Source organism: Choloepus didactylus, chromosome 2, assembly GCF_015220235.1.
Source record: "Choloepus didactylus isolate mChoDid1 chromosome 2, mChoDid1.pri, whole genome shotgun sequence".
NCBI lineage: Eukaryota > Metazoa > Chordata > Mammalia > Pilosa > Megalonychidae > Choloepus > Choloepus didactylus.
In genome coordinates this window covers 73,842,138-73,914,226 of record NC_051308.1, presented here as the reverse complement: position 1 = coordinate 73,914,226, position 72,089 = coordinate 73,842,138, and the positions used below count along the sequence as shown (strand labels likewise).

Below are 72,089 nucleotides of genomic sequence, written 5' to 3'. Positions count from 1 at the left end.
AGTTGAGGTGTCCTTTTGTTCCTTTTGCTGGGTCATTTCTTTGTGCTTCCTGGTGAAGCCATGATTTTTTGCTGTTGTCTATGTACCTGATTTTCTTGCTTAGTTTATTCTGGAAGTTGTTTTCTCTCTTTTGCCTAGGGTTTTCTTGTTGGTTGGCTTTGTTCTCTATCTGTTCATCTCTCTTACCAGCCAGCTGTCAGATTGGCTTGTTCCCCCAGTTACCCCCAAAATTCAAGAACCCACTGTGGCCGGCCTCAGGGAGGAGGGGTAGGCACCAGGGTAAAAAGGTCTGCTGGCTTCCTGTGGTGCTCTGTTTTTTTTCTGGTCAGCAAGATCTGGGTTCATTTTAGTATACTGCTTTAACAGTTATGTCACCTGCATTTCTCAGCCCAAACAAGGACATGTTCCCATGCAGGGGGTCTGACCAGCTCCAGTTGGCCTGAAAGAGTGTCTGGATCCAGAGTCTAAAGAGTCTTTCAATTCCCTTGCACTTTCTGGTCCACCCAGATGGTGCTGTTCAGTAACTTAATCATGTTCAGAATTGATTTACCTTGGAATCCAGGCTGCCCCAGATTGGATGGGGCTGAAACTGCAGGGTTCCTATGCCCTCACTTTGCTGGCCAAAATCTGTCTCAATGTGGGCTGTATCCCCCACTTTAATTTTGGTAGAGACCTCCACCAGCTCTCTCAGTTTTCAGTTGTCCCCTGGGCAAAGATCAGGCCATACACTGCAGTTTCCCTTAGGGGTGGGGAAGGGCTTTTGGACCCAGGACTGGAAACACAGTCTCTGTCCATTTTTTCTCAGACTCCTTGTCACTCTCCTGTCCCTTGGGTCTCCAAATGGTGGAGGTCTGTCTCAATGCTATGAGAGAATTTATATTTTGTGTCCCCAGTAGGAGGAATCCCAGCTGCTGTCTCTGTGCCCTTCCTGAGCTGTGTGTGATTGAATGAGGGGGAGGGGAGAGGACCAGCTGGTATGGGATGGAAGTTTCTTAACTGATATTTATTTCTTCTTTCAATTCAGCATTTTCAGGATCCTTCTCCATTCTATATCTTCCTCCAGAATTCTGAACAATTTGGATTTGTCATTTTTCTTTCACTGACTCTCTGGGGAGAGATTTTTACTAGCTATTTATGTTGCCATGTTGATGACATCTTGTAAGAGTACCTTGAATTCAATATGTCTCTGCCTGAGTACCTTATATGTTTATAATAGACTCATTTACCATAATATTAATTCAGTTAAAAATAAGTTATTTGATGTTTCTTTTTCCATCTATTTATAAACAGATCCAGAAATCAGAGTGATTTTGTAGTTATTGCAATTTCAATTTTTCCTTTAAAGTTTGGTGTTTCTTCTAATGAAACCATAGACACTGGTTTGGCTCCTCAACAGCCATGCATTGCAAATTTTCACTTGGCTCTTCTAGATTAGGATTAGAAAAGCAGAAATACCACATTTGCAGGCAAGGTTATACCTTTTCCAGATTTCCCAGAAACACATTATTTCTGTGTTTGGAATTCTCCATTTTTCCAATAACACCAGGGATATATGATATCCACACAAGATAATATTGAGATATTGATTTAGTGATTGTTGCAAAAATCTACAGAAATTAGCTTATCTTATTGCCCCCTGCCATATACTCAAATTGTCATAACCTAAGTTGTGAAGACAGTGCTTGCATATTTGAAAAATTCCCTTTGGCTATCTCTTACTCAGGGATAATAATTCTCTAATCCCATTCCTTTGGGTATCAGAAAGCCTAATTGATTTCTCTAACTGCCTTAGTGTTAGATCTGTCTATCTTGGTTCACACATGACCATTTTTTAAAACTTTGAGTCTTTTAAATAGCATTTTTTCCCCTCTTGAAAAAATAGCATTTTTAGCCTTACATACAGATCTTTTATTATATTGCTTTAGAAATCATTTTCTTCATTTTTTACTAACCACTGCACAATTTACTCAGTGTTCTCATTAAGTTGGGGACTCACTCTATGCTTACTGTACTCCTTACCTGTCCCTTTATTTCTGTTCTCTGATTTTTGCAACATAATAGAGATAATGTAATCCTTGATGAGATTGTTAGATATTGTCCCACCCAGCCCCAACTCCCAAATGACATAATATATAGCTTAACGTAAAGTCTTCCAAGAAAGCTATTTTGAAAAGAATTCAAGTTAGGAATTTTTCGTCATGATCACTCCCATTAAGGGAGACATTTTGCATTAACTACGCCTTTAAATCCTCACAAATTATAATATGCACTGCATTGGAAGTCATTGAAATATTAGGAAAAATAACATTAAAAACATTTCAATCCTCGAGTCATGTTATGATATTGGATATGGCCATTAATTAAAAATTTTGATGTTTAAAAAAATTATGTTACCATGAAGGTTAGCAGTAATTTTCAGCTCCAATGGAATAAAACAGTAAATGGAAACCAGATTTAAAAACAAAACAAAACACAACCTTTTATTTCTTAAAAAAAAAAAGTTTATTGTTTTATTAGTTTTTTAAAAGAACAAATGCAAAGATGGCAATTTATATCTTAATGTAGATAAAGTTGCAAAACAGCGGTGAAATAGATTAGTTTTTCTTCTATGGATGGATTTTACCTATGTGATACCAGTGTGAAAATTTTGGAATGAAGTGTATATGTATATATACATTTGCTTTTTTCCTAGCAGACCAAAGATTCATTGCTGCCTGCAGAATTAAGCCACATAGTTTCTAAAGTGTAATAATTAACATTCACTAACAGAAATGTTACACATCATAATTTTCATTTTTGAAAAGACAATAGATTTGAGGTTGATGAAATTTTTTCATGTTGCTTGAGCTCTATAAATGAGCATTACAAATGCCAGATACTGCCCTCTGAAACATTGTAAGATAAAAATTAATAAGAAATAAGATATAGCAGGAAAACAAAAAAGGAAAGAAGCAACGTTGACCTGAGAATTAGGAGATGTGAGCCCTGATCTCAATTGTGTCTCTAACCAGATTGTGTGCTCAATAATTAGATAGTTTAATTAATATGTGCCTTTAAATTCTTGCTTCCAAGATAGCACAAAAGCTGCTCTTTTTTTGGTCCCAGAGTTGTATATATAGGGAAGGCTCTGTCTTCTTTTTTTATGTCCTCTTTCACTCCTTCACACATTGATGCATGGAGTGCACTTTTACTAAAGGTTCCAGACTAACAGTGAGGAATCAGTATATACAGCTGCTCTGTAAAACATTTAACTTAAGACTAAATATGAAACTTCCCTTGTTGTAAAAATTGACTCCTATTGTTTCCTTACCTCTGGTTGCAGCCTCTTCCCAACTTGTTTCACCCCTTTTCTTTCCTATTTCTTCTCCCCCTATCCACTCTTAAAATCAAGAAAGAAAACAGCTATATTGTCATCAACAATAACAATGCTTGTCCCATAGCAGTTGAAATCTCTTGTTCCAAAAAGCAGATCACTATCTCTCTTTCTATATTCAAATGTCCATAATTATGTTCTACCTAATAATGAGGCAAATTTTTCCTGATCCTATTTTAATACTTTCCTCTCACAGATTACTGTAAGAAAAAGACAGAAGTGCAGGTATTTTTTCTATAGATATATGAATTATGTCTCATCCCTCAGAAAGTTGAAGAGATTACAGTAGCCATTTTTCTTTAAGAAGTAACAAAATTAGAGAAGAAATAGAAAACAAAGCAGCCTCCTAAACCCACTATCAAGTGTATTTTTAACTACCATTTTGCTCAAAAGTCTGCTTTATGATGCATATTTATAAAACTGTATTGCAAATAAATCATAATATAAATAATGTATAAATGTATATGCAGAGTCTAAAGCTGTGTTGTCCAATCCAGTGTTCACTAGATAAATGTGGCTATTTTAATTTAATTAATTATAAACAAATGCAATTAAAATTTCAGTTCTGAGTTGTTAGTAGCTTGTAGCTAATGGTTACCATATAGGAAACTCAGAATATGAACATTACTGCAGTAAGATCCAATGGTAAATGCAATCTTAATTTTAGTTTGATATTTTTCTCTAACCCAAATATTTTGATACTAGTATATTAATGAAATAATAATTAATATTTGAATGTTTACATGTGGCAGACACTTATTTTTTCAGACACCGTTGTGAGAACTTTATGTAACAGTTATGAAAATATAAGAACAATGAAGTGGCTATCAATATATAGAAAATGAATACATTTATAATCACCTAATTACTTATGAAGAAAATAATGCAAAGGAAAAGTGCATTAATTTCCTAAATAACACAGGTTTCAAAGCTCAAATTTGAACCCAGAATATCTTGATTTTAAGCCTTTTCATTTAAGGTTTGTGTAATATTGCCTCTTTATCTTGAACTATTAAATTATATTTTCAGAGTAGAGAGAAGAGCACAGATCTTTTGTATTTCTCAGCAGTAGGAATTTAAAGGGACCATGAGTTTTTAAACCATCTGATTCAGATAATCTTTGGGAAGGATTTTGGATACAGCACTACAGTTGGCAACAAGGTTGCATTTATTTATGTGACCTATTTCCAAAAGAGATTTAAGAGGATGTAAAAACAATGTTTTCAAGACCAAAAGTTATTAAAGAGATAGGGAAAAGGGAAGCTTGTCAAAAATAGTGAAAGATCTGAGATTTTAACTTACTTGCAAGCCAACAAAATAGCCTGCCACAGTTTCAAAGATGCTCTTAGAGTACAGAAGACCCCTGAGTCAGTGACGAAAGATATGTTACAGCCAACACAAGAATTTCATGCTCACATGGTTCCCCTGTCCTCAAAGTCATATGGGGATAAGGAGGAGTGGTCCAAGAGGATCCTGTCCAAATACGGGGTGTGTCACAATTGAGGAATTCTGAGTTTAGGATACCTACAATCTTATAAAGAGGCTGGAAATCCTGCTCAACCTTTCTCCTGCAGGGAAATATCTTTATTAACCTGGCCTGAAAAAAATTTTGCCCTCTGCCCCAGAGGGAAACCATTTCTATCTCCCAAGGTTGTTTTCTCCACAGTCACCCTTGAAAAGATAGGCCAAGAAAACAGTTGTCAGGAAATGACACATGGAGATTTGTCTCTCAAACAAGTCAATATAATGGAGTACAGAACTATACTCTAAACTTTCATATATTCACAAATCAAGACCTCACCTAGTTCTCCATATCAAATGAAGGGAAACCCAGCTATTCAACAAAAGAAACCTTTTCCTACCTTGACCTATGAAATTATTTTGTTATGAATATTGCATGATGGAGAATTAAGCAAAATATCTAATTAAGTATTTAATGTATATTAACAAAATGAAATGATATACCACATATAGGCGTTTTCCACATTTTTCCTCAATAAATCCAAAGGTATCCTATTGAGTTGGTTCCATAAAACCAGTCCTTGGTGGGTAAAAAGCAGATGAGAGATTTTTGGTTGATAAGTGATTTGACAGAGCCTCAAGCCTTTTCAAATCATAAAAGAATGTATTCCTCCTTAGTTTAGTATATTTGAAGCAGTACATTTACACAGTTGATAACATTCTTCCAAAGTAATTAAAGTAATGATTCCTTGATGTTATGCTTTAATTTTTTTTTTTAGAATCCTGCTTTATAACCTTTAGTTGTCTTGTTAAAAATGGTTTGATGTAGAAATACTCTGAATTACTCTAGATTTTAAATCATAAACTTCATGTTTTAGATTGCACCCAAATCTTGTTTATTATGGGAGAAAATCTTTATTGTTCATGATTTTCATAGGGTTTATAAGGGAAAAAAAAACAATTTTAGAAGAAAAAAAAGAATGTCAAAAGGATAAAAAGCAAATTAAAATATCAGGAAAATTTCACTAAGAAATTTTGTTATGTAAATTGTACAGAACACTGCTTCAATTCTTGCTTCATGATATATAAATTATTCAGGTATGATAACTAATAAAATGTCTTGGCAAATACAGAAACTTCTATCCCCAAAGCATACAAGATTTGAAACTCTCTATGTAATACTTAGAAAGCCTGAAGTTAGAAGACAAATTTCTAACTTCTGAGATGTTATGATTTCCTATTTTCTTTTTCTATATGCACACCTTCTCCACATGATAAGATTTGGGATGGATCCAACTGAGTAAAGAAGGAAATTCCTATTTAAGAGCCATTGCAGTTATCATTTATCATTGTCTTATATCACATTTAACATGATTTTCTTTCTCCCATTTAATTAACAATATTTACAGTTACAACAACATTTTAACTATCCAGGCAATATCTGGTATATGAACTACAGTCAAGATACAGGAGTACAGGAAAAATTAATTGTGATACCTAAATAGATGTATGAAATTTTCCACTCTAAAATTCATTCACTTGACAGAGGAAATACTCCATTGTCTCAGAGCCTGATCTAGCAGGGCTCACAGTTCATTTGCAATCCAACAGCTAGTAGGGGGATTGTGGCAATAGAAAGGCATATTAATTACTGGCAGAAGTCTTAATTCAGCAGCCTGGTACAGAGGTGAAATAATTTTTGTACATATTTCATTGAAAAATATACAGGAAAGTATACAAACCATAAGCAAATAGCTCTAAAATGTTTTTTTTTTTTTTTAAATCATCATTTTATTGAGATATATTCATATACCACGCAGTCATACAAAACAAATTGTACTTTCGATTGTTTACAGTACCATTACATAGTTGTACATTCATCACCTAAATCAATCCCTGACACCTTCATTAGCACACACACAAAAATAACAAGAATAATAATTAGAGTGAAAAAGAGCAATTGAAGTAAAAAAGAACACTAGGTACCTTTGTCTGTTTGTTTCCTTCCCCTACTTTTCTACACATCCATCCACAAACTAGACAAAGTGGAGTTTGGTCCTTATGGCATTCCCAATCCCATTGTCACCCCCCACAAGCTACTTTTTTATACAACTGTCTTCGAGATTCATGGGTTCTGGGTTGTAGTTTAATAGTTTCAGGTATCCACCACCAGCTACCCCAATTCTTTAGAACCTAAAAAAGGTTGTCTAAAGTGTGCGTAACAGTGCCCACCAGAGTGATCTCTCGGCTCGTTTTGGAATCTCTCTGCCACTGAAGCTTATTTCATTTCCTTTCACATCCCCCTTTTGGTCAAGCAGATGTTATCCATCCCACGATGCCGGGTCTACATTCCTCTCCGGGAGTCATATTCCACGTTGCCAGGGAGATTCACTCCCCTGGGTGTCTGGTCCCACGTAGGGGGGAGGGCAGTGATTTCACCTTTCAAGTTGGCTTAGCCAGAGAGAGAGGGCCACATCTGAGCAACAAAGAGGCATTCAGGAGGAGACTCTTAGGAACAAATATAGGGAGGCCTAGCCTCTCCTTTGCAGCAACCGTCTTCCCAAGGGTAAAACTTATGGTAGAGGGCTCAACCCATCAAACCACCAGTCCCCTATGTCTGTGGTCATGTTAGCAACCATGGAGGTGGGGTAGGCGAATACCCCTGCATTCTCCACAGGCTCCTCAAGGGGGCACTACATCTTTTTTTTTTTTTTCTTTGTTTGTCTTTTTTCTTTTTTTTTTTTTTTTAACTTTCCCTTCTTTTTTAAATCAACTGTATGAAAAAAAAAGTTAAAAAGAAAACTAACATACAATAAAAGAACATTTCAAAGAGACCATAACAAGGGAGTAAGAAAAAGACAACTAACCTAAGATAACTGCTTAACTTCCAACATGTTCCTACTTTACCCCAAGAAAGTTACATAATATAGCAACTTTTCAGTGAACTTGTTCCTACTACATCCATCAGAAATTAACAGACCATAGTCATTTCTGGGCATCCCCAGAACGTTAAATAGCTTATCTGTTCTTCTTGGATTATTGTTCCCCCTTCCTTAATTGCTCTCTACTGCTAGTTCCCCTACATTCTACATTATAAACCATTAGTTTTACATTTTTCAAAGTTCACATTAGTGGTAGCATATAATATTTCTCTTTTTGTGCCTGGCTTATTTCGCTCAGCATTATGTCTTCAAGGTTCATCCATGTTGTCATATGTTTCACCAGATCATTCCTTCTTACTGCCGCGTAGTATTCCATCGTGTGTATATACCACATTTTATTTATCCACTCATCTGTTGAAGGACATTTGGGTTGTTTCCATCTCTTGGCAATTGTGAATAATGCTGCTATGAACATTGGCGTGCAGATATCTGTTCGTGTCACTGCTTTCCGATCTTCCGGGTATATACCGAGAAGTGCAATCGCTGGATCGAATGGTAGCTCTATATCTAGTTTTCTAAGGAACTGCCAGACTGACTTCCAGAGTGGCTGAACCATTATACAGTCCCACCAACAATGAATAAGAGTTCCAATTTCTCCACATCCCCTCCAGGATTTGTAGTTTCCTGTTTGTTTAATGGCAGCCATTCTAACCGGTGTTAGATGGTATCTCATTGTGGTCTTAATTTGCATCTCTCTAATAGCTAGTGAAGCGGAACATTTTTTCATGTGTTTCTTGGCCATTTGTATTTCCTCTTCAGAGAACTGTCTTTTCATATCTTTTGCCCATTTTATAATTGGGCTGTCTGTACTATTGTCATTGAGTTGTAGGATTTCTTTGTATATGCAAGATATCAGTCTTTTGTCAGATACATGGTTTCCAAAAATTTTTTCCCATTGAGTTGGCTGCCTCTTTACCTTTTTGAGAAATTCCTTTGAGGTGCAGAAACTTCTAAGCTTGAGGAGTTCCCATTTATCTATTTTCTCTTTTGTTGCTTGTGCTTTGGGTGTAAAGTCTAGGAAGTGGCCTCCTAATACAAGGTCTTGAAGATGTTTTCCTACATTATCTTCTAGGAGTTTTATGGTACTTTCTTTTATATTGAGATCTTTGGTCCATTTTGAGTTAATTTTTGTGTAGGGGGTGAGGTAGGGGTCCTGTTTCATTCTTTTGGATATGGATATTCAACTCTCCCAGCCCCATTTGTTGAAAAGACCATTATGGCTCAGTTCGGTGACTTTGGGGGCCTTATCAAAGATCAGTCGGCCATAGATCTGAGGGTCTATCTCTGAATTCTCAATTCGATTCCATTGATCTATATGTCTATCTTTGTGCCAGTACCATGCTGTTTTGGCAACTGTGGCTTTATAATAAGCTTCAAAGTCAGGGAGTGTAAGTCCTCCCACTTCGTTTTTCTTTTTTAGAGTGTCTTTAGCAATTCGAGGCATCTTCCCTTTCCAAATAAATTTGATAACTAGCTTTTCCAAGTCTGCAAAGTAGGTTGTTGGAATTTTGATTGGGATTGCATTGAATCTGTAGATGAGTTTGGGTAGAATTGACATCTTAATGACATTTAGCCTTCCTATCCATGAACATGGAATATTTTTCCATCTTTTAAGGTCCCCTTCTATTTCTTTTAGTAGAGTTATGTAGTTTTCTTTGTATAGGTCTTTTACATCTTTGGTTAAGTTTATTCCTAGGTACTTGATTTTCTTAGTTGCTATTGAAAATGGTATCTTTTTCTTGAGTGTCACTTCAGTTTGTTCATTTCTAGCATATAGAAACATTACTGACTTATGTGCATTAATCTTGTATCCCGCTACTTTGCTAAATTTGTTTATTAGCTCTAGTAGGTGTATCGTCGATTTCTCAGGGTTTTCTAGATATAAGATCATATCATCTGCAAACAATGACAGTTTTACTTCTTCTTTTCCAATTTGGATGCCTTTTATTTCTTTGTCTTGCCGGATTGCCCTGGCTAGCACTTCCAGCACAATGTTGAATAACAGTGGTGACAGCGGGCATCCTTGTCTTGTTAATGATCTTAGAGGGAAGGCTTTCAGTCTCTCACCATTGACTACTATGCTGGCTGTGGGTTTTTCATATATGCTCTTTATCATGTTGAGGAAGTTTCCTTCAATTCCTACCTTTTGAAGTGTTTTTATCAAAAAGGGATGTTGGATTTTGTCAAATGCTTTTTCAGCATCTATTGAGATGATCAATTGATTTTTCCCTTTCGAGTATTTAATGTGTTGTAATACATTGATTGTTTTTCTTATGTTGAACCATCCTTGCATGCCTGGAATGAACCCCACTTGGTCATGATGTATGATTTTTTAATGTGTCTTTGGATTCGATTTGCAAGTATTTTGTTGACGATTTTTGCATCTATATTCATTAGGGAGATTGGCCGGTAGTTTTCCTTTTTTGTAGCATCTTTGCCTGGTTTTGGTATTAGATTGATGTTAGCTTCATAGAATGAGTTAGGTAGTGTTCCATTTTTTTCAATGTTTTGAAAGATTTTGAGTAAGATTGGTGTCAGTTCTTTCTGGAAAGTTTGGTAGAATTCCCCTGTGAAGCCATCTGGCCCTGGGCATTTATTTGTGGGAAGATTTTTGATGACTGATTGGATCTCTTTGCTTGTGATGGGTTGGTTGAGGTCTTCTATTTCTTCTCTGGTCAGTCTCAGTTGTTCATATGTTTCCAGGAAATTGTCCATTTCTTCTACATTATCCAGTTTGTTGCCATACAGTTGTTCATAATATCCTCTTATAATTCTTTAATTTCTTCAGGATCTGCGGTTATGTCACCTTTTTCATTCATTATTTTGTTTATATGGGTCTTCTCTCTTTTTGATTTTGTCAGTCTAGCTAGGGGCTTGTCAATCTTGTTGATCTTCTCAAAGAACCAACTTTTGATGATATTTATCCTCTCTATTGTTTTTTTGTTCTCTATGTCATTTATTTCTGCTTTAATCCTTGTTATTTCTTTTCTTCTACTTGGTTTAGGATTGGTTTGCTGTTCATTTTCTAGCTTCTTCAGTTGATCCATTAGTTCTTTGATTTTGGCTCTTTCTTCCTTTTTAATATATGCGTTTAGTGTTATAAATTTCCCCCTTAGCACTGCTTTTGCTGCATCCCATAGGTTTTGGTATGTTGTGTTCTCATTTTCATTCGTCTCTATATATTTAGCAATTTCTCTTGCTATTTCTTCTTTAACCCACTGATTGTTTAGGAGTGTGTAGTTTAACCTCCAGGTATTTGTGAATTTTCTAAGTCTCTGATGGTTATTGACTTCTAATTATATTCCATTGTGGTCAGAGAATGTGCTTTGAATAATTTCAAACTTTTTAAATTTATTGAGGCTTGTTTTATGTCCCAGCATATGATCTATTCTGGAGAAAGTTCCGTGAGCACTAGAAAAGTATGTGTATCCTGGTGATTTGGGATGTAATGTCCTGTAGATGTCTGTTAAATCTAATTCATTTATCAGATTGTTTAGGTTTTCAATTTCCTTATTGGTCTTCTGTCTGGTTGATCTATCTATAGGAGAGAGTGATGTGTTGAAGTCTCCCACAATTATTGTGGAAACATCAATTGCTTCCTTTAGTTTTGCCAATGTTTCTCTCATGTATTTTGTGGCACCTTGATTGGGTGCATAGACATTTACGATTGTTATTTCTTCTTGCTGAATTGCCCCTTTTATTAGTATGTAGTGGCCTTCTTTGTCTCTCAAAACATCCCTGCATTTGAAGTCTATTTTATCTGAGATTAATATTGCTACACCTGCTTTCTTTTGGCTGTAGCTTGCATGAAATATTTTTTTCCATCCTTTCACTTTCAGTTTCTTTGTGTCCCTGTGTCTAAGATGAGTCTCTTGTATGCAACATATTGATGGTTCATTTTTTTTGATCCATTCTGCGAATCTATATCTTTTAATTGGGGAGTTTAATCCATTTACATTCAACGTTAAAACCGTGAAGGCATTTCTTGAATCGGCCATCTTATCCTTTGGTTTATGTTTGCCATATTTTTCCCTCTCTCTATTAATATCCTTTATTGTACCCATACCGAATCTCTTTAGTACTGAACCTTTCTCCAAGTCTCTCTGTCCTGTCTTTGTTTCTCTGTCTGTAGGGCTCCCTTTAGTATCTCCAGTAGGGCAGGTCTCTTGTTAGCAAATTCTCTCAGCATTTCTTTGTCTGTGAAAAATTTAAGCTCTCCCTCAAATTTGAAGGAGAGCTTTGCTGGATAAAGTATTCTTGGCTGGAAATTCCTCTCACTCAGAATTTTAAATATATCGTGCCACTGCCTTCTCGCCTCCATGGTGGCTGCTGAGTAGTCACTACTTAGTCTTATGCTGTTTCCTTTGTATGTGGTGAATTGCTTTTCTCTTGCTGCTTTCAGAACTTGCTCCTTCTCTTCTATGTTTGACAGTGTGATCAGTATATGTCTCGGAGTGGGTTTTTTTGGATTTATTCTATTTGGAGTTCGCTGAGCATTTATGATTTGTGTATTTATGTTGTTTAGAAGATTTGGGAAGTTTTCCCCAACAATTTCTTTGAATACTCTTCCTAGACCTTTACCCTTTTCTTCCCCTTCTGGGACACCAATGAGTCTTATATTCGGACGTTTCATATTATCTATCATATCCCTGAGGTCCATTTCGATTTTTTCAATTTTTTTCCCCATTCTTTCTTTTATGCTTTCATTTTCCATTCTGTCATCTTCCAGGTCACTGATTCGTTGTTCAACTTCCTCTAGTCTTGTACTATGAGTGTCTAGAATCTTTTTAATTTGGTCAACAGTTTCTTTAATTTCCATAAGATCATCCATTTTTTTATTTAGTCTTGCAATGTCTTCTTTATGCTCTTCTAGGGTCTTCTTGATTTCCTTCATATCCCATACTATGGTCTCATTGTTCATCTTTAGTTCTTTGAGTAGCTGCTCTAGGTGCTGTGTCTCTTCCGGTCTTTTGACTTGGGTGCTTGGGCTTGGGTTATCCATATCGTCTGGTTTTTTCATATGCTTTATAATTTTCTGTTGTTTTTGGCCTCGTGGCATTTGCTGAACTTGATAGGGTTCTTTTAGGGTTTGTAGACCTATTGAAGTCCTTATCTCTAATTTATCAGATCTACAGCTTCGTGGAGTACACTTTCTCTAACTAACCAGCAGGTGGTGTCCACGAGCCACCTGTTCTCCACAAGCCAGTTCTCCCCTGCTTAGCCTTTTTGGTGAGTGGGGGAGTGAGTCTTGTGGGGCCCAATTGGTGTACCAAGCTTGCGTGTGTAGTTGGTGTTGCCTGCCCTGTATGTGGGGCGTGTTTCTGGGCAGTCGGGGACGGGGGGGTGGCCCTAACAATCAAATCTCCCTGATGATCCTAGAGTTTTAAAGCTGCTGCAATAGTCTAATCCTTCAGTTCAGTCCTGCCACAGTTTGTCTCTGCCACTGACCCACAAGTCTTTGGTATTGGCGTATGGCTCCTGAGACTTGCAAGTGGGCCCCTCTTCCAGGCCGTGCACCCCGGGTCCTCTGTTGAGGGATGACTGTGCTATGTCACAGGTGAGTGCCGTCCCCCCAGGGCAGTTCTGGGCTGCTGGGCTGTGTAGGGAGGCTCCCAGTCTGCTCAAATGATGGCTGAATGGGGCTTTGTTAATTCACACTGCTCCACCTTCCCAGCTCTGGGACATTCAGCTGAGGTTGCAGGGAAGGCTAATGTCCACGCCCAGTTTTGTGGTGTGTGCCTGTTATTTGAAGCACTTCCGTCACACTGGGTTGTCTGGGGCAGCTCTGGGCTATGGGGCTGGCGATGGGCAGGAGTGTTTCCTGTCCACCAGGATGGTGGCTGTGAGCGGACACCCCCCTTTTCTTGGGAAGTTGTGTTGTTTAGTGAATTTTCCCAGCCACTGGATTATTGCCTTTTGTCTCAGAGCTCTCTTAGTTCTGCTCTTGACTTGACGTGCCCAAATTGAAAGTCTTTGAAGCTTTCTGTATTGGGCTTCTTAGAGTAATTGTTTTAGAAAAAGAAAAAAGGATTTAAAAAAAAAAAAAAAAAAACGGCCCTCCTCAGAGATCTAATGGGTTATTGAAATGCTAATAGACAAAGCAACCAGGGCCATTAAGGAAAGGTCCACAGGGCAGAGAGATCAGCTTTTCTTTGGGATTTGCATATGCGCCTCAAGGCCTGAGCTCCGCCCTTCCCCTTTCTGTGTTCACCAGAACTCCAAAAATCCTCTGCTTTTATTTTGGAGTTTTTCGTGTTGTTTTTTCTCTATGCCTGTCTCCTCTCTGCTGGGCTGGCTGCTCTCAGAGTCTCTGGTGTCTGGTCTCAGTCTATCTATGGTTGGAGTTTGAATCAGTAGAATGAGTTTCCGATAAGAGCAGCCACTGCAGTTCTCCCTTCTCCTTCCCGGAGCTGACAGCCCCTCCTCCCCCGGGACTGAGCCTGGCAGGGAGGGGCGCGGGTCCCCTGGCCGCAAAAACTTACAGATTTCGCTGATCTCAGCAGTTCCACGTTTTCATGAGTGTTGTATGAAGTATGCCCAAAGACAGATTGCTCTGTGGTGTCCAGTCCACGCAGTTCCTGGCTTTTTACCTACTTTCCTGGAGGAGTAACTAAAACTTACAGCTCACCAGTCTGCCATCTTCTCACCAGTCTGCCATCTTCTAAAATGTTTTTAATATACAAGGAGACAAATGTTGGACTAGAGAAATCCAAACCCATGGACCATCTATTCCAAGGGCAACCAGACACAGATAGTTCTTTAGATTGTGACAGTTAAATTATTACAGTAATCTTCCGGGAACCAAGTTTAAAATGATGCTCCTGAATTCTTGACATTAAAGGAAGAAGGGTAAGCAAATAAAGATGAACTTTAGAGCAAATTACATGTGGTAGGTGCTTTATCAATATCACCACACATAATCCTCACAATCACCAAACATCAAGTACAGATTATGTTTTCTATATTTTATTTTGAGGAACAAATGGAGACACCATAGGAAGTGATTTCAGGTATGGGTATTCATGCTAGATTACCTGGTTCAAACCCTGCCTTCATCAGGTATTAATCGTCACAATTTCGTCAGGGTAGATTCTGTTTTTGCATCTGTAATTGCGGATGATGATATAAACAAACAAATGGGATTTCCTGGAAGGATTTAAAACTTAAAAAATAAAAAAAACATGTATGATGTTTAACAGATTACCCTATATGTAGAAATGCTCAGTAATTATATGATTTTTTCATTATACTACTGTTATTATTGATGTCATCATTGTGTTTTTCTTATTATCATTGTTACTCTGTGACAAATTAAGCAAATTTACCAAGAGAATGCATCTACTAATTTGCAGACAAGATATAAAATATCATTTATGTTTCAAAACTTGGGGTCATTTGAAAAAGTTTTGATATTCACAACACCCCTCCTAAGATACCAGGAAATTATTTAATATATTTTTTTAAAATTCCACCAAGAATGATTAAAAATATGTGGTTTGGTCAATTGTTTTGGTCAAATAAAAATGAATTCCTTCCTGATTTTCTTCCACAACTTTATTTTCTTTCCTTTTATTCTAGTTTTTTTTTTTTTATTTATTTTTTTATTGGGAATGTTCACAAACCATACAATTATCCAGAGATCTAAAGTGTACAATCAATTCTCCATACAGCTGTGCATCCATCAACACAATTATTTTTTTCAATTTTTTGAACATTTTCATTACTCCAGAAAAGAAATAAAGACAAATAAAAGGAAACTCAAATCCTCCCATACCCCTAACCAACCCCCCTCCATTACTGATTCATAGTATTGGTATAGTACATTTGCTACTGCTGATGAAAGAAGATTAAAATACTACTAACTGTAGTATATAGTTTGCAATAAGTGTGTATTGTTTTTCCTATATGCTCCTCTGTTAACTTCTAGTTATAGTGTCATACATTTGTTCTAGTTCATGAAAGAGATTTCTAATATTTGTCTAGTTAATCATGGACATTGTCCACCACATGATTCACTGTTTTGTACATTCCCATCTTTTAACCTTCAACTTGCCTTCTGGTGACAAATGTGACTCTGAGCTTACCCTTTCCACCACATTCACACACCATTCAGCACTGTTAGTTGTTCTCACAATGTGCTGCCATCACCTCTGTCCATTTCCAAACATTTAAGTTCACCCTAGTTGAAAATTCTGCTCATAATAAGCAACCGCTCCCCATTCTTTAGCCTTGTTCCATACCCTGGTAATTTATATTTCATGTCTATGAGTTTACATACTATAATTAGTTCATATCAGTGAGACCCTGCAATATTTGTCCTTATGTGTCTGTCTTATTTCACTCAACATAGTGCCCTCAAGGTTTCTTCATCAACCCATTTTTTTAAGATGGTTTTGTTCACACACCATACATTCCATCCTAAGTAAACTCGTTGGTTCCCTGGATAGTCATATATTTATGTATTCAGAACCATCACCACTAACTATATAAGGGCATTTCCATTTCTTTCCCAAAGAAGGAGGAAGAGTCAAAGAAGGTAGAGGCACAAAAGAAAAAGAAAAAGGAAAGAAAGAAAAAGAATTAAAAAATGACTGCTAGAAAGCAACAAAAGGAAAGATAACATTAAAATAAAGTAGAATAAAGAGTCAGACAACATCACCAACGTCAGGAGTCCCATACTCTTCCCCTCTGTACTCCCCCATATGCATTTAGCTTTGGTATATTGTCTTAGTTATAGTAAAGGAGGCATAATACAATGTTTCTCTTAATTATAGTCTCTAGTTTGCATTGATTGTATTTTCCCTCCAATCCGAACCTATTTTTAAACCTTTGAAACATTGACATTCATTTGTCCTACCTCATGTAAAAACATATTTGTACCTTTTATCCCAAACATTGAGCACCTAGGTTTCACTGAGTTATACAGTCCCAGTCTTTATTGTTCCTCTTTTGTTCTGGTGTGCCAAATGCTCCAAACCTTCCTCTTTCAACCATGCTCACAGTCATCTTGTTCAGTGTACTTACATTGCTGTGCTACTATCTCCCAAAATTGTTTTCCAGACCTCTCACTCCTGTCTTTTCCTTTCTGTCTGCAGTGCTTCCTTTAGTGTTTCCTGTAGAGCAGGTATCTTGTTCACAAACTCTCTCATTGTCTGTTTGTCAGAGAATATTTTAAGCTCTCCCTCATATTTGAAGGACAGCTTTGCTGTATATAGGATTCTTGGTTGGTGGTTTTTCTCTTTCAGTATCTTAAATATATCACCCCACTTCCTTCCTGTCTTCATGGGTTCTATTTAGAAATCTGCACATAGTCTTATCAAGTTTCCTTTGTATGTGATGGATTGCTTTTCTCTTGCTGCTTTCAGGATTCTCTCTTTATCTTGGGCATTTGATAATCTGATTATTAAGTGTCTTGGTGCAGGCCTATTCAGATCTATTGTGTTTGGGGTACACTGCACTTCTTGGATCTGTAATTTTAGTCTTTCATAAGAGATGGGAAATTTTCATTGATTATTTCCTCTATTATGGCTTCTGCCCCTTTTCCTTTCTCTTCTCCTTTGGGGACGCCAATGACACATACATTCCTGAATTTCATTTTGTCCTTAAGTTCCCAGAGACATTGCTCATGTTTTCCCATACTTTTCTCTATCTGTTCTTTTGTGTGTAGGCTTTTTAGGTGCCTTGTTCTCCAGTTCCTGAGTGTTTCTTTCTGCCTCTTTAGATCTGCTGTTGTATGTATTTCATTGTGGCTTTCATCTCTTGTGTTGTGCCTCTCATTTCCATAGATGCTTCAAGTTGTTTTTTTGAACTTTTTTATTTCTACCTCATGCACACCCAGTGTTTTCATTATACACTTCATCTCTTTTGCCATATCTTCCCTAAACTTTTTGAACTGGTTTAGTATTAGTTGTTTAAATTCCTGTATCTCAGTTGAAGTATAAGTTTGTTCCTTTGACTGTACCATAACTTTTTTTTTTTAGTGTAGTTTGCAGTTTATAGTTGCCTAGGTGTCTGGTTTCCTTGGTTACCTGAATCAGGTTTTCCCAGACCAGAATGGGCTCAGGTCTTAGAAGAAGGCAATAGTATCATGACTCCCTGAGGGTGTGTCTTAGAAGATTGTTGCAACCTGTGAGGCCTCAAGTCACTGTGCTTTTCTGCCTAGCTGGTGGTGCCTGTCAGCTTGTAGCTCCAGACTTGTGTAAGGAGGTTTGGCCTGTGGATGTTTACCCCCAGGCTCTGGGGTCCATTTCTGGATGGAGGGTGGGTAATAGAGCTGGGCCCCACCTCTTTCCTCTTAGGACAGATATCCCCCCAAGGGAGAGGTCATTATCATTTGAATAGACTCTCTGCCTGTGCTGTCTCCACCCTTGTCTGGGTCAGAGCATTGGGAATTGAAAATGGCTGAGGCTTTCGCCACTGAGCCAAAAGAAGGAAAGCCCCCATCAGGGCCAGTCTCTGTCCACCCTCTGGCTCTCCAAGGTTAGTCATTACTAAAAGTCTCTGTTTGCTTGTCAGGGATTTGTATCTTGTATTAAGCAGTCCAGGCTTGTTAATTAAAACCCCACTTGGAGCTCAGCTGAGCTATATTCACTTGGTTGGAGAGTGCTGCTCTCTTGCATCATGAGGCTTTGCAGTCCAGGCCATTGGGGAGAGGGGGTCCTAGCTTGTATCTGCAGTTTTTACTTACAGACTTTATGCTGTGATTGTGGGTATTCCTCCCAATTCAGGTTGCTGTATGATGAGTGGAAGGTCACATTTTTCCCCCTCAATTATTCCAGATTATTTACTTGTTGTTCCTGGTTGTTTATTAGTTGTTCCAGGGGACAAGCTAGCTTCCACTCCTCTCTGTGCCACCATCTTCTCCCATCTACTCTAGTTGTGAGAAATAACTGCTTTGAAACAAATGAATTAAAATTGGAAAGAGAATGCACTAGAAGAAGGAATGAAAAGGTCCCTTTTTAATGAAGAAGCACAGTAAGAAACACTTCCAATTTCGTAGGATCATCTACTATTGCGTTGAAGGAAACTCCAACACAAAATACTCAAAAAGAGAAAAAACATAAAAGTTTCCTAGAACATAGGGAAAAAAAACAGTAAGTGACACCCACCCCCAAAAAGACGCCAAAAACAGAAGGAAACTATAACACAGCACTCCAGTATGAATTAAATGTTACTTAAAAAATAAATTGCAAATATGAAAGAATACTATGGATCTTAAATTAAGAAACTAAGTACAAAAATAGAATACCAATGATAGGAATGTGCAAAATAAAGAGGATCAAACTCAAGAAACAAATTGAAGGAAACACGAAAAATAATATTGACAATAAAGACAAAATTGCAGCAAGCTCAAAGGACATGTAATGCAAAAAGTAATTACAAAAGAAAAGATGATAGATTAAAAAAAAATAGCCAAATAAAGCAAAAATTATGGGAGGCGCAAGGTGAAAGACTAAAAAATTACCAATAATTTAACTTCCACTTTTCTCAGTTGAAGTCAAATCAAGTGGATAAAAGTATATAAGGTTATAGAAGAACTAAACCATGTAATCTGAAATAGTTCTTAATGACATAATGCCATCTGTTGATCAGCATCTATAAATTCATTCTTAAAATTAGCAATATGTTGCAAAAATAAAAGAAGCATTCTTCACATTAGGGAAAATATACAAAGCACTATATATCAAGACAATCCCCTGAAAATTTTTGAAAACATTATCAAAATGCAATAAAACACTCATAAACAAATAAAAAAAAAAACATACTGTTGAAAATTTAAAATGGTAAAACTATTATTTCCTGATCTAAAAACAAAAACAAATTGAACTTCATTTTTTCAAGGACTTGAGAGCCCTCTCTCTGAAATATAAACATCAAGGAAGTTAGCAAGTTTATCTCCCTATCTAGGTTCAACTTGTTAACAATCTACCTTCCATAAAGATATACTAAGTTCTATTATTACTCTGGATGGGAGCAATTAGCAAATACAAAGACCACCCTGATTCCCAGGTGAATTTAAGATGAAATAAATTTGACAAATGGTGCTGTCCAGTTCTCTAACTTGAGAACATACCTGCAATATGTCGTTCCTTGGTTATATAAAAGGATGAGGTTTCTGTCTTTGCAATCTCTTTAGTGGATGACTTGTGATGTATCACATTCTGATTTATTGCCTACTCAATATTAAAATTCTTTTTCTTTTTCTTCTTCCTTTGTGGGATGGTTTTCTGGGTTGGGAGAAGATGTTACTTAAGATATATTTCCCCATCACTGATCACCTAACAGAGTATTCATTTATGAATCATTGCTTTTTAGTATATAGGACATGTACATTGTATGTGTCATATTGAAATTTTATATTTTAGAATATGGCTCTGCAAATAACACACTGCAGTGAATAAAAGGTAACTTTTATTTAAAATGGCAATTGGAAATTAAAGGAATTTCCTGAAATGTCTTATTTTAAAATGTTGTAAATGATAATTAAAAAGAGAGTAATTTTCTGAAAAGACCTGTAACATCTGCCAATTGTTTTCCTAAGAAAACATTCTGAGATGGAAATTTTTATGTGAGAAGTTTTTTAGAAAGGGCTTTCAGAATCAAAACCTGTGGGAAAGTGAAAGAAGCAGGCTTGAGTGGAAGGAGAAATTCAGTTGCTCTGCAGTCACAACAAAGGCTTGAAACAATCTCATGCAGAGCATTGAAGCTGGGATGGCATACCATAGCAACCACTTGCTATTTAACCTGCTGATTTCACTTCATTTGTCATAGATGTAACATGGGTTACACTTTCAGCTTATAGAATATTATTCCATGAATACTTACTGAGCTCTATATGTAACTAGCTCCATCTTAAATATAGGGGAATGCACTAAAAAAATTAATACAGGTTCATTTTTATCCAGCAATTAGAAGACACCTGGCGTCTACTGAATTTACATGAAATAATTTTAAATGATGTTTCTAAAAATGTATATTTTACTCTATTGTGATTTATTTTCTTTAGATCCTTCCAAATGTTTAGAAAATGTTTTCCATTTAGAGGAAATCAATAGTCCATGTGGTGCCATATTTTAAACAACTGTATGAATTTTAATTAGATATGTATTAAATATGTAATTTAACTTATAAAACTAAACCCAGGAGTTTTGTTGTTGTTGTTGTTGTTAAATAGTACAAAAACACAATCAATAGCACAGTAGATACCTTCTAAAGTAGTGATGGCAGAAATGCAATAATTGAACAAATTACTAGTAAATACTTATAATTGTTTAGGGATATTTTACTTATGTAAAATGCATATAATTAAATATACATGAGAAAAAATGATAATTCTTAAAATATATTTTCAATTATATGCAAACTCTCTTCTTTTCTCCTAGATTTTATCTGCCAATACTTTAATTTCCCTGTTGAACAAATCAGAGTTGGGTTGAAGAAGATAAATGGCCATGCTGAATGTGAAGTCTTCCTTTTAATTGCAGGTGGAAATTAATTTAGATGTATGAAAGTGATTGTTATCTTGCCTTGAAAATTGCCTTTTTAATAAAAGCTTTGAAAAAAATCCACAGGAAGCTTCAAAAATAGAATTATAATTTTTACACTTTGTCTCACTAGAGTTCTTCTCATTATTACTGTAAATTATAACAAAAATAATTATGCATCTCACCATGGTATCAGGGCTAAATCTTGTAATGGGTATGGAATATCTAAACTATAGAATCATCTGTTCAAAAGTATAATTAAAGTAGTTTAAGAATTTGCTTTCCTTCCCTCTTTTTTTCCATGCATGTCTTTATTTTATGACTCATCTAACCATACACTGGAAAAAGGCAGAGTCAGTCGCAAGGTTTTTTTCAACCATATGGTCACAAGATAAAAGTTATATAGTTATATAATTATTATCAAAGATCAAGGCTACTGGATTACAGTTCAAAAATTTCAGGTGTGACCTGGCTACTGTAATACAATAGAAACTAAAAAGAAATATCTATGTAATGAGTCACTAGTCATAATCATCTATTAGAGATTGTGAATAATGCCACTATAAACATCAGTTTGCAAATGTCTGTGACCTTGCTTTCAGTTCTTCTGAGTATATACCTAGTAATGGGATTGCCAGATCATACAGCAATTCTAAGCTTCCTGAGGAACCTCCAAACTTCCTTCCAAAGTGGCTACATCATTCTACATTCACACCAACAGTGAATAAGTGTACCTATTTCTTCACATCCTCTCCAACACTTGGAGATACCTGTTTGTTTAATAGTAGCCATTCTAGTAGGTGTGAGATATCTTGTGGTTTTGATTTGCATTTCCCTAATAGCTAGTGAAGCTGAGCATCTTTTCATGTTTTTCAGCCATTTGTATTTCCTCTTTGGAAAAGTGTCTATGTCTTTTGACCATTGTTTAATTGGGTTGTTTGTCTTTTTGTTGTCCACTTGTAGAATCTCTTATTAAACCTTATCCAACATGTGGTTTCCAAATACTGTCTCCCGTTGAGTAGACTGCCTTTTTACTTTCCTGATAAAGTCCTTTGATGTGCATAAGTATTGAATTTTAAGGAGATTCCATTTATCTATTTCTTTTTCATTATTTGTGCTTTGAGTGTAAGGTCTAGCAAACCACCTCCTACCACAAGATCTTTACACTATTTCTCTACATTTTCTTCTAAAAGTTTTATGGACTTAGTGCTAATGTTTAGGTCTTTAATTTTTGTATAACCTGTGAGATAGGAGTCTTCTTTCATTCTTTTGGGTACGGATGTCCAGTTCTCCAAGATCATTTGTTGAAGAGGCTGTTCTTTCCCAGTTCAGTGGATTTGGCCAACTTATCAAAAATCAATTGTCCATAAATGGGGGTTGTATATCTGAACCAATTACATTGGTCAGTATATCTATCTTTATGCTAGTACTGTGCTGTTTTGACTACTGTAGCTTTGTAATATGTCTTAAAGTCTAGCAGTGTGAGATGTCCGACTTTATTTTTCTTTCTCAAGGTGTTTTTAGCTATTCGGGGCATCCTGCCCTTCCAAATAAATTTGATTATTGGTTTTTCAATTTCTGCAATATAAGTTGTTGGGATTTTGATTGTTATTGCATTGAATCTATAAATCAATTTGAGTAGAATTGGCAGCCTAACTATATTTAGTCTTCCAAACTATGAACATGGCATGTTCTTCCATTTATTTAGGTCCTCCATAATTTCTTTTAGCAGTGTTTTGTAGTTGTCTGTGTATATATATTTTATGTCCTTGGTTAAATTTATTTAGAAATATTTGATTTTTGATTGCTATTGTAAATGGATTTTTTTCTTGAGTTTCTCCTCAGATTGCTCCTTACTATTGTATGTAAACACTACTGATTTTGCATGTTGATGTTGTATTCTGCCACTTTGCTGTAGTTTAGCTCTAGTAGTTTTTCTGTATACTTTGGGATTTTGTACATATAGGAGCATATTATCTGTGAATAGTGAAAGTTTTACTTCTTCCTTTCCAATTTGGATGTCTTTTATTTCTTTTTCTTTCCTAATTTCCCTAACTGGAACTTCCAGCTCAAAGTTGAACAACAATGATTACAGTGGGTATCCTTGTCTTGTTCCAGATCTTAGAGGGAAAGCTTTCAGTCTTTCCCCATTGAGGGATTTTTCATATATTCTCTTTATCATGCTGAGGAAGTTTCCTGTATTTCTGTCCTTTGAAGGGCTTTCATCAAGAAAGGATGCTGAATGTTGTCAAATACCTTCTCTGTATCAATTGAGATGATCATGTGGTTTTATCCCCTTTAATTTATTGCTGTGGTGTATTACATTAATTGATTTTCTTTTGTTGAAACATCCTTGCATACCTGGAATTTAACTCACTTGGTCATGGTATATAATTCTTTTAATGTGACACTGGATTCAGCTTGCAAGTATTTTGTTGAGGATTTTTGCCTCTATATTCATTGAAGAGATTGGTCTGTAATTTTCTCTTCTTGTGTTATCACTATCTGGCTTTGTTTTAGAGTGATGTTGCATCATGGAATGAATTAGATAGCTTTCCCTCTTCAATTTTTTTGAAGAGTTTGAGCAGGATTGGTACTAATTCTCTCTTGAATGCTTGGTATAAATCACATGAGAATTCTAGGTCCAGGACTTTTCTTCCTTTGGAGGTTTTTGATGACTGAGTCAATCTCTTTACTTGTGATGGTTTTGTTGAAGTCTTCTATTTCTTCTTTAGTCAATGTTGATTGTTTATGCTTTTCTAGGAAGTTGCCCATTTCATCTGAGTTGTCTAGCTTATTAGCATACAATTGCTCATAGTAGCCTATTAGTGTCTCTTTTTATTTCTGTGGGGTCAGAAATTATGCCCTTCTCCCATTTCAAATTTTATTTATTTACAATCTCTCTCTTTTTTTCTTTACTAGCCTACCTAAGTGTCCATCAATTTTATTGATTTTCTCAAAGAACCAACTCTGATTTTGTTGATTCTTGCACTTGTTTTTATGTGCTCAGTGTCATTTATTTCTGCTCTAATTTTTGTTATTTCTTTCCTCCCATTTGCTTGGGGTTACTTTGCTAATTTTTTTTCTCTAATTTGACCAGGTGGACAGTTAATTCCTCAGTTTTTGCTCTTTCTTCTTTTTTAACATAATCATGTATGGCATTAAATTTCCCTGTCTGCACTGCCTTTGCTGCATCCCTTAAGTTTTGATATTTTGTCCCTTCAGTGTTGTCATTTTCTGCCTCATGTATTTTGGGGCATTCTGGCTAGGTGCATACGATTTTATGATTGTTAAATCTTCTTGATGAATTGTCCCTTTTATTAATACATAGCGTCCTTCTTTTTCTATTTTCTTTTTCACTTAAAGTCTAATTTGTCTGATACTAGTATAGCTACCCCTGCTTTTTTCTGATTGTTATTTACATGCACTACATTTTTTCAATCTCTCACTGTCAACCTGTATTTTCCCCCCTGTGCCAGTTTGAATGTATTGTGTCCCCCAAATGCCATTATCTTTGATGTAGTCTTGTGGGGCAGATGTTTTGGTGCTGATTAGATTTGCTTGGAATGTGCCCCACTCAGCTGTGGGTGATGACTCTGATGAGATATTCTCATGGAGGCATCGCCCCACCCATTCAGGGTGGGCCTTGATCAGTGGAGCCATATATATAAGCTGACCCAAAGAGAAGGAACTCAGTGCAGCTGTGAGTGACGTTTTGAAGCGGAGCAAGCTTGCTAGAGAGGAATGTCCTGGGAGAAAGCCATTTTGAAACCAGAACTTTGGAGCAGACGCCAGCCACATGCCTTCCCAGCTAACAGAGGTTTTCTAGATGCCATTGGCCATCCTCCAGTGAAGGTACTCGATTACTGATGTGTTACCTTGGACACTTTATGGCCTTAAGACTGTAACTGTGTAGCCAAATAAACCCCCTTTTTATAAAAGCCAATCCATCTCTGGTGTTTTGCATTCCACAGCATTAGCAGACTAGAACACCCCCCTTGGGTCCCTAAAGTGAGTCTCTTGTAGACAGCATATGGATGGATCTTGTTTTTTTGTTTTTGTTTTTGTTTTTGTTTTTGTTTTTGTTTTTTAATTGATTCTGCTAGTCTATTCTTTTGATTAGGGATTTTAGTCCATTAACATATAATGTTATTACTGTAAGGGCAGTAATTTCTTCAACTATTTTGTCCTTTGGATTTTATATGTCATATCTTATTATTTTTCTCAATATTGCAGTTTTAGTTTGATAATCTTAACTTCTTCATTCTTCTTCAAAACTCTTTCTCTTGTCTTTTCCTATCAGATTTTAGCTCTCCCTTTAGTATTTCTTGTACAGCATGTCTCTTGTTCATGAATTCTCTCAGTATCTGTTTATCTATAAATATTTTAAATTCTTCCTGATTTTTGAATGACTGGTTAACCAGATCTTGAATTATTGGTTGGCAGTGTTTTTCTTTCAGTATCTTAAATATATCATACCACAGCCTTCTCACCTGCATGGTTTCTGCCAAGAGATCCTCACTTGATCTTATTGAGCTCTCTTGTATATAACTGATCACCTTTCTCTTGCTGCTTTCAGAATTCTCTCTTTGTTCTTGGCATTTATGCTGGTTTGAAGCTGATATGTATCCCAAAAAAGGTCATATTGTCATAATCAATCCCTGTGGATGAAGACCTATTGTGGGTGGAAATTTTTGAATAGATTGTTTCCAGGGAGATGTGACCCACCCAATTCCAAGTGTGTCTTAATCCTTTACTGGAGTCCTTTAAGTGAGTTCACAGAGAGTGAGAGCTCAGAAAGAAAATGACCTGGGAGAAGCAAGAAGGACTTACAGAAACTGAGAGAGTCATTTTGAAGTCAGGGTCCAGCAGAGAAGAACTAACTAGCAGATGTCACCATGTACCTTCCCATGTGACAGACAAAACCCAGATGCCAACAACCTTTCCCCAGAGAACGTATCTTCTTTTTCAGACATTTTAATTTAGACATTTTCTTGGCTTCAGAATTTTTACTGGTAACGATATATCCTCATTGTTAAAAGCCAACCCATTTCTGGTATATTGCATTTTGGCAGTTTTAGCAAACTTAAACAGCATTTGACAATCTGATTAGTACTCTGTTTTGGAGTAGGTCTATTTGGATCAATTCTTGTGCCTGTTTGAAACTGTTATGGACCCCAGAAGAGCCATGATCTTTTAATACAATCTTGTCAGGTGAAACCTCTTGATTGAGTGTTTCTATGGAGTTGTGACTCACCCAACTGTGGGTGAGAACTTTGAATATTTCCATGGAGATCAGAACCTGTCCAGTCAGGGTGGGTCTTATTTAGATTAATGGAGTCCTTTTATGAGAGCTCGTGGAGAGAAGGAGCTCAGAGTAGCTAAGAGACACATTTTGAGAGAAGCTAAAGTAAGTAATCCTGAGTTTGCCCACAGGAGAAGCTAAGAGCTGACACAGACCCAGACACTTGGAGATTTTTAGAGATGCAGACAGAAAGTTGCTTGGAGATGCTAAGCTAAGAGATGAAGCCTAGAGTTTGACCTGGAGAAGCTAAGAGAAGAATCTCACATGCTTAGAAAGAAACACCTTGGGAGAATAGCAAGGAGGAACAGAAGCTGAGAGAAAGAAGCTAAGAGAGACAGAAGTCCAGATACATTTTGGAGAAAGCCATTTTGAAACCAGAACCCAGGAACAAATGACCAGCAGATGCCAGCCATGTGCCTTCCCAGCTAACAGAGATATTCCAGATGCCATTAGCTTTTACTCAGTGAAGTTATCCTCTTGCTGATGCCTTAGTTCAGACACTTTTGTGGGCTTAGAACTGCAAATTTGTAACCTAATAAATCTGCTTTATAAAAGTCAATCCATTTCTGATATTTTGCATAATGGTAGCTTTAGCAAACTGGAACAATTCTGTTTGGGGTACACTGTACTTCTTGGACCTGTAATTTGATGTCTTTCATAAGAGTTTGGAAATTTTCTGTGATTATTTCCTCAATCATTCTTTCTGTCCCTTTTCCCTTCTCTTCTCCTTCTGGGGCACCTAAAACACATTTATTTGTGTGCTACATGTTGTCATTCAATTAGATGAGACCATGCTCATATTTTTCCCTTCCTTTCCCTATCTGTTCTTTTGCATGTAGGATTTCAGATGTCCTACCTTTAGTTCACTAATCCTTTCTTCTGCATCTTCAAGTCTGCTGTTGTACATCACCATTGTGTTTTTTATCTCTTCTATTGTGTCTTTCATTCTCATAAGTTCTGTCATTTTATATTGCATGCTTCTGAGTTCTTTTTTATGGTCACCTAGTGTCTTGTTTATATTCTTCGTCTCTTTGGCCACATTTTCCTTCAAATCATTGAATTGATCCAGAAGATTCATTTGAACATCATTGATTAGTTGTTTCAACTCTTGTATCTCATCTGAAGTTTTAGATTTTTCTTTTACCCTTAACATATCTTCATTCTTCCTAGTATTACTTTTGATTTTTTGCTGTTGTTTAAGCATCTGATTTTCTTGATTAGTTTATTCTGGAGGTTTTGTCTGTCTTGCCTAGGGTTTTCTTGTTGTTTAGCTTTGTTCTCTAACTGTTCTTAGACATTAAGTTCAACTTATTCTAGTCTTCTAGCATAGGTTCTGCTTAACTGATCAGAATTTTTCAGCTTTTATTTTTCAATTCTTGCCTGCCAATAAGGAAGTTTTTTTGAGAGATTGCCCCTTTTTTGTGAAGATGTTTCACCCCCAGGTAAAATCTTTCTCTTCCCTCTTCCTCCTAAGGTAATGTTGATCTGCTATTTGCTTTATTTTTTGCCTCTATATGTTTTTAACATTCCTTTCATTACCTCTAGCAACTTTTAACTAGAGGGCTGACTCTGGGAGAAGCATCCACCCATATAGGATCAATCCTAGCCAGATTTTCCAATACAAGACAGGCCTAGCACCCACAAAGGGAGTATAGTTCAGTATGTCATTTCCCTGGGGATGATACCCAGTAGGGCGTCAGTCAATTCTGTGAAGACTCTTGTTTCTGTGTTTTTCCTGTCTTGCCCAGAAGAAAGTTTTTGTCAGCTCACTGCTCTCCACAGGCCTAAAGTGCCACTGTTTCTTTAATTCTCAGCAGGCTCAGCCAGTGATGTGGTTGAGACAGAATCTGTGGTTGAATGAATATTAAACTGTTTCTGTTTTCCAGCTCCTGGGGTCTAATTCTCTAAATAACAGTCACCATCTGTGCTGGGCATTGACCCCATACCCCACTTTTTTGGAGGGTCAGGAGCTGCTCCTCAGCCCCCTGTTTCCTGCAAGCTGGAAATGTTACAGGACTCACACCAGCCCCAGTTCCACCCTTGTTGGAATATATTTGAGTCAGGCTAGGCTCCAATAATTTTTTAGGTTGAAACAGTTGCTGATATCCCAGCACCTGGGGTCTAAATTCTCTGAGTGAGAGCTGCCACTTGTGCTTGGCCTTTCCTCTCTCTTTTCTTGGGGGAAGATATGCCCTTTAGGGAATTACCACCTCCATCTGATTAGTTACTCTGTTTTTCCGTCAGTCCTACTTCCACCATTACCTGGGGTAGGGGTGAAAATGGTGAATGCCTATTGCTTTCTTTAATGGGCTGTTTAGAAAAATAGAGGAAAAAAAGCTGTTCTCAGAGCCAGTCCCCAGTTCCCTGGGTTCACTAATCAAGAGCCAGTTTTGGTAACTGGCTCTATATGTCCCTTTTCTTAGGGCACAACCCTTTTCCAGTAATCTGATCTCCACTAACTCCAGAAGCCTGTTTTTCTTTTTGTTGTTTGTTTGTTTGTTTGTTTTTTGTTTTTCTTTCATCAGCCCTGCCTCTTCTCTGCTGGGGTAGGGTTAATACAGAATTCCCAGTTTCTTTCTTTTTGTATTGTAAATTTATTTGTGCTCAGAGCTGATATTCAGCATTCCAAAATTTTTTAAAATAAAAAAAGCGGTATTTGATTGGGGAATAAGTCCAACAAACAGATTTTTTATTTCTCCATATCTACATTTAATGGTATTTTTATAGGATAATTTCTAACCAAATGCATATTTTCTAGAAATGATGAAAGTAAGCCATGTTTTTCTCAGGCATACTATTATACACATACCATACAGGTTATTATACTAGTTTGTCAAGCTTCAGAAGGCAAAATGCTAAGTTGTGAGTTCAGTATCGTACAGCTATTTGTTTTCCTTGCCCTGGAGAATCTGGTGGCATGTACTGTTGAGAGACCACCTTGTTTCCAGCATTGTTCTCATCACATTTGAATCCACCATGGTATAGTATGCTCATCCTTAAGATGCAAGGCCTAGCAAAAAGCTTCCCACAAATCCACTGGATAGCACAATGTTCTGTTTGACAAGTTCTGTTGCTTCTTCTATTATATTGTTGATTTCAGGTGCTGCTTTATTTTCTCATTTCTTAATCTGTATTTTTACTTTGTTTATATCTTTTTCAACTCTCCTCCAGTAGATCTGCACATAGCCACTGTGACTGGCAATCTGAAGGAGAAGAAAGCCACCACCTACTGCAGTTGCTGCAAGTTTTCCAACTTTCTGGAACAAAAATTCTGCACACCAGCCTGTCACTCCATCCATTACAATCTGAGTGGCCACTGAGTATTTTTCTACCATAGGTCTGGAACTGTGGCCAAACATTCGATTCCACCAGTGGTGTCTTCTTGCATACTCAGTTAAATACAACACTTTGTAAGAGTGATCTTCACTTTCATATTCTTGGGAAGAGAGGTTCTAGGCCACTATTATTCTGCCAGCAGCCAATTCAGAGGGTGGTCCCTGCCTGCCCTATTCTCCTCTGTACTGTAAGAGCCACTCTAGGCCAAGGAAGAAGTCTATGGTCTCTTTTTTCCCTTCTCCTCCTCCTCCTCAGCAGTCCAAATTTGTTAATCAAATTTACAATTGGAGTCTGGCTGAGATCTGAGCAGCTTCAGCCTCCACAGTGTGGAAGAATTCACTAACAGTTCTGTGCTGTGGTTTATCAACCTCAGCCCTTCCACTCTTTCCTGGCTGGTGTGTAATGTGTGCCTGGTCTCAAGTCCCCCAAACAGCTGTTCCAGACAGCTCTTGGATATTTACTAGCTATCCTGGAGGACAGACTAAATCCCACACCTCCCTATGCTACCATGTTAGTGCTCTACCTTTCCTTCTCTCTTTCACAAATCAATTTTCAATTTAACAGTACTCCTTACTACCATTTGAAAATAAGTGTTTTGGCCATTTTAGAAACCACTCAGCATTAAAATTATGAAACCTAACACATTTTCCTTTGTTAAAAATGACACTCTAGTATATATTTTTTTCTTTTCCACCTAAATACTTTAAGTACAAATGTTCTGTTTTATATATATTGTTCATATAATTACTCCACAAAGATGGGTCAGCATGTCCCAGGAAATAAATATATTAAGAAATTACAATACAGGAACTTCTTATGGAGTCTCTTCTGTATGTCAGGAGCTGGACTAATTTAAAGTTTTCTCATCATGCTTATAAGCTAAGTGTTATTGTTTCTAAATCAGAGAAGAAGAAATGAAGATGGTGATGTTTATTTAACATGTCTCTAAGTAACATACTTTGCATTCAAAATCAGTGTTCATGAACTTTACAGACACATCTCAATCACTTTGCTAGCCTGACTCTTGAAAAGTAGTCACTACATTAGAGCAGGCTAAATGTGTTTATTTAAGCAATGGTATTTCCTATGATTAAGTGCTGAAAGGCTTTGACCCTTCTAAAATTCTCTCTTTAAGTTGGTATAGTGGTGACCCATTATGTGAGCTTCTGTTTGAGGTATTACAGCATATTTTACTGTATTGATTTACCTATCAGTGAAAAATTTAATAAATATCTGAGATTATTGAAATATATACTTATCATCAGACAGGTATTAAAATTACAACTTTACAGTCAGATTCACTGGCCAAATGAAGGCCTTGATGCTCATCTTTTATGTATTAGTTAGGATTCTCTAGGGAAACAGAATCAACAAGATTTTATAAAAGTGTCTCATGTAACTGTGCATATGCATGAGTCCAAATTCCACAGGGCAGGCAGAAAACTGGTGACTTCAATGGATGTGTTCAATGAACTCCTCAGGAAATGACTGGCAGCTTTGATGAACTCCTCAGGAAACACTGCCTGATTAGCTGAAGAAGAAGTGATGGTCCTCTATCTGTCTTACTTAAAAGTCTTTGACTGATTGGGTTAAATCCAACAGATTTCATTCTCTCATTGTGAAAGACATGCCCTGTGTTGATGTAATCAGTCACAGCTGAAGCTAATTGACTGATGAGTTAACAAACAAGCTTTCTGGTTTATTAACCAGCCACAAATGTCTTTGCAGTAAAGATTAGGTCAGTGCTTGCTTGACCAGACACCTGGGTACTATCAACTGGCCAGTTTGATACATGAACCTAGTCATAACAGTCCACACTTTGTCAACTTGGCAGTTATACACATTGCCTTAAATCATACTTTATCTGTAAGTAGAGAGAAATAACAGATATATATTTCACCTAAAAATACTCCACTGTCCTGTGTACAACCAGAAACACACTAAATAATTCCAGAATACAGTGGAAGTCTTTGGGTGACATTAACTCTTAAAACTGATTTCCTTTAAATTAAATATCATAGCAAAACAAGGAGGAAATATTTATGCTATCATGCTCATTTCTGCAACTAGTCACATGATTGTAGTTCATATCTATCACTACATTCTTCCACTACCCATTCCATGTTCCCTTTATCCTCAGCAAGGACTTCAGCTGGCTGTGGTTCCTTGTCTGCTGGGGTGACCCAGACCTTATTCCTGAAGTTTCTCAGCAATTGGGAGTCCTGCCTGGATTGGGTTGGTGCAGTTTTCCATTGAATTTAATCACAGGGCATGGTAGTACTAAGAGACAGCTAGGGGATCTCCTGTATGCCAGGAAAACTCTTCTTTACCTCCATTGTGTAGCTGCAGTGCTACTTCCCCTTGATAGTCAGGATCAATCACCCCAGCCAGTACCACAATCCCCTTTTTACTGTTGATTCAGAGGCATAAGAAGCCCAAAGTAGCCAGGTGGCAGTCTTAACTTCCAGTTCAATGGAATTATTGCTGTGTTTCCTGGTGGAAACTCCCCTACTTTTGGAACTAAGACTTGTAGAACAGCAGAACTTCAGCTTGCAGAGACAGGAAACAAAAATTTTCCTAGTGAATCACTAGGAGTGATAGTGAGTGGTGCTACTCCTGTTTCCACCCCTTCAATCCTGGACCCGTGAATACTGGCTATGGGAGCAACAGCACCATAGAGTTGACACTGATTCAGAGCATACACAGCCTCCTGGAGAGCACTTCCCCTGCCATGCAAGGTATTGCCACATAGTTGGCACCATAATTGAGTCTTTAACAGGACATTCCACCATTCTATCAACCCAGCTGCATCTGGATAATTGGGAACATGGTAAGACCAGAGAATTCCATGAACATGTTGCCATTCCCTTACTTAATTTGCTAAGAAATGGGTTCCTTGATCAGAAGAAATGCTGTGCAAAATGCCATGATGGTGGATAAGACATTCTGTAAGTCCATGGATGGTAGTTTTGGCAGAAGCATTTCCTACAGGGAAGGCCAACCCATATCTGGTGTATGCATCAATTCCAGTAAGAACAATTCACTGCCCCTTCCATGATGGAAATGGTCCAATGTAATCAACCTGCCACCACATAGCAGGCTGATCACCACAGGGAATGGTGTGGGTCTCTGCTGCTGTCAGATTGGGCAATCAGCGGTGGCTGTGGCCAGGTCAGCCTTGGTGAGTAGAAGTCCATGTTGCTGAACCCATGCATAACCTCCAACCCTACCACCAGGACCACTTTTTTCATGGGCCTATGGGGCAATGACCGCAGTGGCTGGGGAAAGAGGCTGGTTGGTACCCACCAAATGGGTCAACTTACCCACTTGATTATTAAAATCTTCCTCTGCTGAAGTCACCCTCTGGTGAGCATTCACATGGGACACAAATATCTTCATGTTTTTTGCCCACTCATAAAGGTCTAGTCGCATACCTGTTCCCCAGATTTTTGGTCACCAGTTTTCCAATCATGTTCCTTCCAAGTCCCTGATCATCCAACCAAACCATTGGCAACAGCCCATGAATCAGTATACAAATGCACCTCTGGACAATTCTCCTTCCAAGCAAAGTGAACAACCAGGTGCACTTCTGGAAGTTCTGCCCACTGGGAGGATTTCCCCTCCATTCTCCTTCAGGGACATCCCAGAAAGGGGCTGCAGTGCTGCAGCTGTTCATTTTCAGGTGGTACTTGCATATCATGCAGAACCATCTATAAACCATGCCCAAGTTTTCTCTTCCTCAGTCAACTAATAGTAAGGAACTCCCCAAGAGGCCAGAGCTGTGGACTGGGAAAGAGAAGGTAATGTGGCAGGACTGGGGGCCATGAACATTTGGGCCACTTCTTCATTAACTTATTTGCTCCTTCAGGACCCACTCAGACTCTATCTTGTATATACCATTTCTATTTGATAATTTAGTGCTGCTGTGCATGCCCAACTTTATGACTTAGAGGATCGGACAACACCCAGCTCATAAAAGGTAACTCAGGTCCGATGGTAACTTTGTGGTCTGTGGTTAGGTGTTCTGTCTCTACTAAGTCCAAATAGAAGGCAAAAGCTATTTTTCAAATGGAGAGTAGTTATCTGCTGAGGGTGGTAGCCTTTACTCCAAAATCCTAAGGGCCAGTGTTGTGATTCTCCTATAGGAGCCTGCCAAAGTCTCAAAACAGCAACTCTATTTGCCACTGACACTTCCAGCACCATTTGATCAACTGAATCATATGGTCCAAGTGGCAGAGCAGCTTGCACAGCAGCCTGGACCTATCACAGAGCCTTATCTGGTTCTGGTCCCCACTCAAAACTAAAAGCTTTTCTGCTCATTCAGTAAATGGGCTGGAGTAGCACACCCAAATGAGGACTATGTTGTCTGCAAAACCCAAAGAGGCCAACTAAGCATTGTGCCTCTTTTTTGGTCATAGGAGGGGCCAGATGCAACAGCTTATCCTTCACCTTAGAAGGGCTATCTTGGCATGCCCCACAGCACTGGACACCTAGAAATTTTACTGAGGTGGAAGGCCCCAGCATTTTTTGTTGGATTTATCTCCCATCCTCTGCCACACAAATACCTTACCAACAAATCTAGAGTAGTTGCTATTTCTTGCTCACTAGGTCCAATCAACATGATATCATCAATATAATGGACCAGTGTGATGCCGTGGGGGTGGGGGGGGGAGAAAGGATCAATTTCTCTGCAGACAATGTTATGACATAGGACCAGAGAGTCGATATAACCCTGAGGTAGCACAGTGAATATAAACTGCTGGCCTTGTCAGCTGAATGCAAACTTTTTCAGTGGTCCTTACTAACAGATATTGAGAAAAATGCATTTTCCAGCTCAATAGCTGTATACCAGGTATCAGGAGATGTGTTGATTTGCTCAAGCAATGATACCACCTCTAGAACAGCAGCTGCAATTAGAGTCACCACCTGGTTCAGCTTATAATAATCCAAGACCCATCTGTTTTCTGCACAGGCCTGAAAGGAGAGTTGAAGGGGATTTGGTGGGAATTACCACCCTAGCATCCTTCAAGTCCTTAAGAGTGGCATTAATCTCTGCAATCCCCCCAGGAATCTGGTATTACTTCTGGTTTACTATTTTGCTAAAGAAGAGAAGTTCCAGAGGCTTCCACTTGGCCTTTCCCACCATAATAGCCCTCATCCCATGAGTCAGGGAATGAATTTGAGGATTCTGCCAATTTCTGATTATGTCTATTCCAATTATGCATTCTGGGCCTGGGGAAATAACCACAGAATGGTTCCAGGGACCCATTGGACACACTGTGAGACAGACCTGAGCTAAGACTCCATTGATCACCTGATCTCCATAAGCCCCAACTCTGACTGGTGGACCAGAGTGATGTTATGGATCTCTTGGAATTAATGTCACTTCTGAACCAGTGTCTAATAATCCCCAAAATATATGATTATTTCTTTTTCCCCAATGCACAGTTACCTGGTAAAAATCCATAGGTCCCCCTGGGGAAGGCTAGAAGGAAGATTAACAGTATAGATTTTTGGCAGTGTAACAGGGTCTTTCCCCAAGGGTACCTGGACTTCCCCTCATTCAAGGGGCTCTGGATCTATAAACTCTCTCAAGTCTGGGAATTGATTAATGGTCCATGACTCTGCTTTTGTAATTCAAGGTAGACTTTTGTTCACTTGACCTAGAGTCCCTCTGCTTATACAGCTCAAAAAAGAATTTAGTGGACTGCCCATCAATTTTTGCTGCTAGGTACTCCATGATCTAGTAGCCAATGCCATAAGTCTCTGCGATTCAGATTATTTTGGCTGCTGCCTTGGGTCTGTTTTTCATTATGGTAGCCATGCCCACCTTGTCTTTGATGATTATCTGCTGCCATGTGGCTTCTTTTGACTTGGGATCTGATTATCCCCATTGTGCTTAAGGACTCCAGCTCAATGACAACAGTTCCCACAATAATAACTGACCTACAGAGAAGGGTGACTACCGATCTCTTCAGGGATGATGGAGATAGTCTCACAAATTTATTCCTCACAGTCCTGGTAAAAGGTATGTCCTCTGGACTTTCCAGGGGTGTGTGAGCAGGTCTTCCATGATAAATCCACTCTAACATTCCAATCTCTCTAAGCCTTTGAATTTCCTTGTCTACACATTACCAGGGCACTTCTGGCATTTTGACCTCAGATAATGTCAGCAACCTTTTGATCCATGTTTCAGCCAACCACCCAAATAAACTGTTAATGCTCTTTCTAACCCCTCAAGCTACAACACTGAAGATGGAATCTCTGTTTAGTTGGCCCATATCAGTAAATTCAGCCTGATCCAACTTTATATTCCTTCCACCATTATCCCACACCCTTAATATCCATTCCAACACATCTGCCCCTGATTTCTGTCTGTATAAGTTGGAAAACTCATGCAGTTCGTTTGAAGTATGTGTACTTCCTCATGGGTCACACTTTGTACCTCACCCTTCAGGACCTTTTAGAACTTTAGTCTAGTTATAGGCCTTGAAGCAAAGACCGGTGGTGTGGTTGGGTCATGAAAAGAATTAGAAGTATCCCTCAAACCATTTACCTCAGGACATTCTGTTGCAGTTTTATCTCCTGAAACAGGATTAATCCCTCCAGAAAGAGGAATGATGGTTGCTTCCTCAGGGAGAGGTGATTACAGGATTAGCAGGCAATGAAGGATTAATCTCTTTAGGTAGAGTGTAGATGGTGGGCTCCTCAGGGCAGACTGGAGGTTGGGAAGTTGTTTCCTCAGGGCAAACCACTACAGGTATATCTAACAAAGACTCAGCAGAATCCAGTGTTCCAATGTCCTCACTGCCATTATTATCAATCCATATGTCCCCATCCCGTTTTAGGATCCCATTCTTTTCCAATCAATGTCTTTACTCTAACAGCAGACACCCTACAAAGTTGAGATTTTAGTTTATGTTGTAAATATGCTATTCACACAATAAGACTCTGGGTCTGGTTTTCAGAAATCTCAAGTCTGCAGCCACAAGAAATAAGATTTGTTTCAGGGCACACATAGAAACATTTACATCTGTCACACAGTGCTTTAGTTTCAAGTTTGAAATGTTTAGCTCATCCCTTTCTCTTACAACTTTATCCAGTGTATCCAAGAGCAACTAGCCAACATCATTATACCTCTTAACTCTACAAAACTCTGTCTAGGTGTCAAGAACACTGTCACCGAGAGCCTTGCTTTGTACAGTAGTATGATTAGGAGAATCTAATGGTGATATTTCATGTATCTCCATTGCCAACTCACACCATAGACTGTCAGTGCCATCTTGATTACTTGAAATGGAGTCATTAGTGCCTTTGAATCTAATTAGAGTAGAAAACAATTGTAAAAGCCTATTTTAAGACTGTTTCTCAAGAACCACTCCCAGTACCAAGTTGTTTTAGTTAGGGTTTTCCAGGAAAACAGAATCAACAAGAGATATCTATAAATATAAGATTTTATAAAAGTGTCTCACATAACTGTGCATATGCACAATTCCAAATTTCCTAGGGCAGGAAGCAAACTGGCAACTTTGATGAACTCCTCAGGAATGCTTCACTGTTTAGCCAAAGATGTAGTGAAAGTTCTCTATCTTTCTGGCTTAAAAAGTCTTCAACTGATTGGATTAAATCCAGCAGATTGCATTCTCTCATTGTGAAAAACATGCCTTTCATTGATGTAATCAGTCACAGCTGCAGCCAATTGACTGATGATTTAATAAACAAGCCTTCTGGTGTATTAACCAGCCACAAATGTCCTTGCAGTAGTGGTTAGGCCAGTGCTTGCCTGATCAGACACCTAGGTACTATCACCTGGTCAAATTGACACAAGAACCTAACCACAACATTGTTGAGCTGTCTTCTTACTCAGTGAGAAGAATCCCAACACAATTTTTTTGCCCCCAAAGTAATCACCAATGGTATTTATGTTTAAGACCCCTAATAGTTTCTTTCTGATTATTAAATCAATATTAATGGAGATCATTTCATTTAGGAGATATCATTACATGTTCCTGAAATTTACTGGTTTCTAACATAAATATTCAACTCATGGCAATGACTAGGCACCAGTTCTTCTCAAGACTATGGAAAATTTATGAATTAAAACCCCAGAGAATTTATCATTCAATTCAGATTCACTATTCTTTTCTGAAACCATTGACTTATACTAACATGCTGCTTGGGGAGTGAAATAATAATAAGAGCAACAATAAAACAGCATTTACTCATTGGCTACCTCATAAGATCTGGCAGTGTGCCAAGTTCTCTTTACCTGCATTATCTTTTATCTGAACAATAACCCTTTTGTGTAGGGATTATTATCCCTCCTTTATAGAATACCAGAAGCTTAGAGAGATTAAATGCTTTTTTCTCAAAGACTACAGAGATACTAAATTGTATATTCAGAATCAGAGCACCAGGACTTTTGTCTCCAAAGCCTATAATCTTGCTACAGACCATAAATAAAAAGATAATATTAGAAAGTTGTGCCATTAAAAAATTATCAGAGAGAAAGCCAGTTTCTGTAATAATATGTCCCACTGCATACTATGCAGTTATTTAATTATTTACGTAATATTGGAAACCTAGATATGGTTAGATCAAGGTGTCTCAGATCTTGAATTTTTATACTATGGTCAAAAAAATCTACAGGTTCATCTTTAATACTGTTGTTGACTATCTTCTTTCTCTTTTGCATGGCCATGCTGAGTGCTCATATCTGCCTAATATGCTACCTGCCACATTTAAATCTCCAGCTCCGACCTGTTTTCTAAATTCCAGTTCCATGAATCCAATTTCCTGCAAATGGGCATCTGGTCATGAAGGTATCCTAGTGCTTACAACTTAACTGACATTAATTTGGATTCATCATTGGAAACTCAGGTTTGCTTCTCCTGCTCTAAACCCATCAACACCTGATCCTCCAAACCAAATATTCCATAAACATTGCCTGGTCATATGTTTTATCATTTAACATTTCAAATCTAGGACAAAGTTCTGCCAATTCCACCTTTTAAATATTTATGAAATCTGTCACCTTCTCTCCTTTCCAATCCATCACTCCTATTCCTGTTTTGGTGTTTATCATTTCTTGTCCGGAGTGCTGAAATACTTTTTCTTGTAGTCTTCCTTCTCCAGTCTTCCCTTCTCCCATCCGTTTACCACATATCTTCCAGATTGTGCTTTTTCAATGAAAGTATCCATACCAATGCCAGTTTAAACCATCTCTGTAGCTTCTCACTGCCTGCATAGTAAATTCCAAATTAGCAAAATGAATTGTGAAATCTGCATTACCTTGTCAGATTTGAATCACCAGTTCATTTATGCCTGTACTTATTCTCATAACCTATTGTGTACATAAAATAATTGTCTCCCAAGGATGTACACAATTTAATCCCTGACATTTGTGAATATATTTCTTTATAAGCCAAAGGACTTTGCAGATGTGGAGAAGCTAAGGATCTTGAGATGGGGAAACTATCCTGGATTATACATTGTTCTGATGTCAAAACAAGAAACCTAAAGAGGGGAAGGAGTCAGAAAAGTAAGGTGAAAGTAAGATGTGACTACAGAATAATGGTCAAAGAAATGCAATGTTGTTGGCTTTAAATTAAGATGGAGAAAGGGGACCAAGAGTCAATAAATGTGGCTGGTCTTTAGAAGCTGGAAAATTCACAACTTAATTTTATCCCATGGAGATTCATATTGGATTTCTAACCTATAGAAGATAAGAATGCTTTCTTGTTTAAAATCACTGTTTGTGGTAATTTGTTATAGCAGACATAGAATAGGACATGTTCAGAATACTATCATTTTCATGAGCAGACCAGTATGTTTCACCCTTCATAACTTTGTTCATTTGTTCTCAATTTTTCCTTTTTTATAAACTTTATTTTAGAGCACTTTTTGGTTTACAGAAAAATGGGAAATTTGGTAGTTTCCATATACCACCCTGGCATGCATACATATTTTCTCTTATTATTAACATTTTGTATTGGTGTGGTACATTTGTTACATTGATAAAGCAATATTGATGCATTATTAGTAACTAACATCCATAATTTATATTGTGGTTCATTCTTGGTATATAAAGTTATACAGGTTTTGACTCATGGGTAATGTCATGTTTGCACCATTAATTTTCTTTTGTTTGGAATGATTTCCTAAATTTTAGACCTTTCAGAGAGAGTTTTCTAACATCTTTTTGCCTTAAATTGTACAGGCTGTTTTGGGAAAAACACCTTCTCCACACACCCACATACATACAATCCAATGGAAGAAATGTTACTGTGACACAAATGATATGTAAAAAGCCAATTTATATAACATATATATATATATACATTATATATTTTACGTATTTTTAAATTTTATAGCATATTTTCCAGAATTTACATAGTTTTATAATTTATAAAACATCAACAATTAATAAAAGAATATATTTTTAATAATAAACAAAATTTACATGAAATATCTAACAAAATACATGTGTGACCTTTGGAATAATTAAGAGAGCTTTTTGAAGGATTTAAAAGTAATACTAAAATAGATTTCAATATGCAATATTTTCTTGGATTTGGGAGACTCAAAATCATAAGTGTCACCATTTGCAATATTAACATTACAATCAATGCACTTTTTCACTTCTTTTATTTTATTAGAGAAGTTATAGGTTTACAGAAAAATCTTCCATAAAAATATAGAGTTCCCATACATCCCCTAATATTAACACCTTGCTTTTGTGTGGTACATTTATTATAATTGATGAAAGAACATTATTAAAATTTTTAACATTAGTCCATGATTTATATTAGGGTTCACTGTTTGTGTTGTACAGTCCTATGCTTTATTTTTATTTTTATTCTAATAATATGTATCTATACAACCTAAATGTTTCCCTTCTAACCAACTCATGTAATTCAGTGCTGTAAATTGCATTCATAATGTTGTGCTACCATTCACTTTTTAAAATTAAATTCAGTTTTATTGAAATATATTCACATACCATACAGTCATCCATGGTGTACAATCAACTGCTCACATATCATCATATAGTTATGCATTCATCACCACAATCTATTTCTGAACATTTTCCTTACATCAGAAAGAATCAGAATAAGAATAAAAAATAAGAGTAAAAAAGAAGACACAAATTACCCCCATCCCACACTATTTTTCATTTAGTTTTTGTCCCCATTTTCTACTCATCCATCCATATACTAGATAAAGGGAGTGTGATACACGTTTTAATCTACACTGTTAAATAGTCATCTACAGGAGTCCAGACTACTGGGTTGGAGTTTGAGAGCTTCAGGTATTTGCTTCTAGCTATTCCAATACATTAAAACCTAAGAGTTGTTATCTGTATAGAGCATAAGAATGTCCACCAGAGTGACCTCTTGACTCCATTTGAAATCTCTCAGCCACTGAAACTTTATTTTGTTTCATTTTGCATCCCTCTTTTGGTCAAGAAGATATTCTCAATCCCTGATGCTGGGTCCAGATTCATCCCCAGGAGTCATATCCTGTGTTACCAAGGAGATTTATACCCATGGGAGTTGGGTCCCATGTAGTGGAGAGGACAGTGAGTTCACTTGCTGAGGTGGCTCAGTTAGACAGAGAGAGGACCACATCTAAGCAACAAAGAGGTACTTGGAGAGACTCTTAGGCAATTATATGCAAGTTTAGCCTCTCCTTTGCAGTAATAAGCTTCATAAGGGCAAGTCACATGATATAGGGCTCAGCACATCAAACCAACAGTCCTAATGTTTGTGACAACATCAGCATCAGTTCAGGTGAGGAACTCCAACACTTCTACACTTTCCCCTAGTTTCTCAGGGGGGCCGCATGAATATGTTCTTATTTTCTGCCCAAATTACTTTGGGATGTGTTGCTATTTCACGCTAACCAACACTAACCTATCATATCTCACTTCCTGTTCAAAGTTCCATGTAATTGTGGTGCTTGAACAAACTGATTGGAGTTATATGGTTTAGAAAATATAGATCCTGCACCAAATAGACATCTCTTCCCTTGGTCTCACATGGAAGTTGAAGTTTTAAAACAGTTAGTTTTGCCCTTTACCCAGTTTGCCCTAGCCTTAAACAGATCTGCTTCATTCATGCCACTAATTAAAGTCTGGGCCTTTTTCAGCTTTTTATTTTTTTTAACAGTTGCTTTATGCACTAATACTAACATTCATATCTGTGAGCTCTAGCTCTGAGTTTCAGATGTCACAGAGATGCCCATTATTCCAGAGACCAATCAGGATATATATTAAGGGAGCAGCATCTCAAAGTTTGGAGATAGCCATTACAATTCAGGAATAGATTTGACTGCTGTAAGTTTACAATCTAGGGACCATTACAATAATTGCTTCCCTCTTAGACTGTGTTCTAAGATTTAATTCTGAGTTTACACATTGTAGTTAGTCCATATTGGTGAGGCATTATAGAGTTTGCTTTTATTTCTGGTGTACTTCACTCAAAATGCTGTGTACAGGATCCATTCACCTTGTTGCATGTCTCACAACTTCACTCCTTCTTGTAGTTGCTCAATATTCCATTGTATGCATACACCACAGTTCACCATTCTGTTCCTCAACCTATGTACACTTAGGCCACCTCCACCCATTGAAAATCGTGAGTACTGCCTCCATGAACACCAGTGTGCAAATGTTCATTCATGTCTCTGCTCTCAGATCTTCCAGTGACATACCCCATAATGAGGTTGCAGAACCTTATGGCCCCCACATATTTGGCTTCTTATGGAACTACCACAATGACCTTCAGAAGGGCTACACCATTTTGCCTGCTCATCAACAGTAGATAGGTACATTCCTCTCTCCATGCTTTCTCCAACACTTTTACTCCTATATGTGTTTTTCCTTCAATTTTATAGAGTTATATTCACATAGCATACATTTATCCACACTATACAGTCAGTCAGTCATGGTACTATTATAAAGTTGTACATTTATCACCACAATCAGCACTTGAACATATTGATTACTAAAAAAGTTGTTTTTTTTAGCAAATAATAATAAAAAAGATGATTAGAAAAATAATATCATACAATACAGTATAATAGTAAGGACAGAAAACAACACCACTACCAAGAATCCCATATCTTCCCTTATATCCCCCTCTCATATACACTTAGCATTGGTATATTGCCTTTGTTGCATTTAATGGAAACATTACAATGTTACTGTTGACCATAGACTCTAGTTTGCTTTGATGATGTTTTTTCCCAAATACCATACCTTTTCAACACTCTGCATGGTTGATATTCATTTGCTCTCCCACATGCAGAAACATTTTTATATTCGTACATTTAGTAACAGTCTTTGGCCACTTCAGTTTTTGCCAAGTTTTACAGTCCCAGTCTTTATCACCTATCTTTACCTCTGGTGTCATACATTCTCCTATCCCACCTCTTTCAGCTTTACTCACAGGCATCTTTGTTTGGTGTACTTACAATACTGTGCTACCATCACACATATTATGATATCTATTTCTGGATCTATACAATCAATCCTGCTAAACATTCTGTAGTCCCTCGGCATCAAATGCCAGATCTCTACCTTCTTTCTATCTCCTGGAAGCCTGTGTTGTCAGCTTTTAACTCTCAAAGTTTCTTCATTAATGTCTGTTCATATTAGTGAGACCATACAGTATCTGTCCTTTTGTTTCTGACTAACTTCACTCAGAATAATGTCCTCAAGGTTCATCCACGTTATTATATGACCCATATCTTTGTTCTGTTTTACAGTCTCATAATATTCCATCATGTGAGTATACCACAATTTGTTTATCCAGTCATCCATTGATGGACATTTGGGCTGTTTTCATCTCTTGGCAATCAAGAATAATGCTGCAATATTAAATAAATAATTTAATATTATTTTATTAAATAATAATTTAATAATTTATTTAATAAATATTAAATAAATAAAACTGCAATATCAGTTTACAAAGGTCCATTTGTGTCTTAAGTTTCAGTTCCTCTGAGTACATACTTAGCAATGGAATAGCTGGATCATATGGCAAATCTATACTTAGCTTCCTGGGAAACCTCCTCACTGTCTTCCAGAGTGGTTGCATCATTCTACATTCCCACCAACAATGAATAAGTGTGCCTCTTTCTGCACATCCTCTCCAGCACTTGTAATTTTCTGTTTTTCTTTTTTTTTTGGGGGGGGGGGATAATGGCCATTCTAGTAGGTGTGAGATGATATCTCATTGTGGTTTTGATTTGCAATTCCCTAATATCCAGTGAAGTTGAGCATTATTTCATATGTTTCATATGTTTTGGAGCCATTTGTATTTCCTCTTCAGAAAAGGGTCTGTCCATGTCTTTTGCCCATTTTTTAATTGGGTTGTTTTTCTTTCTGTTTTTGAGTTGTAGGATTGCTTTATATATTTGGGATATTAAACCCTTGTCTGATATGTGGTTTCCAAATGTCATCTCCCATTGTGTAGGTTGCCTTTTTACTTGTCTGACAAAGTTCTTTGATCTCAAAACTGTTTAATTTTGAAGAGCTCCCATTTGTCTATTTGTTTTTTGGTTGCTCGCACCTTGGAAACCACCTCCTATCATAAGATCTTTAAGATATTTCCCTACATTTTCTTCTAAGACTCTTATGGTCTTGGTGCTAATGATTAGGTCCTTGATCCATTTCAAGTTAATTTTTGTATAAGGTGTTAAATAGATATCCTCTTTCATTCTTTTAGAAATGGATATCCAGTTCTTCAAATAGAATTTATTAAAGAGGCTGCTCTGTCCCAGTTGCTTTGGCTTGACTGCCTTATCAAAAATCAATTGTCCATAAATGTGAGGGTTTACTTCTGAACACTCAATTTGATTCCATTGGTTGGTATATCTGTCCTTATGGCAGTACCATGCTGTTTTGAGCATTGTAGCTTTGTAATATGTTTCAAAGTCAGGTAGTGTGAGCCCTCCCACTTTGTTCCTCTTTCTCAAAATATTTTTGGCTATTCATGGTTCCTTGCCCTTCCAAATAAGTTTGTTTATTAGTTTTTCTATTTCTGCAAAGTAAGTTGTTGAAATTTTAATTGGAATTGCATTGAATCTATAAATCAGTTTAGGTAAAATTGCCATCTTCACTATATTAAGTCTTCCAATCAATGAAAATGCTATGCTCTTCCAATTTTTTTTTAGGTTCTGTTCAATTTCTTTTAGCAGTTTCTTACAGTTCTCTGTGTAAAGGTCTTTGGTGTCCTTGGTTAAGTTTATTCCTAAATACTTGGTTCTTTTGGTTTCAGTCATAAATTGAACTTTTTCATGATTTCCTCCTCTTGTTGCACTTTACTTGTGTATAAGAGCAGTACAGATTTTTGGATGTTGCTCTTGTAGCCTGCCACTTTGCTGTATTCATTGATTAGTTCTAGTAGCTTTGCTGTAGATTTCTCTGGATTTTCTACATATAGAATCAAGTCATCTGCAAATAGTGAAAGTTTCACTTCTTCCTCTCCAATTTGATGCCTTTTATTACTTTTTTTTTGTCTAATTGCTCTAGCTAGCACTTCCAGCACAATGTGCAATAACAATGGTGACAGTGGGCATCCCTGTTGTGTTCCTGATCTTAGAGGGAAAGCTTTCAGTCTCTCCCCATTGAGTATGATGTTAGGTTTGGTTTTTCATATATCACCTTTATCATATTGAAAAATTTCCCTGTTCATATCCTTTGAAGTGTTTTCATCAGGAAAGAATGTTGAATTTTGTCAAATGCTTTCTCTGCATTGATTGAAATGTTCATGTGGTTCTTTTGCCTTGATTTATTGAAGTGGTGTATTATATTAATTGATTTTCTTGTGTTGAACCAGCCTTGCATACCTGGAATAAATCCCACCTGGTCATGGTGTATAATTCTTTTAATATGCTTCTGGATTAGATTTGCAAGTATTTTGTTGAGGATTTTTGCATCTATATTCATTAAAATGATTGGTCTATAATTTTCTTTTTTTGTAGTCTCTTTGTCTGATTTTGGTATTAGGGTGATGTTAGCTTCATAGAATGAGTTAGGTAGCTTTCCATTTTCTTCAATTTTTTTGAAGAGTTTGAGCAGGATTGTACTAATTCTTTCTTGAATGCTTGGTAGAATTCACAAGTGAAGCCATCTGGTCCTGAGCTTTTCCTTTTTGGGAGCTTTTTGATGACTGACTCAATCTCTTTACTTGTGATTGGTTTGTTGAGGTCATCTATTTCTTCTTCAGTCAATGTTGGTTGTTTATCCTTTCCTAGGGATTTGTCCATTTCATCTAAGTTGTCTAGTTATTAGCATATAGTTGCTCATAGTATCTTCTCATTATCTCCCTAATTTCTGCAGGCTTGGTGGTTATATTTCCTTTCCCATTTCTGATTGCATGTATTTGCATACACTCTTTTTTTTTTTTTTTTCCTTTGTTACCTAGCTAGCGGTCCATCAATTGTATTGACTTTCTCAAAGGACCAACTTCTGGTTTGGTTGATTCTCCCTATTGTTTTCCTGTTCTCAATTTCATTTATTTCTGCTCTAATCTATGTTATTTTTTCCTTTCTGATTGCTTTGGGGTTAGTTTGCTGTTCTTCCTCCAGGTGAACAGTTAATTCTTCAATTTTTGCTCTCTCTTCTCTTTTAATATAGGCATTTAGGCCAATAAATTCCCTCTCAGCACTGCCTTTGCTGCATCCCATAAGTTTTGATATGTTGTGTTTTCATTGTCATTTGCTTCAAAGTATTTACTAATTTCTCTTGTAATTTCTTCCTTTACCCACTGGTTTTCTAAGAGGGTGTTGTTTAGCCTCCATATGTTTGTAGATTTTATGACTTTCTGCCTTTTATTTATTTCCAACTTCATTCCATTATGGTCTGAGAAAGTGTTTTGTATAATATCTATATTTTAAAATTTGTTGAGAGTTGCTTTGTGACCCAACATGTGGTCTATCCTAGAGAATATTCCATGAGCACTTGATAAAAATAGTGTATCCTGTTGTTGTTGGATATAGTGTTCTATACATATCTGTCAAGTCTAGTTCATTTATCATACAATTCAACATCTCCATTTTTTTGTTGATCCTCTGTCTAGATGTTCTATCCATTGATGAGAGCAGTGTATTGAAGTCTACAACTATTATTGTAGAGGTGTCCACTTCTTTCAGTTATCTCAGTGTTTGCCACATGAATTGGGGCATTTTGGCTTGGTGCATAAGTATTTATGATTGTTATGTTTTCTTGGTGAATTGACCCTTTCATTAATATATAGTGTCCTTCTTTGTCTCTCTTAATTGTTTTACATTTGAAGTCTAATATTTCTGATATTAATATAGCTACTCCTGCTTTGTTCTTGTTGTTGTTTGTGTGAAATATCTTTTTCCAGCCTATTTTTGTCCTTGTGTCTAAGGTGAGTTTGTTGTGGACAGCATATAGATGGGTCCTGTTTTTCAATCTATTCTGCCAGTCTGTGTCTTTTTATTGGAGAGTTCAATCCATTTACATTTAGTGTTGTTACTATAAGTGCAGTACTTTCTTCTACCATTTTGTCTTTTGGATTTTATATGTCATATCTTATTTTTCCTTTCTCTCTTTTACCTTTCCTGATAATCATTTCTGCATGCTTCTCCAGCTCTCTCTCTCCTGTTTTTTCCTATCAGCCTGTAGCACTCTCTTTAGTATTTCTTCTAGCACTGGTCTCTTATTCACAAACTCTCTCAGTGTCTTTTTGTCAGAAAATGTTTTAATCTCCCCTTCTTTTTTGAAGGACCATTTTGCTGGATATAGAATTCTTGTTTGACAGTTTTTCTCTTTCAGTATCTTAAATATATCATGCCACTCTCTTCTCACCTTCATGGTTTCTGTGGAGAAATCTGTACATAGTTTTATTGAGTTTCCCTTGTATGTGATGGATTGCTTTTCTCTTACTGTTTTCAGATTTCTCTCTTTTTCTTTGACATTGGACAATCTGATTAGTAAGTGTCTTGGAGTATGTCTATTGGGGTGTATTCTTTGGGGTGTGCTGTACTTCTTGAATCTCTAATTTTATGTCTTTCATAAGAGTTGGGAAATTTTCAGTGAATATTTCTTCTATTATTCTTTCTGCCCCCTTTTCCCTCTCTTTTCCTTCTGGGATACCCATAACACATATATTCATTAATTTCAGGTTGTCACTCAGCTCCCTAAGATCCTGCTGGTATTTTTCATTTTTTTCACCATCTGTTCTTTTGTGTGTATGAATTCAAGTGTCTTGTCTTCCAGTTCACTGATCCTTTCTTCGGCCTATTCAAGTCTACTGTTGTGTCCCTCCGTTGTGTTTTTCATTTCCTCCATTGTGGCCTTCATTCCCATGAGTTCTGCCATTTGTTTTTTCAAGTTTACAAATTCTTTATGGTCATCTAGTGTAGTCTTTATATCCTTCATCTCTTTTGCTATATCTTCCTTCAGTTCATTGAACTGATTTAGCATTAGTTATCTCAACTCTTGTATCATGGTAGAACTATTAGTTTGTTCCTTTGGTTGGTCCATATTTTCATGTTTCCTAGTATGGCTTGTTATCTTAAGTTTTCTAGGCATCTGATTTTCTTGATTAGTTTATTCTGAAGCTTGTTTTCTCTGTTTTACCTAGGGGTTTCTTGACGGATGTCTTTGTTCTCTGATGTCTATTGTTCAGTTCAACTTATTCTAGACTTCTAACTTAAGTTCTATTTCATTGATCAGAATATTTCACCTCTTGTTTTTCTGTTTCTTGCCCTGCCTCTATGTAGCCTTTTTGTGAGAAGTTCTTCTCAGATATGGTTGACCACAGTTATATTTTCCCAGTCTAGAGAGGCCCAGTTCTCATAAGGAGGGTATGGAATTTTCCTGAGAATGAGATCCTTGCATGAAGCCTCTAGAATCATTGCTTTTCCTTTGATGTCCAGCAGGTGGCAGTTGCCAGACTGCAGCTCCCCTAACAGTGTAAGGAGGTATGGAGCCTTTAGTTCTCTTGGTGACTCTAAACCTGTTGGGGGTGTGGCTGACAGAAGCTGGAAACTGAATTCCAGCCCCTGAGGTCTGAGTTCCCAGAAGGAGTGCTGTCAGTTGAGCTGGACCTCCCTCCACTCTCCCAATCCTAGGAACTCCAGTTGTTTCTCAGGGGCACTATTCCCTTCTCTCTCCTCTTTGGGGCAATGCCAGCTAAATTCCTTAGTCAGCCTGATTTGCCAATTTAAGATGGGTGTGGAGACCTTCTTCAGAAGTGAATCTGGAATTCAAAGATGTTCAGGGTACTCTGTCTCACCCCAAGCCTAGCCTAGTCCTTCAACTTGGGCTTTCTGATAGAAAATAACCACATATGTTACTTTTGGATTAAAAAAAAATAGAACAGGAAAACAAGAAAAAAGAAAAAAGAAAGCCTTTTCCCAGCCTGGAAGTTTTATTAGTGTCAGACTAGAGCATTTAAAGATGCACTTTGGGCTATTGTCTGATAAATACTCTCCAACACATTCAATTCTGCCCCTGCTGGGGGCTATTGAAATGCAAAGATAAGAAGTCAGTAAGAAGGGAGAAGGGACAAAATGTAGGGGGAAAGAAGGAAAAAAAGGCTTTTCTGGAGCATGGAACTGGGTGACTTCTTTTATGTGCTTCCCCCCCCCCCCTTCTTGGAGCCCAACCCTACTTTAGCACCCCAGCTCCAAAAATTAGTTAATTAATTTGTCAATCAATTCTGCAGTTGAGGTGGGGTTGAGCCCCCCTTCTTGTCCTCAGCAGATGTTTGTTTTTTGGTGTTTATTTCTCTTTCAGGGAGCCAGCAACAAGGCAGTCCATGGAGTCTGGGTGGGGAGGGGTGCCAGACCCCTCGTTGGGGGAACTTACAATGTTTGCTGCTATCTTAGCTTTTCTTCTGATTCCAAACTTGTGTCTGATGTGTGATTGGTTACTAGAGACCCCCAAAACACTGTTTAATGTAGTTCTTGGGTAATTACCAGCTGTTCTAGAGGAGAGACAAAATTCTGTGCCTCACCACTCTGCCATCTTGCCCCACCTTGACCAATGCATTTTTATTCCCAATCCCAGTGGTATTTTCATAGAACTAGAAAACATAATTAATGTTGAAAGGTAAAGGGTCACAAATAATTAAATCAACTTTGAACATAAGAGGTAACTTCCCTACCAAATACTAAGCTATTTTAATGCTAGTGCTATCAAAGTGGTGTGGTATTACTACATATATGGACAAAGAGAACAATGAAATAAAGACAGGCATAGACTCAAATGTGCGTGGGAACCTGATAAATGAGAAAGCACTGCAAATCAGGGAAGAAAGCATGATCTTCATGAAGTAGTGTTCAGACAAATGGCTCTTCATGTGGAAAAACAAAACAAAACAAAAGAAATAGACCCTGACTTACACTATGCAAGAAAAATAGACTTCAGGTGTACTAGAGGTCTTCCCATTAAGAGCAAAGTTTAATAACATTTATCTAAAATTTTGGAGAATATTATTAAGATACGGGGTCTTGGGACAAGATATGGAAGCCATGAAAACACAAACAACAAAGGAGATCAATAAATTTAACTACTTATATAGGGTAAAGGACTCATAAGTAGAGATAAAAGACAAGTCAAAAAATGTGTGGACTTTTTTTCTGAGCATTTAACAAATATATAGCTATTGCCCAGAATATATAAGGTTTTCCAACATATCAATATGTAAAAGGAAACAAAATAGAATATTTCTAAAAGACATGAACAAGCTACTTACAGTAGAAAAAACCTGAAGAAACAAATAACATGTAAACACCATTTTTAAAATTTTCTGTAAATGACAAGATGACAATAAGGTAATAAGATAATTTGAATATATATTTTAAAACTAAGTAATAATGGTATATATACTGTTTACAAAAGTACATATACATGTTGAATGTACAGAATTGTGGACATAAAGGATGCATATCTGCTACAGGATTGTAGGATATTGCCCACTTTCTGCCCCATCCCTCTTCCAGAATTAATTCCAATTTCTCAGTTTACCACCATTTACCCATTTCTGTGACTAATTCTTTGGCTAATTATTTTTAAAACTTAATTATTTAACAATAAATATCTTAACTTTTTTGTCCTTCTGATTTGCATTTTTCATAATATTCTGCCAATTTCTCTACATCCACATAAACAAGTATTTCGAACCTCAGCTCCTAAAACAATTTATCTTTCAGAGGAAATTTTAAACATTTTCCACTGGATGTGTGGGGTGGGGGGTGGGTGGCAGTAAAGAGATGCAAACTCTTGTGCTCTGAATGTTATGTTCAAAGGTTACAGAAGTTTGCAAATTCCTTACAACCTTTACATGGACAAGAATTTCAAATCCACATCTAAGTTGATAACTGGAAAATCCTTTGAGAGTTTGGTCCTTTGCGTATTTTCTTACTAGAGTTTTACCAAAAGCTGAATAACTAAACATTGTATTTTAAATTACACTTTGGAAAGAAACTTTCCCAGTCACTGGGTTTTCTGCTCTTGAGGTTTTGTGTACAATTCCAGAGGCTGTCAATTGTGTGTCTTTCCATCTTTCAGCATATTGTAAGGATGAAAGGAAGTTGTGTCCAGATATGGATCCCATCAAATAGAGTATTCAAGGAAACAGGTCAGAAAACCTTTCCAGATTTCAACACCTATAATGAAATTATGGCTATATGTCTGAAAGAATTGGAATGAAATAAATGCACCCATTATGATGTTTCAAAGAGAGGCAAATTATTTACTTCAGAAAAGGGGACAGTTTTAAAACCAGATTTCATTTTTAAGATTATATGATGGAATGAGATACTACCCAAGAGCAAGATTTCTATTCTAAGTGGGAGGGAGTAGAGGGGTATATTTTAGTAAGGGCTCCTGTCAGCAATAAATGCAAAAGGTAGAAGGGTCACAGAATTTCCCAGTACAGAGCTAAAAGAAAATGAGGAATTATAGTCCAGGGATAAAAACTCTGGGAACTTTGCAAACTACCATAACCTTTTCAGCTTTCCCATGTGTATAATCTTTCTTATTCCTTGTCTTTATCTTAGTATTAATTTATAGAAAATACTTGTATTTAGGATTATGTTAGCAAGGGGGAGAGTGGTTTTATGTATACAACAGAACACTGTGGTTCAAGGTTAGTGTTTTGGGCTCCTTTAATTTTTTGTTTTTTTCCTGAATTACAATATTTTCCAGTAAGGCTGTATTTTTAAAGTCCTTATCTTTAAGGTGTTTTTCTGCTGCCTTATACAGCGGTCTTCCAGAGGCTTTCATATCAGTGATATGAAATCTATATAAAATCAGTTATATTTAATGCATATGGGAATTATGCAAAATTTACAATGTATAATAACAAGCACTAATAAAGTCTCATTATATTTGGAAATTTAGAAATAATGTGAAGCTCTTGAGAGGATAAATGATTGCATATCTTCAAAGTGAGGAAGTCAAATGAAGTGTACATCATGTTTATACAATTGTCACATGGTGGAAGAGAATTCAGCTAGCAAAGAAAAAAAGCCGCCATAATTTTTAAGAATAATTTTAAATGTAACAATGTTTTTGTTTATAAGAAGTTCTTACAGAAACTTAGGTGACAAGTATGCTATTATTTTAATATTCACTGTTACTGTGATTAATTTATTTACTTTTCTAATTGTGCTATTAAGAAGAGTGTTGATTCTAGGGCAAAAATATGTGCTAAAACTGAATTCTTATACATTTGTTATAGAATTTAGAAGTAAAAATACCTGGAAGAAAACTACTAAGATGCTACACATGTAATTAAATCAGGAAATAAGATCTGGATATATTACAGATGAAACTGGAAAAAAATCACACTTAACATAATGTTAAAAAGTATCAGTTTAAGTTCTCAGAATTATCTTGATCAGGCAAGCAATGCATATGTAGTTAGTCTTGAATTACTTGGGGTTTCATAATATGAAGTATTTAGAAATATTTAGAAATACGTCCCTCACATTAATGGAAATATCCTGCATTAAATCACCCAATGATACATTTAAAAAAATCACAGTTAGGTACAAATAACTTATTTAACACATATTTCAAATGAAAGTGTTATTCAAATTATCATAAGTACTGCTTCATATTAAGTGTATAACACTGCTTGCTGTTTTTCATTGTATGATTCTTACCCCTTCTTTTTTCCCTTTGCTTTCTTGTCTTTCCTTTTCCTTTCTTTTCTTTTGAAAACTTAAGTTTTTTTTCCTCTCTCTCCAGTTTTTATATTATGTATCTGTGGTGGTTTGGAGCTCTATGTACCCCATAAAAACATGCTTTTAAACTTAATCCATTCCTGTGCTTCTGAACCTTTTGTAAATAGACTTTTTGATGCGGTTATTTCAGTTAATGTGTGGCCTACCTCAATCAGCAAGGGTTTCAATTCTATTACTGGAGCTCTTTATGAGCAGAACAAAATTGAGTCAGATAGAGAGAAAGCCACATTAAACAAGAAACTGAATGTCAAGGAGAACCTTGAGAAAGGAGAGGCCAGGAGAGGTTGCCATGTGTATTGTCATGTGACAGAGAAGCCCAGGATTACCAGCAGCAAACCCTAAAAGGCAGTCTTTGAGAAGAAATCATCAGCTCGATGATGCCTTAATTTGGAGTTTTTCTGAAAACTGTGAACTAATAAATTCCCATTCTTTAAGCAGATCCATTACATGGTATTTGCTTGATTAGGAAAGGAAACTAAAGCAGTATCACTGCAAAGCAAGTAGGTCTTCCAAACAAACCCTGCTATATTGCTGCAAGAAAACAGGCTGGGAATTAAACCTACTCTAAATTACCAAAAGCATTATAGTAATCTAGACATCTTTTTACATAAAACCAGTGTTCTTTTAGAGTACTAGAATGTTATCTCAAGTAAATGATTGCTGAGAATATAATTTAACCCTTTATTTACAGATTTTAAATTTATATAAAGCAATATGGGACTTGCCTTTGTTACTCATGACCATTTATTCTAAAAATTAGCTACTTTTCATGCTTCTGAGTCCTAAATTCCACTCTAGTGTTCTATTCATATAGCTGGAGTTCATGATTCATAAGTAACTCTTGACTCCTTAAATACTGTCTGAATCATTATACATCACAGCAGAGTTTAACTGTTAAATAGAGATCAAGCATTTGCTGCCCATTTTTCTCTTTTGTCTGAAAATAAAACAAAACAGTTTACAAAAATATATATATATATAATGTAATCTATTCTAGGATATTTTTTGCTGTATTCTAATTTACTTATTCTTTTACATGAGAGAAATTTTATACTTCTTCTCAAAGTAGTTATACTAGTTTTGTTTCATGCTTTGATTTCAAACCTGCAAAAACTATTCCTGGAAATAGTCTGTTAGATTAGTCCCAGTATGTAATTTTCATTAACCTGCTTTATTTATGCTTCATGTTTTATTTATTTTTCTAATTAGAAATCCAGCCAGGTTCAAATGCTGAAAGCAGCAAGAAGGCTGAATGGACCCACAGTTTGTCTTCATGAGTTGAGTCTCAGGTGAACATAATCAGTGTCCCTTGTAGAAATGCACTACATGAGCTAATTTTTATAAAACTGGAACAAGTCTCATATAATTTTTATAATATCATAAAACCTAATGTTATGTTAAATTGTATTTTTATATTCAGCAAGGACATTAGGAGGAGACATTGCAGTGAAAAGCAAAATTTTAAAAAAGTTCTTTGCATTTCATTCTACAACAGATACCCTTCAATTTTCTAACTTCATTGCCAGCTAATTTTGAGGATTTAACTTATAAGAACAAAAATATATTAAGCATTTTAACACATGTGGTTTTTAATATTTTCAAACCAGGTAAATTATAGAGCTGATGAACTTGCTTGAATAAAGAGGTATGCATTGGCAACCAGAAATGTTGCATTCACTTACATGTGAAAGTATTCTTTTGTTAATCTCCATTTTCCAGCTCTTAAACATTAATCAGCTCTTCATAATGCTAGAGGAGTTTCACAAATATACCACAATTTTATCATCCCTTTGCATTTTACTCTAAGCCAAACAAAAAATATATTTTTAATGAATATCCAATTGTAATAATAGCAACTTCAAAGTGAACAAAGGATTTTATTAAGATACTAATTTACTTGCTCTGCAAACAAACCAAAAAACTCAGATGAAATTTAAATAAGCTATTATTACAGCTTGATGGTTTGTGAATTGATGTGGTTTTACACAAGTTCGCAGAGATAGGTAGATGCAAACCTGTGAAACAAAATCAGATATCTTGAACTGGTTTAAGTATGTGTGTGTTTGTGTGTTTCTCCCCACTAAAACTTTCTTTCAAATCAGATAACTGTAAACCCACTCTTATACTTTCATTTATGCTGTCTTACCCATCCTGTCATTATTATCATATACTTTTTTACCTCTTCATTGTCATTAATATTGGTTGTTATTCTAGTCTGTTATGCAGGAGCATAACTGTCATCATTGTCTCATCCACTCTGACTGTATACATCTAAAAGTTGTACTAGATTTTATTTCAAGATGCATCCAGATTTCATATTTTTTCCTTGCTTACTGCTGCTATCCTGTCCTAAGCATCAAATCAACTAATTATTGAGTTATTTAAATCTATTTCTGGTTACATTTTTTCTGGCTTCTCCTCCTGCCAATTCCCCTTGTGATAAAAAATAGCCAATTATTGCTGGAAGACTTCTGTCACCTTGTCACTATATTGATCAGGACTGTATTATGTTCTTGTTGCCTAAATATTCAGAAAATATATCCCCACACCATTTGTCTAAACTCTTTATCTGAATTACATCATTTGCAATGCAATTTTATTGAAATGTATTCATATACCATACAATCTTCCAAAGTCTATAGTCAGTTGCTCACAGTATCATCACATAGTTGTGCATTGATCACCATAATCAATTTTTTGAACATTTTCATTACTCCAAAAAATGAGAATAAGAATAAAAAAAGTAAAAAAGGAAACCCAGAACATCTCATACTGCTTCCCCCCCCATTATTCATTTACTTTTTGTCCCCCTTTGTCTACTCCTTTGTCCATACACTGGATAAAGGGAGTGTGAGCCATAAGGTTTTCACAATCACACAGTCACACTATGTAAGATATATAGTTATATGATCATCTTCAAGAATCAAGGATACTGGATTGCAGTTCAAAAGTTTCAGGTATTTCTGTCTAGCTATTCTACTACACTAAAAACTAAAAAGGGATATCTGTACAATGCATAAGAATAACCTCCAGAATGACTTCTCAACTCCATTTGAGATCTCACAGCCACTGAAACTTTATTTTGTTTAATTTATCTTTCCCCTTTTGGACAGGAAGGCTTTCTCAATCCCATGATGCTGAGTCCAGGCTCATACCTGGGAGTCATGTCCCATGTTGCCAGGGAGATTTATATGCCTGGGAGTCTTGTCCCATGTTGGGGGGGAGGGCAGTGAGTTCACCTGCCAAGTGGACTTAGAGACAGACAGGCCACATCTGAGCAACAAAAGAGGTTCTCTGGGGGTGACTCTTAGGCACCTTTGTAAGTAGGCTTAGCCTTTTCTTTTCAGTAACATGCTTTATAAGGGCAAGCTCCAAGATGAAGGAATTGGCTTACTACAAAGGTATTCCCCAATGCTTGCAAAAATATCATGAATTCCCCAGGTGGGGAAGTTTAATATCGCTACATTTTTCCCCAGGCCCTCAAGGAGGCTTTGCAAATACATATTTAATCTCTGCTCAAATTACTCTGGGCTGTATTGGAGTTTCACGCTACCCTATAGAAACCAACCAGATCTCGCCCTGTATTCAAGGTTCCATGTAATTATGGTGTTTGAATAAACTGGCCGTACAAGTTAAATTATATAGTATGCTATGGAAAGTATAGCTTTTGTAACAAATAAACATCTCTTTCTTTGGTCTCACACAGAAGTTGAAGTTTTAAAACACAGTCAATATCACCCTTTTTCCTTTAGTCTGGTTTACCTTGGTTCTAATCAGGTCCATTTCATTCCTATCTCTAATTGAAGTCTAATCTCTTTTTCTATTTTTTTTTTAACATTTGCTGCCCCCCACCCCCAAGCCCTGTGGTCTGAGTTCTCTGAGGGAGAGTTACCATTTGAGCTGGGTCCCTCTTCTGCCCTTTCTTAGGGAAGATAAGCCCTTTAGGGAATTCTCTTCTACATTTGAGTTTTTCTTTTGACTCTCTACCTTAACTCCACACTTGGCTGGTCAGTGCTGACAATTGAAATGCCTGAGGCTTTCTCTAATGAGCTACTTAGAATGAAAGAGAAAAAAAAGGAAAAATCAAGAAGTCCCTTTTTCAGAGCCAGTCTCCAACCCTCCAGTTCACCAGATAAAAATCACAGTTATTACCCAGTTCTGTGTGTCCCTTTTCTTGGGTCATAGCCGTTTTCCAGTGTTCTGAACTCAGCAGACTCCATAGGTCTCTGTTTTTATTTATTTATGTATTTTGTTCTCCAACAGCCCCACCTTTTCTCTGCCAGGATAAACTTCTGGGTTCCTTTTCTGCTTGTTCCAGGTTTATCTGTGCTCATAGCATGTATTCATTAGTCCAAATTTGTTAATTAAATCTACAGTTGGAGCTTGGTTGAGCTACATTCCCTTGCTCCTGGCAGGGACTGCTGCTTTTTCCCTCAGCAAAGCCCATCATCTCAGCCTGCCATGCTGGTGGGGCATGGGTGCCAGCTCTGCAGTTTTGGGAGCACTGTTTACAGTTCTATGCTGCAATCTCAGCCTTTCCTCCTATTCCTGACTGATGTACTGTGTTATCCAGTACAGATGTCACCCCATCAGTTGTTCCAGACTATTTTCTAATTGTTCCTGACTATTTACTAGTTGCTCTAGGGGACTAACTAAATTCCATGTTTCCATATGCCATCATCTTGCCCTGCCTCTTGAATCATATCTTAAGCAATGAGATTTGATCCATTCAGGGATTTTCTCAAAGCCCTTCAACATATTTTTCATACCTGAATGTGTATTGCTGACTCTTGCCTTTCCACCTACCGAAGAAGGCTCTTCCTGTTTCTTAGGTTATCTGAATTCCAATCATTAATCAAAAAAATTTCTACTTTCTCAAAGAATCTTATTCTAGCATTGAATTTCTCCAATCTAGGATATTGGATGCCGCTGTTTGAAAAGATAAGCCCTATTCTAAGGAATTCTGTTTCCATCATTCAAAAAAACAATATTTCAAACTCAGAACTTTTTATACTACATCTGAAAAAGCAACCTCTCTTTGGAATAATCCAGAATAAAACAACCAAATATAACACACACCCACCATAAACTCTTATGATATGCACCTGGAAAGATACTTAACAGGAGTTTTGAATCATCACTTAAAACATAATTTGGTGTGAATGTCAGGACCTTTAATTCTGTACCTGGCACAAATGACATAAACAGTGCAGGTGATAGCGTGTGGATGGTGGGATTTGAAGGTGTTAGGAAAATCTTTGCCAAAGAAGTGACAATCAAGCAGACAACTAGAGGATGTGTTGAGAAGTTTAAAAGGCAAACAAAATTATTAAAATAGTTGTACATATATTTAGATAAGGTATTTTGGTAATGCATTTTTTCCCTAAGGCAAATCTATCTGTATGTGATTTCAATCTCTGAATTGTTTTTCACATATTTTGACGTGGGTTTCCCTTAATATCTTTGGGACAGTGCTCTTTATGTGACTATTTTGATTAGACTTTCATTATGCTTTTTGGGTACAAGTTCTTTTTATTGTTCAGAGAGATAGTAATTTAATGCCTTCTTTTGAAGTGATAAATAAGATATATCTCATATCTTGTTCCTAGCTATAACTCTTTTTAAATGAAATGATTTAAAATGTATGTAATATGTAGAAGGAGGCAAAGATAAAAATAAAATTTGGGAAACAGAAAAGCATCAACTTTTTCTACCATTCTTATGGAATGACCATGAGCCAATGACCTAAATAAGGTCTAAATCAAGAAGAAGAGAATTAAAAACTTAATAGCTGTTATGCTATCTCATAGCCATTACGTGAAAAGGAAAATAAATAATGAAAAGTTTGGCCAACATATGCAATATTGATATCATGATATGTTTATTTTTTCATTTGTTAATATGATGAGTTGCACTCACAGATCTGTCTATATTTAAAACAAATTTGCATAACTGAAATTTAAACACATTGGTAATGTATAATCTTTCTTTTATACAAATGTTGGATTCATTGGTTAACATTTAGTTTAGGGTTTGTACATCTCTTTTATTTATTGAAGTAGGTTCATAAATTTTCTTTATCATATTTTAATTCCTGCTTTTGGTATTATGGCTTGGATGGATTTGGAAATGAAATGGGTAGTGCTCCTCTTTTTCTAGTCTCTAAAACTATTCTCTTAAAAATGTATTCACTAAACATGGATAGCTATTTAAATTTTAATTTAAATCAGTAAAGATTAAATAAAACTAAAATTCTATTTCTTAGTCACACTAGGCACATTTCCAGTTCTTTTAGGAATATTTGGCTACAGACCAGTCCATTACACAGTGCAGATATAAAACTTTCAGATGTAGAAAGTTTTCATAATTGAAGACAATTCTACTGGACAATTCTGTTCTAGATTTTTTCTGGTTTGTTAATGCTGTTGTTATGCAAGGCACAAGAAATGGACTGGCTTTTATAAAGGGGTTGCATTTGGTTACAAATTTACAGTTCTACAGCCATAGAAGTGTCCAAACCAAGGCATAAACATGAGTATACCTTCACTGGAGAAGGGTTGTTGGCATCTAGAAAACTTCTGCTAATTGGGAAGGCATGTGGCTGGCATTTGCTTGCTTCCAGGTTGCATTTCAAAATGGCATTCTCCAAAATGTCTCTGGGTTTAGCTTCTTAGAGCAAACTCTGGGCTACTATCTTCAAAGCATCAGCAAAAGTCTGCTTTCAACAGCCATTATTACCAAAATATTTCTCTAAGCTGCAGCAGCGAGCTTCTTTTATCTGTGTGCTCTTAATAGGACTCCAGTGATTAAATCAAGACCCATGCTGAATGGACAGGGCCACAGCTCTGTGGAAATAATCTAATCAAAGTTATCACCCACAGTTTGGTGGATCACATCTCCATGGAAACAACTTAATCCAAAGATTCCAACATAATCAATACTAGTACGTCTGCCCCCACAAGATTTTATTAAAGAACATGGTGTTTTGGGAGACAAAATACATCCAAACTGGTACAAGATTATTTTGTAAAAGATTGGAGTGGTTTATTCATTGAAAATATTATAGGTTTTGTCTTCAAATCATACACACATAGTCTCTTGTAGGAAGATTTTTAACTTTTGACATCAATTCTTTTATCAGTGTAATAGTATTTAGGTCCTTTTTCATCTTGATTCAATTTTGGTAACTTTTATTTCTTAGTATTTTTCATTTTTCTTGTTTTCAAAATGATTGACATAAACATGTTAATATTTTCATATTATCTTTAAAATCTGGTATTAAATCCCTGATTTCATTCAGAATGTCATTTAATTTTGCATTCTCTCTTTTTTACTTATTTAATCTTGGAAAAGACTTGTCTATTTTCCTTTTATTATTTTTCTTTTCTTTTTTTGTGATATTGTTTCTTTATACTCCTCACATTTTATGCTGTTCAGTTTATACTATAATTTCTTGTTTGACATTTACCACATTAATTTTATATCATAGTTCAATATTTATTTTCCAATAAAATATGTTGTTCTTCTATAGAAATCACCCCTCTGCTCAAGACAAAATCTTTGTATTCATCTTTGAATTCTCTCTTTTCTTAATCCTCTATATACAATCCATCAGAAAATCATTTGCCTCATCCTCAAAATAAACAACCACTATTTCTTATCTCCATAATGACAGCTACAAACCTATTCTGTTTTTTCTTCACTGGATTGCTTAACACTACTACAAACACCAAACTATTAAGGGATGTCCACTTTAGATTACCTACAATTTACTCTTTGTGGAACAATGCCTCTCTGGCTCAGAAAGTAGTAGTGCCACATAAATTATCAGCAGTTAAATACAAAAATCTCAGAACAAAGCAGATGCTCAACTAGTATTTAGTTCATTGTTTCACTAATGTTTAAACCCAGGACAGAGTAAACAAACAAAACATGTATAGAATCAGTTTCTTAATTCCTATATATTCAGGAACTATAAGATTGCAGAAAGAAGACTAAATATTTAGTGATTTCATATTTAATCCAAACTCTAAAGGGTATGAATTCCTGTTAACCAAATCAGGGTGGAATGGCTATGATAGCTTCTATTTACTAATAAATTATCTCTGGTTGACCCTGTATAATCATGTAGATAGAATCTAAATACCTGTTTTCTCCATCAGATACCCAAAAGGAGCTAACAATAGTAACACATAAGAAACATCCTATGAGGATAAACTTGAAGCATTTTTAGGTGCCTTACAGCAAGTTTATGACAGAAAATATTATGAAACATTACAAATATGCTTCACCAAAATGTCTAATAACATAAGCAGTGGAGTACAAGCAGGGATAGAGAGTTAGAGAAGTCCAACTCCAGGGCAGACAGTAAGCAGGCACATTGACTAAGGGAATTTTTTTTTATTAATAAAACACATTGCTCTTATAAACATAATAAATTTAAAAAGATCACTAAATACCAGCAATTTTAAACAAGGTTGCAATAAAATATTTTGCTTTGCAAGGATGGGCCATTCCCATGTCCCACCTTGTCTCACCTCATTTGTTGATAATGAAAGAAAATGATCAGTTACAATGTTAACTGTAAAAAAGCAACTTATGAAAAACTAGATCCATAGAATCCTGCTAATACAATAAAAAATTTTTAAAACGCAAGAAGATTGCAATAATACTATAGTTGGTTATTTTTGAACAGTGTTATTAATGGTGTTTAGATGCTTTTACTTTTATTCAAAGTCAGTACTACTTTGCAAAATTTAATTGTTCACCTGGAAGTTATTTTGCTTGTTCATTTCATTGGGCAGGACAAAGGGAAAATACATATAGATGATGTTTTCAGTTGGCTTTAAAGTATTATTATTTTCTTGGTAAAATTACAATTGAATAATAGTGACTTTGAGATGACTTTGTAACTATTAGCCATGCTTAGAAAAGTTTATGTGAAAGAAGAAAACTAACTGGCTGCAAATTCTTTTAAAATCCTTATTATAAGTTATTTTGGAAAATTGATTTTTGCAGTGATAATTTCTAGTGTCTAATATATTTTACTTTGAAAACAATCTTGTAAAATATATTCATTATTGCAAATAATAAACGTAATGCATTGAAAACAATTTTAAGAAACTATTTTAGAGGAGGATGTATGTCTCACTGTTTCTTAGAAAACTGTTTTTAAATGCTTTAAAAATACAGAAGAATTTAATGTATGAGAGAATTTTTTTTATTCATTTTATTGAGATATCTTCACATTCCATGCAGTCATACAAAACAAAGCATACATTCAATTGTTTACAGTACCATTATATAGTAGTGCATTCATCACCAAAATTAATTTTTGACATTTTCATTACCACACACACAAAAATAATAAGAATAAAAACTAAAGTGAAAAAAAAACAATTAAAGTAAAAAAGAACACTGGGTGCCATTTTTTTTTCTTCCCCCATTTTTCTACTCATCCATCCATAAACTAGACAAAGGGGAGTGTGGTCCATATGGCTTTCCCAATCACATTATCACCCCTCATAAGCTACATTTTTATACAATCATCTTCAAGATTCATGGGTTCTGGGTTGTAGTTTGATAGTTTCAGGTATTTACTGCTAGCTATTCCAATTCATTAGAACCTAAAAAGAATTGTCTATATTGTGTGTAAGAGTGCCCACCAGTGTGACCTCTCAGCTCCTTTTGGAATCTCTCTGCCACTGAAGCTTATTTCATTTCCTTTCATATCCCCCTTTTGGTCAAGAAGACATTCTCCATTCCATGATGCTGCATCTAGATTCCTCCCCGGGAGTCATATTCCACATTGCCAGGGAGATTCACTCCCCTGTGTATCAGAGCTCATGTAGAGGGGAGGGCAGTGATTTCACCTGCCAAGTAGGCTTAGCTAGACAGAGAGGGCCACATCTGAGCAACAAAGAGGCATTTGGGAGTATGCTTTTAGGCATGAATATAGGAGGGCCTAGCCTCTCCTTTGCAGCTACAGTCTTCCCAAGGGCAAGTCCTGTGGTAGAGGGCTCAGACCATCAAACCACCAGTTCCCTAAGTCTGTGAGCACATCAGCAACCATCAAAGTGGGGAAACCCAACACCCCTGCATTCTCCACCAGCTCCTCAAGGGGGCTTTGCATATTTTTTTTCATTTTTTTTAATTAACTCTTTTTTTTTTAAATCAACTACATATAAAAATTAAGAAAAAAACATACAATAAACATTTCAAACAAACCATGAGAAGAGAGTAAGAAAAAGACAACTAACCTAAGATAACTACTTTACTTAAAACATGTTCCTACTCTACCCCAAGAAAATAACCTAATATAGTAACATTTCTATGAACTTGTTCCTACCATATCCATCAGAAATTAACAGACTATAGTCATTCCTGGGCATTCCCAGAACATTAAATTGACCCACAATACCTTATCTGTTCTTCCTGGGTTATCATTCCCCCTTCCTTAGTTGCTCTCTATCACTAGTTCCCCTACGTTCTACATTATAAACCATTTGTTTTATATTTTTCAATTTTCACATTGGTGGTAGAATATAATATTTCTGTTTTTGTGCCTGGCTTATTTCACTCAGCATTATGTCTTCAAGGTTCATCCATGTTGTCGTATGTTTCATGACATCATTCGTTCTAACAGCCGCGTAGTATTCCATCATGTATATATACCACATTTTATTATTTTATTTATCCACTCATCTGTTGGAGGACATTTGGGTTGTTTCTATCTTTTGGCATTTGTGAATAATGTTGCTATGAATATTGGCATGCAGACATCTGTTCATGTCACTGCTTTCAGATCTTCCGGGTATATACCAAGAAGTGCAATCACTGGATCAAACGGTAACTCTATATCTAGCTTTCTAAGGAACTGCCAGACTGACTTCTGGAGTGGCTGAACATTATACAGTCCCACCAACAACGAATAAGAGTTCCAATTTCTCCACATCCTCTCCAGCATTTGTAGTTTCCTGTTTGTTTAATGGCAGCCATTCTAATTGGTGTGAGATGGTATCTCATTGTGGTCTTAAATTGCATCTCTCTAATAGCTAGTGAAGCTGAACATTTTTTCATGTGTTTCTTGGCCATTTGTATTTCCTCTTCAGAGAACTGTCTTTTCATATCTTTTGCCCATTTTATAATTGGGCTGTCTGTTCTATCATCATTGAGTTGTAGGATTTCTTTATATATGCAAGATATCAGTCTTTTGTCAGATACATGGTTTCCAAAAATTTTTTCCCATTGAGTTGGCTGCCTCTTCACCTTTTTGACAAATTCCTTTGAGGTACAGAAACTTCTAAGCTTGAGGAATTCCCGTTTATCTATTTTTTCTTTTGTTGCTTGTGTTTTGAGTGTAAAGTCTAGGAAGTGGCCACCTAATACAAGATCTTGAAGATGTTTCCTTACATTATCTTCTAGGAGTTTTATGGTACTGTCTTTTATATTAAGATCTTTGATCCACTTTGAGTTAATTTTTATGTAGGGTATGAAGTAGGGGTACTCTTTCATTCTTCTGGATATGGGTATCCAACTCTCCCACCCCCATTTATTGAAAAGACTGTTATGTCCCAGTTCAGTGTTTTGGGGGCCTCATCAAAGATCAGTCAACTGTAGATCTGGGGATCTATCCCTGAATTTTCAATTTGATTCCATTGATCAAAATGTCTATCTTTGTGCCAGCATCATGATATTTGACAATGGTGGCTTTATAATAAGCTTCAAAGTCAGGGAGTGTAAATTCTCTCACTTTGTTTTTCTTTTTATTAAATGTCTTTAGCAATTCAAGGCATCTCCCCTTTCCAAATAAATTTGATCACTATCTTTTCCAAGTCTGCAAAGTAGGTTGTTGGAATTTTGATTGGGATTGCATTGAATCTGTAGATGAGTTTGGGTAGAATTGATATCTTACTGAAATTTAACCTTTGTATCCATGAACATGGAATATTTTTCCATCTTTTAAGGTCCCCTTCTATTTCTTTTAGTAGAGTTATGTCATTTTATTTGCATAGGTCTTTTACATCTTTGGTTAAGTTTATTTCTGGGTACTTGATTTTTTTTAGTTGCTATTGAAAATGGTATCTTTTTCTTGAGTGCCTCTTCAATTTGTTCATTTCTAGCATATAGAAACATTGCTGACTTATGTGCATTAATCTTGTATCCCACTACTTTGCTAAATTTCTTTATTAGCTCTAGTAGCTGTATCATTGATTTCTCAGGGTTTTCCAGATATAAGATCATATCATCTGCAAACAATGTCAGTTTACTTCTTCCTTTCCAATTTGCATGCCTTTTATTTCTTTGTCTTGCCAGATTGCCCTGGTTAGCACTTCCAACACAATGTTGAATAACAGTGGTGACAGCGGGCATCCTTGTCATGTTCCTGATCTTAGAGGGAAGGCTTTCAGTCTCTCACCATTGAGTACTATGCTGGCTGTGGGATTTTCATATATGCTCTTTATCATACTGAGGAAGTTTCCTTCAATTCCTAGCTTTTGAAGTGTTTTTATCAAAAAGGGATGTTGGATTTTGTCAAATGCTTTTTCAGCATCTATTGAGATGATCATTTGATTTTTCTCTTTTGATTTGTTAATGTGTTGTAATACATTGATTTTCTTATGTTGAACCATCCTTGCATGCCTGGAATGAACCCCACTTGGTCATGGTGTATGATTTTTTTAATGTGTCTTTGGATTCGATTTGCAAGTATTTTGTTGAGAATTTTTGCATCTATATTCATTAGGGAGATTGGCCAGTAGTTTTCCTTTTTTGTAGCATCTTTGCCTGGTTTTGGTATTAGATTGATGTTAGCTTCATAAAATGAGTTAGGTAGAGTTCCATTTTCTTTGATGTTTTGAAAAAGTTTAAGTAAGATTGGTGTCAGTTCTTTCTGGAAAGTTTGGTAGAATTCCCCTGTGAAGCCATTTGGCCCTGGGCATTAATTTGTGGAAAGCTTTTGGATGACTGATTGGATCTCTTTGCTTGTGATCAGTTGGTTGAGGTCTTCTATTTCTTCTCTGGTCAGTCAAAGTTGTTCATATGTTTCCAGGAAGTTGTCCATTTCCTCTACATTATCCAGTTTGTTCGCACACAGTTGTTCATAGTAACCTCATAATATTTTTTTTAATTTCTTTGGTATCCACAGTAATGTCACCTTTCTCATTCATTATTTTGTTTATATGGGTCTTCTCTCTTTTTTGATTTTGCCATTCTAGCTAGGGGCTTGTCAATCTTGTTGATTTTCTCAAAGAACAAACTTTTGGTGCTATTTATCCTCTCTCTCTCCTTTTTTTTTTTTTTTTTTTTTGTTGTTGTTGTTCTCTATGTCATTTATTTCTGCCTTAATCCTTGTTATTTCTTTTCTTCTACTTGGTTTAGGATTGGTTTGCTGTTCATTTTCTAGCTTCTTCAGTTAATCCATTAGATCTTTGATTTTGGCTCTTTCTTCCTTTTTAATGTATGCATTTAGTGCTATAAATTTCCCCCTCAGTACCACTTTTGCTGCATCCCATAGGTTTTGGTACATTGTGTTCTCATTTTCATTTATCTCTATGTATTTAGCAATTTCTTTTGCCATTTCTTCTTTAACCCACTGATTGTTTAGGAGTGTATTGTTTAACCTTCAGGTATTTGTGAATTTTCTAAGTCTCTGATAGTTATTGACTTCTAATTGTATTCCATTGTGGTCAAAAAATGTGCTTTGAATAATTTCAATTTTTTTAAATTTATTGAGGCTTGTTGTATATCCCAGAATATGATCTATTCTAGAGAAAGTTCCATGAGCACTAGAGAAGACTTGTATCCTGGTGATATGGGATGTAATGTTCTATATATGTCTGTTAAATCCAATTCATTTATCAGATTGTTTAGGTTTTTGGTTTCCTTATTGGTCTTCTGTCTGGTTGATCTATCTATAGGAGAGAGTGATGTGTTGAAGTATCCCACAATTATTGTGGAAACATTAATATCTTCCTTTAGTTTTGCCAGTGTTTGTCTCATGTATTTTGTGGCACCTTGATTGGGTACATAAACATTTTTGATTATTTCTTCTTGTTGGATTGCCCCTTTTATTAGTATGTAGTGGCCTTCTTTGTCCTCATAACTTCCTTGCATTTAAAGTCTACTTTATCTGATATTAATATTGCTACTCCTGCTTTCTTTTGGCTCTAGCTTGCATGAAATATTTTTTTCCATCCTTTCATTTTAAATTTCTTTGTGTCCCTTTGTCTAAGATGAGTCTCTTGTATGCAACATATTGATGGTTCATTTTTTTTTTTTTTTGATCCATTCTGTTTATCTTTACCTTTTGATTGGGGAGTTTAATCCATTTACATTCAATGTTATTACTGTGAAGGCATTTCTTGAATCAGCCATCTTATCCTTTGGTTTAAGTTTGTCAGATATATTTTTTCCCTCTCTCTCTTAATGCCCTTTAACTTACCCATCCTGAATCTCTTTAGTACTGAACCTTTCTCTGTATCTCTCTCCCCTTTCTTTGTTTCTCTTTTGGTAGGGATCCCTTTAGTGGTGTTTAGTGAATCTCTGGGAGGGCAGGTCCCTTGTTAGCAAATTCTCTCAGCATTTGTTTATCTGTGAAAAATTTAAGCTCTCCCTCAAATTTGAAGGAGAGCTTTGCTGGATAAAGAATTCTTGTTTGGCAATTTTTCTCTCTCAGAATTTTAAATATGTCATGCCACTGCCCTCCCACCTCCACGGTGGCTGCTGAATAGTCACTACTTAGTCTTATGCTGTTAGCTTTGTATGTGGTGAATTGCTTTTCTCTTGCTGCTTTCAGAACTTGCTCCTTCTCTTCTGTATTTAACAGTGTGATCAGAACATGTCTTGGAGTGGGTTTATTTGGATTTACTCTATTTGGAGTTTGTTGGGCATTTATGATTTGTGTGTTTATGGTGTTTAGAACATTTGGGAAGTTTTCCCCAATTTCCTTGAATACTCTTCCTAGACCTTTACTCTTCTCTTCCCCTTCTGGAACACCAATGAGTCTTAAATTTGGACATTTTATCTATCATATCCCTGAGGTCCATTTTGATTTTTTTTTTTCCCCATTCTTTCTTTTGTTCTTTAATTTTCTGTTCTGTCATCCTCCAGGTCACTGATGCACTTTTCAGCTTCCACTAGTCTTGTACTATGAGTATCCATAATCTTTTAAATTTGGTCAACAGCTTCTTTTATTTCCATAAGATTGTCTATTTTTTATTTACTCTTGCAATTTCTTCTTTATGCTCTTCTAGGGTCTTCTTGATGTCCTTTATATCCTGTGCCATGCACTCATTGTTCATCTTTAATTCTTTGGTTAATTGCTCCAAGTACTCTGTCTCCTTTGATCTTTTGATTTGGGAGTTTGGGCTTGGGTTATCCATATCATCTGTTTTTTTAATATACTTTAAAATTTTCTGTTGTTTTTTGGCCTCTTGGCATTTGCTTACCTTTATAGGGTCCTTTTGGGATATGTAGACCGATTCAATCCCTTATCTCTAATTTCACCAGGTCTACAGCTTCATGGAGTACACTTTCTCTAACTAACCAGCCGTGGCATCTGCAAGCCACCTATTCTGCTCAAGCCAGTTCTCCCCCACTTTGTCTTTGTTGTGATTGGGGGTTTGAGCCTTGTGGGGTCCAATTGGTGCATTAAGCTTGCCTGTGTATTTGGTATTGCATCACAACTGTGATAGTTGGTATTACATCACAGGTAAGCACCTTCCTGTGCTGGTATTGCATCACAACTGTGTAGTTGGTATTACATCACAGGTAAGCACCTTCTCCCAAAGGAGGTTCTGGGCTGCAAGGCTGTGTAGGGGCATTCCCAGTCTGCTGGAAGGATGGCTGAATGAGGCATGTTAATTTTCCCCTTTTTACACAGCTCTGCCTTCCCAGCTCTGGGGCAATTAGCTGAGGGTATGGGAAAGGCTACTGTCCATGCCTGATATTGTGGTGTGTGTGTGTTTTTGGAAATACTTCCCATCACACTGGGTTGTTTGGGGAAGCTCTGGGCTGTGGTGGTGGTGCTGGGCAGGAGCATTCCCAGCCCACCAGTAAGATGGCTGTAAGGGAACACTCCCCTTTTCTTGGGAAGTTGTGGTGTTTAGTGAATTTTCTCAAGCACTGTACTTATTTCTTTGTAATCTCAGAGCTCTCTTAGCTCTGCTCTTGTCTGGGCCTAAATTTCAAGTCTTTGAGGCTTTCTGTAATGGGCTTCCTAGAGTAATTATTTTAGAAAAAGATAAGAAAAAAAAAAAAAAAAAAAGAAGGGCCCTCCTTGCAGATCTAATGGGCTATTGAAATGCTAAGAAACAAGGAGATGAGAGCCATTAAAGAACAATCAAGAAAGCAGAGAAACTGGCTCTTCATACAAGGAAACTCATCTTCTGGATTTGCATATGAGCCTGACTCTGTTTGAGCCCTGCCCTTCTCCATTCTATGTTCACCAGCACTCCAAAAAAGTCTCTGTTTTTTGATTTCTTTTTGTTTTTTTTTTTGGCTCTTTTTGCTAGCCCATCTCATCTCTGCTGGGCTGAGTGCTCCTGGATTCTCCGGTGTCTGGTCTCAGTCTATCTATGCTTGGAGCTTGGATCAGCAGACTGAGGTTTCAATAAGAGCTGCAACTGCAGTTCTCCCTTCTCATTCCCAGCACAAATGACCCCTCCTCCAATGGGACTGTGCCTGGCAGGAAGGGACACAGGTCCCCTGGCCATGAGAACTTACAGGTTTAGCTGATCTCAGCTGTTCCATGCATTCATGAGTGTTGTATGAAGTATGCCCAAAGTCAAATTGCTCTCTGGTGTCTGGTCCACGCAGTTCCTGGCTTTCTACCTACTGCCCTGTAGGAGTAACTAAAACCTACACCTTACCACTCTGCCATCTTGCCCCGCCCTGTAAGAGAGAAATTTGAATAAAAGAAAAAAGTCTGTCATATTCACCAATTATTTTACACATTTTGTTTAATAATAACATTTTTATATTAAGACATTCAATGTGTCATCAAAAACCTTCAGTGTATCTAGTTATCACTGAGAAATGTATAAAATGATCTGTATGAAGCTGATTTCTATGAGATATTGGTTTATATGATTGAGGTAGACCAGATATTATTCACAATGCCTTTAATTATATCACATTTGGACAAGGCAAATTATAGAGACAGAGAAGAGATCATTTGTTACCAGAGGCTGGGATGGCCAAAGGGATGACTAAAAAGGGAAATGAGGAATTATTTTTGATTGGTGGAACTGTCCTATATCTTTATGGTTACAAGTCTTCATCAATATTCAGGGAATTGTACCCTAAAATGGGTGAGTTTTTCTGTATGTTTATTATATCTCAATAAAATAAAAAAGAAACAGTAGGTACTTGATCGCTCTATGGGATTTGACTCACTGTATTTTTACCTCAACTTCTGGGTCTATATCTGCCTTATGTTTTTTTTATGAGCAGAAAATGATTTTAGACAGTTGATTTTGGGATGATGGAATTCTTATATATCATGATCGGGGTGGTGATTACAAGGATTTAAATTTTATACCTAATGGATTTGAAATTATCTAAAACATTCTCAATATAATTTGACAAAGTAAACTGACATTTGTTACATTGAATTATCTAATTCAAAATGCTAAATTTTATATTTTAGAGAAATGTGTCCATTCATGACTAGAATGAACTTTCTTTAAATTTCTGAAATTAAATGGTAATATCATAGCTAAAATGATATTCTTTGGCAGTTTTTATAATTATAGGTCAATACATTTGAAGTTTGGATTTAGTGCCAATATGCTAATCTATCAGAATGCAATTATTATTATTTTTCTAACAATTCCATCATGGTCTACAATGACTTCTTAACCACTGACTTTCATTTAGTTCAGTGACTAGCATGAGAATGCTCATTAGAGTGGTTCTAACAGCTGTGAGGAAGACAATAGGTTTACCATTACATGCAACCTCAAGCACTACATAAAGAATCATTATAATGGCTCTTGTATTGAATGAATTTGATGCAGGCTTAATGCACAATTATGTCAGTTTCACCACATGTTTAAGAATAGTATTATTCTTAAAATGTAATTAAATTAAATGACACTAAATGTCATTAAATTAAATGTAAAATTTCTGAAGTAAAAAATAGAATATATGTATATATACATATTTTAGTTGGCATCATTAGTATGCATCTAATATTTGTGTATGTATAATGCCCCATTCTGCAACATGCCACATTTTAGACAGCTCCTCCCTCTATTTAAAATCTCATTTTAGTGGAAATTACATATAATGTTGTCTTTGCAGCCACAGTTGTTTTGTCCAGAAATGGCCACCAAAATGAAGACATATCAATTCCTATGATTTTTTTCCAAAGAAGCTGAGATAAGAAAAGACTTATTCTTACTGTTTGGAGAAACTACATACATGCATTTCAGAGGCTGTTGGTAGCTGTATCCACATCTTCCAACACTGAAAATCAGAAAGCTGCAGAAAAGAGAAATTAAGAGACTCAGTATCAGATTTAGTTGTCCATTAAATCCACTTGTAAAATTAAGTCTTTTTTTCTATAGTTAGGTTGGCTAACTCTTCCTTAGTTAAGTCAGTGATACCTATATCTATCAAATAAAAAATATTTTCTATATTAATTCAAATATATTTGATCAATTTTAACCAACAGTTCTGACTGACATGTCAGTTTAATTTAGTTTGTTAATAAACCTCAAACTATTTGTTGCCCTAAAACTAGAATTTCAAAATTTCTAACATTAAAACAATTCTAAAGCTATTTCATTGATGTGATGTGCCACACAACTGCCACTTCTGTTACTTGAGCTTACATTTTTGTAGTGGCTTACTGATTTCATTTTTGTAAATGAACTTTTAATTTTAATAAACATCTCTGCAAAAGAATTCCAAAATTTTAGGTGTATTGGACAAGGAATCTTTGTAAC

The 72,089-nt window shown here is 36.3% G+C and overlaps 1 pseudogene; it reads right to left on the bottom strand.

Annotated features, from left to right (window-relative positions):
* Positions 1-29,561: 29,561 nt before the first annotated feature.
* LOC119511972 lies at positions 29,562-57,319 on the bottom strand (annotated as a pseudogene).
* Positions 57,320-72,089: the final 14,770 nt, after the last annotated feature.